General features: G+C 43.7%; 3 protein-coding genes across 6 annotated transcripts in view; 2 read left to right on the forward strand and 1 right to left on the reverse strand.

Annotated features, from left to right (window-relative positions):
- Positions 1–471: 471 nt before the first annotated feature.
- Positions 472–36,193, reverse strand: taok2a (TAO kinase 2a). Of its 2 annotated transcripts, none has more exons than XM_021624408.2 (20): positions 35,640–36,193; positions 31,259–31,399; positions 30,984–31,055; positions 30,671–30,772; positions 30,549–30,594; positions 30,303–30,399; positions 27,105–27,218; positions 26,860–26,951; positions 26,409–26,502; positions 26,098–26,179; positions 25,811–25,978; positions 24,340–24,546; positions 23,783–23,911; positions 23,246–23,482; positions 21,188–21,316; positions 19,850–20,053; positions 5,045–5,284; positions 4,745–4,957; positions 4,280–4,462; positions 472–4,120 (listed from the first exon to the last, which is right to left on the reverse strand). In XM_021624408.2, the coding sequence occupies exons 2-20, from the start codon at positions 31,388–31,390 to the stop codon at positions 3,176–3,178; spliced, it is 3,486 nt and encodes a 1,161-aa protein (XP_021480083.2). In that variant the 5' UTR covers positions 31,391–31,399; positions 35,640–36,193; the 3' UTR covers positions 472–3,175. The 2 variants fall into 2 exon arrangements, with proteins under 2 accessions (XP_021480083.2, XP_021480082.2); XM_021624407.2 differs by having other exon boundaries at positions 4,736–4,957.
- Positions 36,194–40,528: 4,335 nt separating this feature from the next.
- Positions 40,529–55,856, forward strand: LOC110537935 (trypsin I-P1). Of its 3 annotated transcripts, XM_021624409.2 has the most exons (7): positions 40,529–40,546; positions 40,637–40,726; positions 50,662–50,682; positions 50,805–50,967; positions 51,462–51,730; positions 52,717–52,865; positions 55,223–55,856. In XM_021624409.2, the coding sequence occupies exons 2-7, from the start codon at positions 40,669–40,671 to the stop codon at positions 55,538–55,540; spliced, it is 978 nt and encodes a 325-aa protein (XP_021480084.2). In that variant the 5' UTR covers positions 40,529–40,546; positions 40,637–40,668; the 3' UTR covers positions 55,541–55,856. The 3 variants fall into 3 exon arrangements, with proteins under 3 accessions (XP_021480084.2, XP_036793902.1, XP_036793903.1); XM_036938007.1 differs by lacking the exon at positions 40,529–40,546 and having other exon boundaries at positions 40,604–40,726; XM_036938008.1 differs by lacking the exons at positions 40,529–40,546; positions 40,637–40,726 and adding an exon at positions 50,150–50,206.
- A 15,383-nt stretch (positions 55,857–71,239) lies between these two features.
- Positions 71,240–71,661, forward strand: part of zgc:193811 (uncharacterized protein LOC559801 homolog) — a 3,944-nt gene continuing 3,522 nt past the window's right edge. The window contains exon 1 of the mRNA XM_036938009.1: positions 71,240–71,645. Within this exon, the coding sequence (XP_036793904.1) occupies positions 71,544–71,645 (102 nt within the window). The 5' untranslated portion in view covers positions 71,240–71,543. The remainder of the gene's footprint in view (positions 71,646–71,661) is intronic.

The following is a 71,661-nucleotide window of genomic DNA, read 5'->3' on the forward strand; positions in this document are numbered from 1 at the left end:
CTCACTAATAGGGATATAAACAAATTTGTGCATAAAATGAGAGAAATAAGATTTTTTTTGTGCATCTGGAACATTTCTGGGATCTTTTATTTCAGCTCATGAAACACTTTACATTTGTTCAGTGTAATTAGCCTAGCACGCAGAGGCACATAAATGAGTACAAACATCAATCCCTGCAAACAAACTCCACTATCAACTCTCAAATATCTCATAGGAGTGCTGATCTAGGTTCAGTTACGCCATTTAGATCATGATGTATAAACATGACATGGACGGGGAGGACTTGATTCGAGATCAGCACTCCTATGGGCCCTGGAGTGGTTTTCCCCAAGTCAATTTCCTTTTAAAGGATACACAAAATGTAATCTTTACCTTACATCTTTCATGGTTAGTTACACCAACTAATATAGTCTGTGGGGGTTCCTTTGAACACATTCCAACCAAGTCCGTACAAATGAAGACAGCATCAAGTCATTTTTTCCTTTTTTTATTTTTCAAAATTATTTTTGTGTTTCTGTACAACAAATTCTGTAGCAGACCTCCGCTCCACTTTGCATTGAACCTGAACGTAACTTGGCTCTCACTCTCTGTACAACAGTTCTATATCCCAGCACACAAATCCAATCCTCCTCTTTCTATCAGATTCTCGCTCATCCATCATCACCGTTGCCCTGCCCCACCAACTGAGGTGTATCTCAATAGTCTTTTGAGTCCCCTCCTCATCTCTCCTTCGTTTGAATGATGTGAAAGGACAGGTTAAAGGGAATTTCCAAAACACATCCACCAAAGTCCTTTCACCTGTGCTGTTTTCTACATGCCGGTGAAGGGGATGAAACGAGAAAAAATAACTACTTTTGACTATTGAGACCCACCCCTCTAAGCGTACATCGGCACTACATGTGGGCAGCGACATCACACATTCTCTGTCCCAGCGCTGTCTCCATGCCCTAGTCTAAAAATCGCAGCCTCTGAAAATGAATCTAGCATGTTCCGCCGTGAACGTGTAAACTGAAGTAAACCACCCCAGACGTGTCTTGAGGTAACAGAGGTTAGAGTATTGAAATGCACCACTGGAGACCCAATGTTTCCTACCCCACCATTTTGTTGTAATGTTGGTGCTGTTCAGATTTGGCAGTGTGAGTTTAGGAGCCAAAGGTAGATGATTCTCTACACAAGAGATCCTGGGCTCGGTTAGAATACTTTAAAATAGCTCATTCCTTTCTACTACTTGACTACTGAGGAGTGGGGAAGGTGAAAGCATAAAAGCGGCGACACTTCGCTTCAATCCAATCCTGTTCTATCCAGAAATATCTTCCAGAAAGGAAGGCGGAAGTAAAGGAAGGACACAATGACATTCACACCAAGCTATTTAAAATCTATGCACTTGCTTGTTCTTGGCTGTTATATATGTATGTATTTTTAAAGACCAAAAACAAATTGGGAGTATTTTTGGTGGGGTGTAGTAGTGTATAGGATGAGTACTGTAGTGTACAATCAACAAGCTTGGCTGGTCCGTGTCAACATGAACCACAAGAAGAGAGGTACAATATGGCACAAAACGTGCTGGAGTAGAGGCTGACTTTAGTCTAGAATTCAATATATTCACACACACACACACAGCTAAAAACATGAACGGCCCATCCACATTTAATACTGGCTCTATAACACCACAAACTTTCGTGGTAATGCACTGCCCAGTAGACTCCGACCCTGAGACCATAGAGGGAATGCTTGGGGAAAGGAAGTCGTTTTTCTCCTTTTTTAAAAATAATAAAAACAATTGCATTCTTTCCATAGCGCTCCATAACAGTAACATTGCTCTTTCTACCCACCTAGTGGTCAAAATTGGCAATTAAAACATTTTTAAAAAAACATTTTTTTTTAAAACAAAATTAGTGTACAACAAACATTACAACTGCTCTAGTAGTAATAATAATAATAGCAACCATATCTATTTTCCCTCAAAACTATTTTCCAATTTCTATTCACATGGCAAAATGATCATTATTATTACTCTACCAGCGTTTCAGAGTGCTTTTATGTACACTAAGTACAATGTCGGACAAAGGTGTTGGACAGTGAACAATCTTCAATTTTACTGTCAAAACTTCGGACAGGTATTATATACTTATATGCATTTCTATAAACATGTATGAATACAATGCTTTCTGTACAGCACTTTCATGCATTGAACTGTAATAACTGCTTTATGCACATGTACTTCTACACACCTACCAGGCTGTGAGTCCAGGAATGGGTCAAGCGTGAAAAAACTAAGCGAGCATTGAGCTCTGTACACACACACCCGCTTTCATAATGTTCACAGGGAAATTATTGCTCGGCAGTGGCAGAGTTGTTGGGTCAGCCGAGCCACCGGATGGCAGTGTTACATCTGTCATATATTTGAAAATCCTATTACCAAAAAAACAAACAACTGTTTCTGTAGTTGCCTCTCGTGGTTCAGCTCCTTGCTCCACCACAAAATGGACAGTATACGACCCATCATTACCTAGTATGCTTCGCGTGTTAGTTTCTGCGTTATTTACATAGTTTACATTGTATTTTAAAGCACCCTCTTTCGAACAGTTTTATCTCCACATACACTAATTTCTCTCAGTTTGATGTCAGCAGAGAAACCCATTGCTGTTAAAACTCCCCTTTAAAAACACTGCTTTCCTCCCACTTGTATCCCTCCCGTCTGTGCAGACATTGTTATACTCTAAGGTGTCTGTCTAATCTAAGCAGCTAGTCTGCTCAACTGACCCCTACTGGTGGCCAGCCCTGTCTGACCTTACTGTTAATAGCCCCGCCCCCTCCCTCATCTAAACCCTTCTCCTGAATTTGTGAGAGAGATGACCTCATCCAACAATAAAAATCACCTTGAACAATAGGAATGGTGGACCTGCTTTGGCTCCGCCCTTTGTGGTGGTAAACCTGTTTAAGCACCAGCCCCTCCATGAATAAACACTCTGGTAGAAAGAAGTGAGATCAGGGACATTCAACCCCCCCCCCCCCCCACTTACTGCATGGCATATCTCAAACGACACCCTATTCCTCTTATGAGAGGGTTAGAGTATCGTTTCAGAGGCAACCTCAGAGAAAGGGCAGGCTTGGTTTGTTCTCTCACCCCGCCCCTTTAAGACTGAGGGGTGGAGCCTATCGTTGCCCTTCCCCTTTAAGAGTAGGAGAGGTGGGAGCCGTTGGAGATGTGTGAGGTGACCGAGGTGCTCCGGCTCAGAACCCCCTCGCCCCCCCCTGCCCCGCCGGGCCCCCCTGAGGCCGTCCTCCTCAGGGGCTGGGGGCTGTTCCTCAGGGCCATCAGGCTGGGGCCCCTGGCAACCAGACCCCCGTATCCCCCTCCCTGGGAAGACGAGGAGGAGGAAGAGGAGGGCGGCGAGGAGGAGTAGAGGGAGATAGGTGGTGGGGGAGGCGGAGGTGGCAGGAGAGCCAGGGACTGGGCTGAGGCGTGTTGGGAGAGGTGGTGGTGATGAACTCCTCCCCCGTGGTGATGGTGTTGGTGTCCTCCTCCACCACCCCCCCACTCTCTCTCCCTCTCGCGGTCCTCACGCTCGCGGCTCTCTCGGTACAGGTGTGGCGTGCTCTGGTGGTGGTGGTGGTAGTGCTGGGGGAGGTAGTGCTGCTGCTGCTGCTGCTGCTGCTGCTGCTGGTGATGGTGATGGTGATGATGGTGGGAGGACGAGGAAGAGGAGGAAGATGAGGAGTTGGAGGAGTGGCCTCTACCACTCATGTTCATCTCACTATCCCTCCCCAGGCCGTGAGACAAAGTGATCGACTCGGCACGGCTGAAACCTCCTCCACCGCTGCAGCTGTTCTGGCTACGCCACGAAGGGGGCGCCACAGAGTTCTGCACGCCGTGGCTCCAGTGGCTCCCGGAGCGAGGAACAGGGCGGGAGGGCCAGCCCCCGGGGCCAGAGGAGGGGCTGGGATTGGGGTAGCCCTGGTTGAAGGCCTCGGCGGGGATGCCCGTCAGAGCCATGTTGCTGAAGCCAAGACGCATGCTCTCCGAGTCAAATGCCTCGATTTCCCGTGCCTGGCGCTCCAGTAGAGTACGGATACGCTCTGAACGCTCGTTCTGCAGAGACAGCATCTCTTCCTCAATCTAAGAGAGAGAGAGAGAGAGGGACGAGGGGAGAGAAAAATTATATTTTAAGTGGCCTCTCCTTTTTGGTGTCATCTATATTGTACATTTTATCTTGCACACACACACACACACTCCCTTCAGACACCCCTACGCTCCATCTCTCCGTGTCGCTCTCACCCTCTGTTCCAGCAGGGCCCTGCGGATGGACACCCTTTGCTCCAGATCCTTGGCTTCTCTCTCGTGCTGGGAGTCTGTGTGAATCTTGATCTTGCTCTGGTAAGCGTTCAGCAGCTCCAACTCCTGCTGCAGCTGCATCCGCAGCACCTGGTATTCTGCTTCCTGGGTCTCGTCCAATCGCAGCTAGAGGAGGAAGGGGGGGGGGTGGACGTCAGTAGAGCACACCCTGGTCTAATGGACGGTTTGGGGATGTCTACCACTCAAAATGTGGGATTTGTAGTCCTAATTTGTCATTTTAGTAGTTCTAGAGCTTAGCAAGGACGTAGTAGGTGTTTGTTGAACTGAAGTTCGTTGGTATACATTTTTGGTGTGGCTGGTTTAATGTGTGTAGTTGTTTTGTAGTACTGCGTCGTTGTAGTTGTCAGGTGTATGAGAGGTGCACGGTAGGGTCCTTGCCTTACTCACAGCCTGTGTGGACAGCATGTCGTTGATGGAGTGGTCGTATTGCTCGGCCAGGATGGCCAGTTTCCTGGTCTGCTCCTCCTTCAGCCTCTTGAGCACCGCCTTGTGGTCGGCCTTGGGAGTGCTCTCCAACAGATGGTTCCTCAGGGCCTTGTACTGACGCGTCTGGATCTTACACGTGTCCTGGAACTGACGCTTGATCTGGAGCTCCTTGGACTGGGAGAGGGGAGAAAGGAGAGTGAGGGAAGGAGGGGAGAAAGGAGAGTGAGGGAAGGAGGGAAGGAAGGCGAGAGGGAGCCTTACCTTGAGGCTCTTGGGCTGCTGGCGGACCTCCACAGTGTGTTTCTGCCGGAGTTCCTGCTCCCTCCGCTTGTTGTACTCCATCTGGTTGGTGAGCTCTGTCTGGTGCTGCGTGCGGATCAGGTCGGCCCGCGTACGCTGCACCGCCCCCAGCTGACGGAACTCCAGCTCCTGGGTGGACTCGTGGTGCCTCAGCAGCATGGCACACTCCAGGTCCCTCTGGGTCTGCTTCTTGTTCAGGTCCTGGAGGGAGGGGATAAGGGAGAGAGCCCACAGAGAGAGTTGGGTAAAGGGAAAGAAACATGTATAGGAAAAAAGATGGAGAGGGAGTGAGAGAGGGTAGGAAACGTGTCAACCAAGTGATCACAATACAATTAAGTAGCTTTTGTGTGTGTGTGTGTGTGTGTGTGTGTGTGTGTGTGTGTGTGTGTGTGTGTGTGTGTGTGTGTGTGTGTGTATATACACACACCAGATGGGATAGTGTATTGCCGCAGAAGGCTGTGGTAGCCATGCTGGTTAAGTGTGCCTTGAATTCTAAATAAATCACTGACAGCGTCACTAGCAAAGCACCCCCACCCCATTACACCTCCTCCTCCATGCTTCACGGTGGGAACCACAAATGCGTAGATCTGTTCACCTAATTTGCGTCTCAAAGACAGGGCCGTTGGAACCAAAAATCTCAAAAACATTGACTTTTTTCACTGGTCTAATGCCCATTGCTCGTGTTTCTTGGCCCAAGAAACACATCCTCTGCAGCAGAGGTAACTCTGGGTCTTCCCTTCCTGTGGCGGTCCTCAAGAGAGGCAGTTTCATCATAGCGCTTGTTGGTTTTTGCGAATGCACTTGAAGAAACTTAAGGTTCTTGAAATGTTATGTATTGACTGACCTTCATATCTTAAAGTAATAATGGACTATCGTTTCTCTTTGCTTATTTGAGCTGTTCTTGCCATAAAATGGACTTGGTCTTTTACTTTAATAGGGCTATCTCCTGTATACCACCCCTACCTTGTCACAACGCAATGGATTGGCTCAAAAGCATTAAGGAAAGAAATTCCACAAATAAACTTTTAACAAGGGACACCTGTTAACTGAAATGCATTCCAGGTGACTATCTCATGAAGCTGGTTGAGAGAATGCCAAGAGTGTGCAAAGCTGTCAAGGCAAAGGGTGGCTATTTGAAGAATCTCAAATAGAACATATATTTTGTTTAACACTTTGTTACTACATGATTTCATATGTGTTATTTCATAGTTTTGATGTCTTCACCATTATTTTACAATGTAGAAAATAGTCAAAATAAAGAAAAACCCTGGAATGAGTAGGTGTGTCCAAACTTTTGACTGGTACTGTGTGTGTGATGTATGTATGTATGTATGTATGTATAACTTTAGTCCGTCCCCTCGCCCATACCCGGGCTCGAACCCTCTGCACACAACAGTCACCCACGAAGCATCGTTACCCATCGCTCCACAAAAGCCACGGCCCTTGCAGAGCAAGGGGAACCACTACTTCAATGTCTCAAAGCGAGTGACGTCACCGATTGAAACGCTATTAGCGCGCACCACCGCTAACTAGCTAGCCATTTCACATCAGTTACATATGTATGTATGTACGTACGTACGTACGTACGTACGTACGTACGTACGTACGTACGTACGTACGTACATACATACATACATACAGTGGGGAGAACAAGTATTTGATAACCTGCAAAATCGGCAGTGTTTCCTACTTACAAAGCATGTAGAGGTCTGTAATGTTTATCATAGGTACACTTCAACTGAGAGAGACAGAATCTAAAACAAAAATCCAGAAAATCACATTATATGATTTAAGTAATTTGCATTTTATTGCATGACATAAGTATTTGATACATCAGAAAAGCAGAACTTAATATTTGGTACAGAAACCTTTGCAACTACAGAGATCATATGTTTCCTGTAGTTCTTGACCAGGTTTGCACACACTGCAGCAGGGATTTTGGCCCACTCCTCCATACAGACCTTCTCCAGACCCTTCAGGTTTCAGGGCTGTCGCTGGGCAATAGGGACTTTCAGCTCCCTCCAAAGATTTTCTATTGGGTTCAGGTCTGGAGACTGGCTAGGCCACTCCAGGACCTTGAGATGCTTCTTACGGAGCCACTCCTTAGTTGCCCTGGCTGTGTGTTTCGGGCCGTTGTCATGCTGGAAGACCCAGCCATGACCCATCTTCAATGCTCTTACTGAGGGAAGGATGTTGTTGGTCAAGATCTCACGATACGCGGCCCCATCTATCCACCCCTCAATACGGTGCAGTCGTCCTGTCCCCTTTGCAGAAAAGCATCCCCAAAGAATGATGTTTCCACCTCCATGCTTCACGGTTGGGATGGTGTTCTTGGGGTTGTACTCATCCTTCTTCCTCCAAACACGGCGAGTGGAGTTTAGACCAAAAAGCTTTCTTTTTGTCTCATCAGACCACATGACCTTCTCCCATTCCTCCTCTGGATCATCCAGATTGTCATTGGCAAACTTCAGACGGGCCTGGACATGCTCTGGCTTTAACAGGGGGACCTTGCGTGCGCTGCAGGATTTTAATCCATGACGGCGTAGTGTGTTACTAATGGTTTTCTTTGAGACTGTGGTCCGAGCTCTCTTCAGGTCATTGACCAGGTCCTGCTGTGTAGTACTAGGCTGATCCCTCACCTTCCTCATGATCGTTGATGCCCCATGAGGTGAGATCTTGCATGGAGCCCCAGACCGAGGGTGATTGACCGTCATCTTGAACTTCTTCCATTTTCTAATAATTGCATCAACAGTTGTTGCCTTCTCACCAAGCTGCTTGCCTATTGTCCTGTAGCCCATCCCAGCCTTGTGCAGGTCTACAATTTTATCCCTGATGTCCTTGCACAGCTCTCTGGTCTTGGCAATTGTGGAGAGGTTGGAGTCTGTTTGATTGAGTGTGTGGACAGGTGTCTTTTATACAGGTAACGAGTTCAAACATGTGCAGTTAATACAGGTAATGAGTGGAGAACAGGAGGGCTCCTTCAAGAAAAACTAACAGGTCTGTGAGAGCCGGAATTCTTACTGGTTGGTAGGTGATTAAATACTTATGTCATGCAATAATGTCATGCAATAAAATGCAAATGAATTACTTAAAAATGTGATTTTCTGGATTTTTGTTTTAGATTCCGTCTCTCACAGTTGAAGTGTACCTACGATAAAAATTACAGACCTCTACATGCTTTGTAAGTAGGAAAACCTGCAAAATCGGTAGTGTATCAAATACTTGTTCTCCCCACTGTATGTATGCATGTAGAGAATTGCCTTGAGACAGTTGAGACATGGATTGTGTATGTGTGCCATTCAGAGGGTGAATTGGGGGGGAAATGTTTTGAGTCAATAAGTATTTAACCCCTTTGTTATGGCAAGCCTAAACAAGCTCAGGGGTAAAAAATAAATAAAAAATAAATGTGCTTAACAAGTCACATGGACTCACTGTGCGCAATAAGTGTTTAACATGATTTTTTTTAAATGACTACCTCATCTCTGTACAGATATCTGTAAGGTCCGTCAGTCGAGCAGTGAATTTCAAACACAGATTCAACCACAAAGACCAGAGAGTTTTTCTAATGCCTCGCAAAAGGGCCTCTATTAGTAGATAGTGTGACGACCCTCCCAGTCTGTCTGCTATATTCTCCTCCTTTGCTCTTGTTTTCCTTAATAGGATGTCGTCGGTGGAAGGAGCTGGGAGGGTCGTCAGCGGAATGGGACACCTGGGCCCGGGTGTGTCCCGGGATAAATTCACCTGTCCCCCATACATGGAGGAGACTCTCTCCACGCAGACACACTTGGATTTTGGTAGTGGTATTTTTGTGGCCGTTTTGTTACCTTTCAACACCCCTCATTATCACATCTATGCACGCAGCCACTCACACCATTGTTAATTGTATATAGGTCACTTCAGTTTATAAATATATATTTGTTTTGTTCCTCATCTCTTTTTTTGGTACGGGCTTTGGGCCGGTTCGTGACGTGTCTGTCGGGGCTCGTCCGGGATCATAAGGTTGGTTCCTAGACATCCTGATAGGTAGTATTTTGTTGCATTATGGATGGGTTAATGCTTATTGGAATGTGCTTCGTTTGGTATTCACGGCACAAGTGTTTAGTATAGTGCCTTTAGATACGCATCAGTGATTTTGGTTGTCCAGGGACGCCATAAAACAAGTGCGTTGCCTGGTAGAGTATGCCAGTGGGCTTAATACAAGCGTCGTTGGGGCTTACTGGTATGTGTATTGTGTTTGGAGGGGAAAACGTGGAGTTAATGTTTTGAAACGCCGTAGATGCTTTGTTTGCGTCTTTTGTTACAGCTTTTTGAGTTGTAATGTTTGGTACCCAGTGCTGGTTGCCTTTGTTTGTTTGATAAACTTGCCACTGCGGTGGATAGTTGGTTGTGTTCTGCATTGGAGAGAGTATCATTGGTTAGTTTCCAGGCCCCTGCCCAGGCTGGAAACTCTTGCTCTACTCGCTGTTGGGACATTGGTCTGAGGTGAGTACAAACTGCTGTGTACCTCAGTGGGAGATTTGGGTAGGGTAGTGTCATTTGCAACCCGGAGCTATGGCCACTCCAATACCTTGACTTTGTTGTCCTTAACTTCTTATGGCTGGGGGGGCAGTATTGAGTAGCTTGGATTAATAAGTTGCCCAAAGTAAACGGCCTACTCCTCAGTCTCAGTTGCTAATATATGTATATTATTATTAATATTGGAAAGAAAACACTAAAGTTTCTAAAACTGTTTGAATGACGTCTGAGTATAACAGAACTCATATGGCAAGCAAAATCCTGAGGAGAAATCCAAAAAGGAAGTGAGAAATCTGAGCTTTGTATGTATTCACCAATGAAATCCCCTTGAGATATTAAAGTTGTACTGCCTAGGGGTTCCACTAGATGTCAACCATTAATATAAATTATAATGAGACTTCGATGGTGTTGTGGGAGTGAATGATAGCAGAATCAGTCAGGTGTCTGGCAGTCAGCCATTTTCTGATCATGCTTATTTCTCATGGTAGTCACTTGTTCCATGGCTCATGAAGACAAGAAGGAATAGTCCGGTTGGAACTTTATTGAAGGTATATGTTAAAAACATACTAATGATTGCTTCTGTACATAGTTTGAAATGTTTCTTCGACCTGTATATAACATTTTTAAGTTTTTGTCCGATGTAACGCTGACCAGAATGAGCATTTGGATATGTATACCAAACACGCTAACAAAAGAAGGTATTTGGATATAAATTAGACATTTTAGAACAAAACAAACATTTATTGTGGACCTGGGATTCCTGGAGTGCTTTCTGATGTAGATCAAAGGTAAGGGAATATTTATCATGTAATTTCTTGTTTATGTTGACGTCAACATGGCGGCTATTGTGACAAATGTTTCTGAGCGCTGTCTCAGATTATTGCATGGCTGGCTTATTCCGTAAAGTTTTTTTTGAAATCAGACATCTACATTTATGATGAGTATTTCTGTTGAATGATGTGGCTATGCAAAATCATTGGATGTTTTTGGAACTAGTGAATGTAACGCGCCAATGTAAACTCATATTTTGATAAATATGAACCTTATCAAACAAAACATACATGTATTGTGTAACATGAAGTCCTATTAGTGTCATCTGATGAAGATCAAAGGTTAGCGATTCATTTTCTCTATTTCTGCTTTTTGAAACTCCGCTCTTTGGCTGGGAAAAAATGGCTGTGTTTTTCTGTAGCTATATGTGGTGACCTAACAATCGTTTGGGGTGCTTTTGCTGTAAAGCATTTTTGAAATCGGACACTGTTGTGGGATTAACAACAAGAATAGCTTTGCAATGGTATGAGATACATGTATCTTTGAGGAATGTTAACTATGAGATTTTTGATGTTTTGAAAATGGTGCCCTACACTTTGACTGGCTGTTGTCATATCGCTCCCGTTAACGGGATTGCAGCCATAAGAAGTTAAGCCATTTTGCCACAACTTTGGAAGTATCCTTGGGGTCATTGTCCATTTGGAAGACCCATTTGCAACCAAGTTTTAACTTCCTGACTGATGTCTTGATTGCTGCTGCAATATCCACATAATTATCCTTCCTCTGATACCATCTATTTTGTGAAGTGCACTAGTCCCTCCTGCAGGCAGCAAAGCACCCCCACAACATGATGCTTCCACCCCTATACTTCACGGTTGGGATGGTGTTCTTCGGCTTGCAAGCATCATCCTTTTTCCTCCAAACATAACAATGGTCATTATGGCCAGACAGCTCTATTTTTGTTTCATCAGACCAGAGGACATTTCTCCAAAAAGTACGATCTTTGTCCCCATGTACAGTTGCAAACCGTAGTCTCACTTTTTTATGGCGGTTTTGGAGCAGTGGCTTCTTCCTTGCTGAGCGGCCTTTCAGGTTATGTCGAAATGTGGACTCGTTTTACTGTGGAAATAGATACTTTTGTACCCGTTTCCTCCAGCATCTTCACAAGGTCCTTTGCTGTTCTGAGATTGATTTGCAATTTTCGCACCAAAGTACGTTCATCTCTAGGAGACAGAAAGTGTCTCCTTCCTGAGCGGTATGATGGCTGCGTGGTCCCATGGTATTTATACTCGCGTACTATAGTTTGTACAGATGAATGTGGTACCTTCAGACGTTTGGAAATTGCTCCCAAGGATGAACCAGACTTGTGGAGGTCTACAATTTTTTTTTCCTGAGGTCTTGGCTGATTTATTTTTATTTTCCCATGATGTCAAGTAAAGAGGCACTGAGTTTGAAGGTAGGCCTTGAAATACATCCACAGGTACACCCTTCAATTGACTCAAATGTCAATCAACCTATCAGAAGCTTATAAAGCCATGACATTTTCTGGAATTTTCTAAGTTGTTTAAAGGCACAGTCAACTTAGTGCATGTAAACTTGTGACCCACTAGAATTGTGATAGTGAAATAATCTGTCTGTAAACAACTTTGGAAAAATTACTTGAATCATGCACGAAGTAGTCCAAACCGACAGTTTGTTAACAAGACATTTGTGGAGTGGTTGAAAAACGAGTTAATGACTCCAACCTAAGTGTATGTAAACTTCCGACTTCAACTGTATCATCTCTCTTCTGTGTTGCCCAGTGTAATTGGCATTTCTCTTGTTGTGGTCTGGTGTGCTCAGCAGAGGGGAAGAGTGAGATTATTTTGAGAATTTACTTGTGACTATGGCGTCTTATGTAGATGAGTTAATTCGCTGTCCATCAGAGTAACTGTTAGAATTATGTACTAAAGAACTTGAAGATCGCTGATCACTACCAGGTTGAAATTTGTGATAAACGTCTAAAATTATCTTAGGTTGATATATTATATTATATATATATATATATATATATATATATATATATATATATATATATATATATGCTAGAAGTTACCACTGGGCAGCCTCTGCCGAGGACTCGTCATCTCCCCGTTTTGCTACAATGGTCGCTCTGTCTGAGCCCTAGTTGAGCCTGGCTCCCGTGGTAAAGCTGACTTCGGTCAAGAGTGTTACTACTGTCAGGGTTCTGGTCATTGGAAAAACGAATGTCCTGTTCAGCCTCCAGTATTTATGCTACAGTAGTTTATGTGTCGGGGGGCTAGGGTCAGTCTGTTATATCTGGAGTATTTCTCCTGTCTTATCCGGTGTCCTGTGTGAATTTAAGTATGCTCTCTAATTCTCTTTCTCTCTCTCTGGGGACCTGAGCCCTAGGACCATGCCTCAGGACTACCTGGCCTGATGACTCCTTGCTGTCCCCAGTCCACCTGGTCGTGCTGCTGCTCCAGTTTCAACTGTTCTGCTTGCGGCTATGGAACACTGACCTGTTCACCGGACGTGCTACCTGACCTGCTGTTTTCGACTCTCTAGAGACAGCAAGAGTGGTAGAGATTAGAGGTTGACCGATTAAATCGGAATAGCCAATTAATTAGGGCCGATTTCAAGTTCATATAACAATCGTAAATTGGTATTTTTGGGCGCCGATTTGCCAATATATATTAATTTTTTTATAGATATTTTTTAAATGTTATACCTTTATTTAACTAGGCAAGTCAGTTAACACATTCTTATTTTCAATAACTGCCTAGGAACGGTGGGTTAACTGCCTTGGTCAAGGGGCAGAACGACAGATTTTCACCTTGTCAGCTCGGGGGATCCAATCTTGCAAACTTACAGTTAACTAGTCCAACGCAATAACGACATGCCTCTCTCTCTCTCTCTCGTTGCACTCCACTGTTACACAAATGCAGTAAACCAAGTTGCTAGCTAGCATCATACTTATAAAAAACAATCATCACTAGTTAACTACACATGTTGATGATATTAGTAGATATTATCTAGCGTGTCCTCCTAATCAGACTGAGCATACAAGTATCTGACTGAGCGGTGGTAGGCAGAAGCAGGCGCGTAAACATTCATTCAAACAGCACTTTCGTGTTTTTTGCCAGCAGCTCTTCGTTGTGCGTCAAGCATTGCGTTGTTTTTGACTTCAAGCCTATCAACTCCCGAGATGAGGCTGGTGTAACCGAAGTGAAATGGCTAGCTAGTTAGCGCACGCTAACTAGAGGGACGGAAGCTATACTGTTACACTGGCAATACTAAAGTGCTTAAAGAACATCCAATAGTCAAAGGTTAATGAAATACAAATGGTATAGAGGGAAATAGTCCTATAATTCCTATAATAACTACAACCTAAAACTTCTTACCTGGGAATATTGAAGACTCATGTTAAAAGGAACCACCAGCTTTCATATGTTCTCATGTTCTGAGCAAGGAGCTGAAACGTTAGCTTTCTTACATAGCACATATTGCACTTTTAATTTCTTCTCCAACACTTTGTTTTTGCATTATTTAAACCAAATTGAAAATGTTTTGTTATTTACTTGAGGCTAAATGGATTTTATTGATGTATTCTATTAAGTTAAAATAAGTGTTCATTCAGTATTGTTGTAATAGTCATTATTACAAATATATATATATATATATATATATATATATATATATATATATATATATATATATATATTTTTTTTTAATCTGCAGATTAATTGGTATCGGCTTTTTTGGTCCTCCAATAATCGGTATCGAAAAATCATAGTCGGTTGACCTTTAGTAGAGATGCTCTGAATGATCGGCTATGAAAAGCCAATTGACATTTACTCCTGAGGCGCTGACCTGTTGCACCCTCTACAACCACTGATTATTATTTGACCCTGCTGGTCATCTATGAACATTAGAACATCTTGGCCATGTTCTGTTATAATCTCCACCCGGTACAGTCAGAAGAGGACTGACCACCCCTCCTAGCCTGGTTCTTCCTAGGTTTGGGCCTTTCTAGGGAGTTTTTCCTAGCCACCGTGCTTCTACACCTGCATTGTTTGGGGTTTTAGGCTGGGTTTCTGTACAGCATTTTGTGACATCAGCTGATGTAAGAATAGCTTTATAAATAAATGTGATTGTTCTCAGGGTAAATTCAGTGCTTATGTTAAACTTAAGCCCAAGGCTTTAGCAGCGCCTGTCCCACATCAGTTCACTCTTGTCACTCTCTCATGCCCAGGGGCATGTGAAAGTCCATATTGACCCAGATTATTTGCCTTTCACTACAGAGGGTTTTGTGTCAATGTCAGGAAGTAACGACCAAGTGCCAGTGAAGATCTTGAGACACAGGTGCCTCTGATCGTCTGTGTTGCCCTTCTCTGCGGAGACTGATTCGGGGGAATAGTGTTTTAATTAGGGGAATAGGTTTGAACTCTTGTCAGTTCCATTGCAAAAACTGATGTGGGATTCTGAACTGGTGAAAGGTGAGGTTGATGTAGGGGTGCGTCCTTCGTTGCCTATTGAGGGTATCAACGTTATCTTCGGGAATAACTTGGCTGGTGAGCGTGTATGGTCTGTGTCTCCATCTCCAGTGGTTTCCAATAGGCCATCAATTGTAGGGATTCCCGATGAGAGCGCAGAGGTGTTCTCTGTGTGTGCGGTGACGCGTTCCATGAGCCTTGGCGACCTGGCCACTGCGCCGGCTAACGATGGTACAAATATCTGTCACTACATTCCCTGTTATTCCATTATCTCTGCCCTCCCAGCCTGTTTGCAGGATTCTTTCTCTGCTCGTTTTCCTTAATAGGATGTCGGTGGGCGAAACTGGGAGGGTCGTCGGCGGAATGGGACACCTGGGCCCGGGTGTGTCCCGGGATAAATTCACCTTTACCCCATTCATGGAGGAGAATCTCTCCATTTCAGACACACTTAGATTTTGGATGTGGCCGATTTGTTTGTTTGCTTTGGCACCTTTCAACACCACAGCTATGCATACAACCACACACACACCATTGTTAATTGTAAATAGGCTACTTCAGTCAATAAATATGTTTTTGTAACTTGGGTGCCTGATCAATTTCACATAGAAATGCAATGTTAAATGTCATTATCATTGAAAGCAAGTTTAAGAAGCAGTAGATCTGTTTTGTACACTAGTTTAACCAGTTAGAGCTCTAGGGGCGCTATTTCATTTTTGGATAAAAAACGTTCCCGTTTTAAGCGCGATATTTTGTCACGAAAAGATGCTCGACTATGCATATTCTTGACAGTTTTGGAAAGAAAACACTCTGAAGTTTCAGAATCTGCAAAGATTTTGTCTGTAAGTGCCCCAGAACTCATTCTACAGGCGAAACCAAGATGATGCATCACCCAGGAATTAGCAGAATTTCTGAAGCTCTGTTTTCCATTCTCTCCTTATATGGCTGTGATTGCGCAACGAATGAGCCTACACTTTCTGTCGTTCGCCCAAGGTCTTAGCAGCATTGTGACGTATTTGTAGGCATATCATTGGAAGATTGACCATAAGAGACTACATTTTCCAAGTGTCCGCCTGGTGTCCTGCGTCGAATTCGGTGCGCAATTGCCAGCTGCTTCTACTTTACCATTTGATTCAGGGGAGAAAGCATGTGTCCAAGAACGATGTATCAATGAAGAGATATGTGAAAAACACCTTGATGATTGATTCTAAACAACGTTTGCCATGTTTTCAGTCGATATTATGGAGTTAATTTGGAAAAAAGTTTGCGTTTTGAGGACTGAATTTATGGATTTTTTTTGGTAGCCAAATGTGATGTATAAAACGGAGCTATTTCTAATACACAAGGAATCTTTTTGGAAAAACTGAGCATCTGCTATCTAACTGAGAGTATCCTCATTGAAAACATCAGAAGTTCTTCAAAGGTAAATTATTTTATTTGAAGGCTTTTATGTTTTTGTTAATGTTGCGTGCTGGATGCTAACGCTAATGCTAACGCTAAATGCTAACGCGAAATGCTAACTCTAGCTAGCTACTTTTACACAAATGATTGTTTTCCTATGGTTGAGAAGCATATTTTGAAAATCTGAGATGACAGTGTTGTTTACAAAAGGCTAAGCTTGAGAGATGGCATATTTATTTCATTTCATTTGCGATTTTCATAAATAGTTAACGTTGTGTTATGCTAATGAGCTTGCTGATAGATTTACACAATCCTGGATACAGGGGTTTTTTCATAGCTAAACGTGACGCAGAAAACGGAGCGATTTGTCCTAAACAAATAATCTTTCAGGAAAAACTGAACATTTGCTATCTGAGAGTCTCCTCATTGAAAACATCTGAAGTTCTTCAAAGGTAAATGATTTTTTTGAATGCTTTTCTGTTTTTTTGTGTAAATGTTGCCAGCTGAATGCTAATGCTAAATGCTACGTTAGCCATCAATACTGTTACACAAATGCTTGTTTTGCAATGGTTGAGAAGCATATTTTGAAAATCTGAGATGACAGTGTTGTTAACAAAAGGCTAAGCTTGAGAGCTAGCATATTTATTTCATTTCATTTGCGATTTTCATGAATAGTTAACGTTGCGTTATGGTAATGAGCTTGAGTCTGTATTCACGATCCCGGATCCGGGATGGGGAGATCAGAAAGGTTAACAGGTGAAAATACTATTTTTGTTTATTGAAAATATGTTGCCTTCAGGAAGGAATCAGACATGGACTTTTTCCACATAGCCTTATTCTAAAATGTATGAAATTAAACTATTTCCTCACAATACCCCATAATGGCAAAGCTGTGCTGCGACACTCCCCATCCAACCTGACCGAGCTTGAGAGGATCTTCAGAGAAAAAAACCTCCCCAAATACAAGAGTGCCAAGCTTGTAGCGTCATACCCAAGAAAACTTGAGGCTGTAATCACTGCCAAAGGTGATTTTAAGTACTGAGTAAAGGGTCTGAATATTTATGTTCCTAGCAAACATTTCTTGCTTTGTCACTACGGGGTAGATTGAGGGAAAATAAACAATTTTAGAAATCGGCTATACGATAAAATGTGGAAAAAAGTCAAGGGGTCCAAATACGTGTCGGGGGATTGGGCGAGGTTCGAGAGGCCCAGGGACTGGGTTAAGCCTCGCCCCACCCCTATACCTTACGGTCTATTTCCTCGAATTGCTGGCAACAGTGTGGGACTGTTTAATTCAGGGGGTGTGGATTTACATGCTAATTAGGCTTGGGTGGTATATCGGCGCATTTGGAAATAGCCACAGGATGGTGTATCAATACATTTTTATATTTGTAGCTATACTAAACAAAAATATGAACGCAAAGTGTTGGTCCCATATTTCATGAGCTGATATAAAATATCCCAGAAATTTTCCATATGCACAAAACGCTTATTTCTCTACAATTTTGGGCAGAAACTTGTTTACATCCCTGTAAGTGAGTATCTTTGCAAATATGGCATATCAAGAAGTTAATTAAAAACAGCATGATCATTACACAGATACACCTTGTACTGGGGACAATAAAAGGCCACTCTAAAATGTGCAGTTCTGTCACAACACAATGCCACAGATGTCTCAAGTTGAAGGAGCGTGCAATTGGAAGGAATGTCCACCAGAGCATTTAATGTTAATTTTTCTACCATAATGTTTTAGAGAATTTAGCAGTACATCCAACCGGCCTCACAACTGCAGACCATGTGTAACCATGCCAACCCAGGACCTCCACATCTGGAATCTTCACCTGTGGGATCGTCTAAGACCAGCCACCCGGACAGCTGATGAAACTGAGTATTTCTGTCTGTAATAAAGCCCTTTCTGGGAAAAACGCATTACGATTGGCTGGGTCTGGCTCCCCAGTGGGTGAGCATATGCTCGCCATAGACTCGGGCCTAATAAATGTATTGACTGATTTCCTGATTTCCTATGAACTATAACTCAGTGAAGTTGTTAATTGTTGCAGTTAACATGTGCAATACTTTGAGATAAAGCAGATTGCTTTTCTCATTTCACCTGTCACATTATGAAGCATACCATAGTTCCCCAGAACAGTTCAGCCCGTGATGTGTTAGTAAATAGCACAATGGGAGAAAGCAGGATCAGGTGAGTCCAGCTGTGTATTGACAGAGGTTGTGAAGTCAGTGTTGTTGTCCGTCCCCCCCCCCCCCCCCCTGCATCTCCTCAAAGACTGTACCAGATTTGCCAGTTCTTGCTGTGAGATGTTACCACACTCTTCCACTAAGGCACCTGCAAGTTCCCGGACATTTCTGGGGGGGAATGGCTCTAGCGCTCACCCTCCGATCCAACAGGTCCCAGAGGGCAGTTGTTGTTGCCATCCTGTACCTGTCCCGCAAGTGTGATGTTCGGATGTACTGATCCTGTGCAGGTGTTGTTACACGTGGTCTGCCACTGCGAGAACAATCAGCTGTCCGTCCGGTCTCCCTGTAGCGCTGTCTTAGGCGTCTCACAGTACGGACATTGCAAATTATTGCCCTGGCTACATCTGCAGTCCTCATGTCTCCTTAGAGCATGCCAAAGGCACATTCACGCAGATGAGCAGGGACCCTGGGCATCTTTCTTTTGGTGTTTTCCAGAGTCAGTAGAAAGGCCTCTTTAGTGTCCTAAGTTTTCATAACTGGGACCTTAATTGCCTACCGTCTGTAAGCTATTAGTGTCTTAACGACCGTTCCACAGGTGCATATTCATTAATTGTTTATGGTTCATTAAACATTTATGGTTCATGGGAAACAGTGTTTAAACCCTTTACAATGAAGATCTGTGAAGTTATTTGGATTTTTACAAATTATCTTTGAAAGACAGGGTCCTGAAAAAGGGAGATTTCTTTTTTTGTTGAGTTTATAACTTTACGACCTGGATTGCCGGTCTTGCAATTAATGTTTTTCGTTTGCGCTCGTTAGCATATTTAGCAAGCAGAATCCATGGAAATGTGCTATTACTCGTACTAATTTGGTAGCATTCTAGTAATAGACACCCAATGGGCTTTGTGTTGTTTGGCGCATCCTTGTGTACTAAACCGGTAGTACCGTAAATCCCGGGATGAGAGAAGGATGGTATGACGATATGAAAATATGTATAATGCCCAAACCTATTGCTAATCAATTCAAATTTTGTGCGAATTACACGACTATGACGTGTGGCTCTAAATCGAGGCAACAGTTGTATTAGATGTGACTTTGAAAAATGGCAAAATTGCCAATCAAAATAATTGTTTTAGCACATTAGCCATATTATTTTTGGGATGCCAAATTGATTCTGATTTGAGGCATATAAAGTTTACATAGAAATAGTTTTTATAAGTTAAATAACTTCTGCTTGAGTTGATAATGATGGGGTGGGGTGTTCTAAGGCTTATGCTAGATGGTGATGGACAGATCTGCCAATTAAACCTCTCTGAGAGACCTCTCTGAGCAGGTCAATCTCCTCCAGTAATATACCTATACTATAGGTATTACAATAGGTCTGCTTTACCTCTCTGAGCAGGTCTTGTTCCAGATTGTGTCGGGCCAGCAGCATCTTCCTCTTGTACTGGCGACACTGCAGCTCGTAATACTGCCTCTGTCTCCTCAGCAGCCCCGCCTCCTCCTCCGCCTGCAGCTGCTGCAGACACTCCTTCTGACGCACCAGCCATTCCTGCTTCTCCCGCTTAGGGGTCGACTGGTTCTCATTCAGTTCCTAGTAGAAATACAGGGGGAAGGGTTAGAGGGTGACACCAGCCACCCCTGCTTCTCCAGCTTAGGGGTCGACTGTTCTCATTCGGTTCCTAGTATAAAACAGGGGGAAGGGTTAGAGAGTGACACTAGCCACTCATTACAACACAGGGGTAAGGTTTGAAGGTAGGGACGTGACAAATGGCTCATAAAATTGCAGAGTAATGGTCCAATTACGTATGTATGAACACTAGGGCCGGGCAATTAAGTTAAACGTACCACAGTCATATACCATTGAAAGCGCCTCGGCTAGGGCATGTTTTTGTGTCTAAGGGTACACTCAGGCTTTTTAATTGCCGACAAAACCTTCTCCAGAGAAGGTTTCGAAGTGCCACTGAACGGGTATTTTACTTGTCTGTAAAGGAATGCCGCTTCTGAAGAGGAACTGTCAATCAAATTATCTCGAGCTGCCTGCATCTCCCATAGCAAGCTAGTAAGGGATGGAGAGAGAGAGGGGAGGGGCACAGTATAGGAAGGTCGGCCACCAGACAGACGGAGTCAGAACCGTGCACTAGGCCCATCTATCGGCAATCAAAAGCTGCATCTCGCAATTTCTAGCAGTAAAAACAACTTCAGTAAAGCAGGGTCTATCATCAATGAATAGGCTAGGGGAACAGGCCAAAGACTGAACACACACCTGCATCATTAGTGAAGAGAAAAAGCAGATGAGCCAGCTGCACTGTGATAAATGTAAAAATCCGTAGGATTACAAATAATTTGAAGACTTCAAATTAACCGCAAGAACAGATACAATGTTTGATTAAAACAATTTCAAACCTTGCTTACATTGGTTCTCTATGCGTGGGAATATTTGGGAACAGATTTCTGAAAATGTTTAGCTGATTTGTGGAGCTGTTTTCCTGGTGTTTTTACATTCTTATGTGCAACAAGGAAACATTTATTATTTGTTTTATATTTTGCTAAGAAAAATTGGGGGGCCAAATAACATTTGCAAGGTCAAATGCCAGTTGAGGAACCCTGGGTTAGGGGGTGACACAAGCCAATCAAAACACCTGGGTCAGTCCCATGTGACTGCAATTGTATGGTTGTCCTGAAATGGTTGGAATAAGGTTGTCGTGTGGTTGGAATAAAGTTGTACCTCTTTGAGCTGGTCCTTACGCTGGCGGTACTGGCGTTTCTGAGACTCCAGTAGACTGGTCAGCTCTTTCTTCTGCTGGCTCAGGATATGCTGCTGGAACTTCTTCTCCTCAGCTAGGGCTGCCTTGGTCTAGAGAGAGCGGGAGGTGTTTGGTATTTTTATTAGGATCCCCATTAGCGGTTGCAAAAGCAGCAGCTACTCTTCCTGGGGTCCACACAAGACATGAAATAATACAGAATATTAGACTAAAACAGAACTACAATTATTCCTTTTTTTTTTTAAAGGCACACATAGCTTACATATCAATACATACACAAACTATCTAGGTCAAATTGGGGAGAGGCGTTGTGCGTGAGATGTTTTTTTAAACCAAGTTTGCTGTTCATTTGAGCAATATCAGATGGAACGTATTTCCATGCAATAATAGCTCTATATAATACTGTACACTTTCTTGAATTTGTTCTGGATTTGGGGACTGCGAAAAGACCCCTGGTGGGGCCAGAGCTGTGTGTGTAAACTGACGATGCAAACATTTTGGGATTTTCAACACGTTTCTTAAAAAAAGAAGTGATGCAGTAAGTCTCTCCTAAACTCTTAGCCAAGAGACTGGCAAGCAAAATATTTATATTAGCCCTCTGATTACAGTGAAGAGCAAGATGTTCCGCTCTGTTCTGGGCCAGCACTAGGTCTTTCCTTACAGCACTCGACTGGACAATAATCAAGATTAGACTAAACTACAGCCTGCAGGACTTGTTTTTGGAATGTGGTCATCAAAAAAGCAGAGCATCTCCTTAAGCAGAGCATCTCTTTTTCCCCCATCTTTATAACCATTGAATCTATATCTTTTAACCATGATAATTTACAATCTTAGGTAACACCAAGTAATTCAACAGTCACACCATTCATTACCAGATTCAGCTGAGGTCTAGAACTTAGGGAATGATTTGTACAAAATACAAATGCTTAGTTTTAGAGATGTTCAGGACCAGTTTATTACTGGCCACCCATTCCAAAACAGACTGCAACTCTTTGTTAAGGGTTTCAGTGACTTCATTAGCTGTGGTTGCTGATGTGTATATGGTTGAATCATCAGCATACATGGACACACATGCTTCATTTAATGCCAGTGGTAAAAATAGAAAAGAATAGAGGGCATAGAGCGCTGCCCTGCGGTACACCACATTTTACATGTTTGACATTAGAGAAGCTCCTATTAAAGAAAACCCTTTGAGTTCTATTAGATAGATTGCCATATCATGGATTCAGAGCTGAGGTTGAAAAACCATAACACGTCTTTTAAACATGTTATGTTCAATCATTTCAAAGGCTGCACTGAAATCTCACAGTACAGCTCACAATCTTATTATCAATTTCTTTCAACCAATTATTCAGTCATTTGTGTCAGTGTAGTAGATGTTGAGTGCCCTTCTCTATAAGCAAAATAATTGGCAACATCAAATGGTTTTGAGATGAAAAAGCCATCTAATTCGATAAAAGATGGGGTTGAATGTGTCTTTCTGCCCATAATTTTATTTAAAATACTCCAAAGTTTTTTTTCCATCATTCTTTATATAAATTGATCTTGGCTTCATAATACAGTTTCTTCTTCTTTTTGTTGAGTTTAGTCACATCATTTCTTAATTTTCAGTAAGTCAGCCAGACTTATTAGCCACTCCTTTTCTCCATCTCCTTCACCATTACAGTTGTTCAATTCCTCATCAATCCATGGAGCCTTAACAGTTCTAACCGGCAGTTTCTTAACAGGTCCATGTTTATCAATAATTGGAAGAAGCAATTTCCTAAATCCATCAAGTGCTCCATATTAATCACATTAGACCAACAATTATTTTTTTCATCATGCAAAATATTTTGTATGATCTCTTATACACTATTTTAGGCCCAGCTTTTGGAACTTTGGCCTTCCTGGATACAGCCACAATATTGTGATGAATGGAGAAAAGTAATAAATTATGTTAATCTTTCCCGGTTTGACCCCCTCTCCTCCAAAACTCTGGTTCTCCATCCCTCCTTCTTTCCTCCAGTCCCGCCATCCCTCACCTCCTTCTCCAGTATGGCCTGGTGTTTCTTGCCCAGTTTGTCCCCCTCTCCTCCGAAGGTGTTCCTCTGGTTCTCCAGCTCTTTGTCTAGTCTCAGCTGGTGCTCATCCATCTCAGCCTTCAGCTTGTTCTCCAGGCCCATCAACTGTTTCTGGTGCTGCCGCCTCATCCTCTTATAACCAGACATCTGCTCCCTCAGCGCTGAGCCCTGCTCGTGTTCCTGGATCTGACGGGTAACCTGGAGAGAGAGGGGAGAGGGAAGAGAGAGAGGGGGAAGAGAGAGTGGGGAGATAGAAAGGGAAGGAGAGAGAGGGAATGTGTCTCAATAGTATCTGACTTTTCGATTGAGCCTGCCTGGAGAGACAGGTGGGCGGGGTTTTCAGTTGTGGGCCAGTTCCATTGGATCGCAGGCAAATTCAATCAAGCTGAGGCAAAGTAATTGTAAGAAAACAATAAAAGCATTCATAGTAGTATGAGAGAGGGGTTAGGGGTTGTGCTAGTGGTTGAGTCAGAGAGAGGGGTTTGGGGGTGTGCTTACCAGGGAGGCCGTGCGGATGGTGGCGAAGTGGTCCCGGTTGCGGTAGTAGGCCCTGCGGCGGGCGGCTGACGAGGGCTGCTGCTGGTCTATCTCTGGCTGGTATGGGTCATCATAGATATTATCCTGACCCTGGGGGAGGGGGACAAGGAGAGAGAATTCGGGAGGAGAGGGAAGTTTAATTAATGTCCACAGACAAACAAATTGCACACACCCGATCGATATACGTACCACATTCACACACCACCATCTTCTTTCTCTCTAGCACACACGCACGACACACACACCTCTCAGACTTACAGTAGGACGATGCATAATGGAGGAGACTGCTCTCTCAGACTTACAGTAGGGCGGTGTATAATGGAGGAGACTGTTCTAAAGACTTACAGTAGGGCAGTGTATAATGGAGGAGACTGTTCTAAAGACTTACAGTAGGGCGGTGTATAATGAGGAGACTGCTCTCTCAGACTTACAGTAGGGCGGTGTATAATGGAGGAGACTGTTCTAAAGACTTACAGTAGGGCAGTGTATAATGGAGGAGACTGCTCTCTCAGACTTACAGTAGGGCGGTGTATAATGGAGGAGTTGGAGGTGACCGTGTGCTCTCCCTCGGTCATCATGGCCATCTCGTTGCTGTCGTCGGAGCCGTCCGCCAGGCTGTTGACCGAGGAGCTCTGGGAGCTGGCGGAGATGGACATACTGGGCACAGACTGGGAACTCTCCATGCTGCCCACAGTGCCCGTGCGCAGCAGGTACTGCTCCACCTCCTGGGCAAGAGGGAGGGGGAAGGAGAGAGGGGAAGAAAAAAAAAAAGAGACATTATAGAGACAGAAAGTTAACATAAGATACAATGCCTTCAGAAAGTATTCACGCCTAGACTTTTACCAAATGTTGTGTTAAAGCCTGCATTTAAAATGGATTACATTGAGACTGTCACTGGCCTACACACAATACCCCGTCATTTTTACAAATGAATTAAAAATGAAATATCTTGAGTCAATAAGTACTCAACCCCTTTGTCATGGCAAGCCTAAATACATTCAGAACAAATGTGCTTAACAAGTCATAAGTTGCATGGACTCACTGTGTGCAATAATGTTTAACATTATTTTTGAATAACTACCTCATCTCTGTACACACATACAATTAATGAGGTCCCTCAGTCGAGCTGTGAATTTCAAACAGATTCAACCACCAATACCAAGGAGGTTTTCCAATACTTTGCAAAGAAGGGAACCTATTGGTAGATGGGTAAACATTTTTTTTTTAAAAAGCAGACACTGAATATCCCTTTGAGCACAGTGAAGCTATTAATTACACTTTGGACGGTGTATCAATACACCCAGTCACTACAAAGATACAGGCATCTTTCCTAGCTCAGTTGCCGGAGAGGGAAAATAATATTAATATATAATATTCAGGGATTTCACCATGAGGCCAATGGTGACTTTAAAACAGTTACAGAGTTTAATGGCTGTGATAGGAGACAACTGAGGATGGTTACTCCACAATACTAACCTAATTGACAAGAGTGAGAAGGAAGCCTGTACATAATACAATATTCAAAGACGTACATCCTGTTTGCAATAAGGCACTAAAGTCAAATTGCAAAAAAATGTGGCAAATAAATTCCAACTTTATGTCCGGCATACAGTGTTATGTTTGGGGTAAATCAAACAACACATCACTGAGTACCACTTCATATTTTCAAGCTCTGAGATTTACCCAGAAGGACTCATAGCTGTAATCGCTGCCAAAGGTGAATCTAACATGTGAATATATTTCTAAAAACATGTCTTCACTTTGTCATTATATGTAGATTGGGGGAGAAAATCCCCAATCCATTTTGAATTCAGGCTGTAACAACAAAATGTGGAATAAGTCGAGTGGTATGAATAATTTTTGAAGGTGCTGTAAGTGAACGACACAGATCTGCCCTAACAAGTGTGCCCCGTACCACCACCTCCCCACCATACAACCAGAGGAGGTCCATTATGGGCCTTATTAACATGCAGGGGGGGGAGCTCCTACCTCCTCCTCCTCGCCTCCCTCTGGGGTGGGTCCGTTGTGGGCTTCGTGGAAGAGGATCTTCTTCATCTTCCTGTACTGAAGGTTGTCCAGCTCCCGCACTGCGTCCTTGGTCCTCGCTATCAGGTCCATCACCGCCGTCAGGGGACGCTCACGACACAGAAACCGGTGCTACCGACAGGGGAAGGAGGGGAAGAAAGGAGGCGGGGAAGAGGGAGTGCAACGAGTTAGAGAGAGAAATTGGGGAAGAGAGGAGGAACGAGGAAGAGGTGTGTGAGCTGCACTCTTACATTGAGCAACACATCAGAGATAGGCCTGTCCTGGGGAATCTTCTGTAGACAGGAGTCCACAAAGTTACGGAAATAATCAGACCTGCGGCGCAAGAGAGAAGAGAGTTGCGTCAGAGAGGAGACGGAGAAAGAGAGAGAGCTGATGAGTGAGCAAAAGAGAGCGTTAAGAGACAACGAGACAGTGATGTACAGACGAGATCATGAAAAAAGGAGTTCAAGAGTTAAGCAAGAGGGGGGGGTTAGGTGAATGACAGACAGATAAGTGAGTGGAGAGTTGTGCATGAGGGAGAAAGAGGGAGAGTGATGCTCACCAGTGATTGGACGCTAGGATGGGGCTCTCGTTCTGCGCGATGTGGTATAAGGCACTCATAGCATTCATATTGAACAGAGGAGGCTTCCTCTCCGCTAAAGGGAGAAAAGGAAGAGCGAGAGAAGGGTACAAAAAGAAGAGGAGCGAGAGATCAATCGAGAGAAGGTAAAGGAGATGGAGAGAAAGTGACCAAGTGAGAGAGAAGGGAGAGCGAGGACGTGTTCACTAGCAGCGAAAGCAGCTTAGCGCTGAGTCTCTTAAATCCCAGTTACAATGCCGGAGCAAACAGACAACAGACTATTACCAACTCCCAGGGGTTAGGGGTTTTGGTCAGACCACTCAGACAGTGAGGGCCTGGGGTTAAGACGCCTTCATATTTCCTATATTATACTACATTGTTAGTTTTAACTTCTGAAATCTCTCTCTTTCTTGATGTGGTGTGCGATGCCTACCCAGCTCTATACAGGTGATGCCCAGAGACCAGACGTCCACCTTGCCGTCGTACTGACCCTCGTCCATCGCTAGGATCACTTCCGGAGCCATCCTGGAAAAAGAGTGAACCCTCCCTTTATAAATCAGCCACTGGTGTGTAGGGCAGGGGGTGGGGGGAGGATTTGTAGATTCACGGGAGAGGACCAGCAGTACTTTGGCCTTAAAGGAATTTAATAGTCCACAGTTTGCATTTCTAGCTCCTCACCAGTAGGGGGTTCCTACAAAGGAGTTGGCGGGGGCAACAATGGAGGCAGAGCCAAAGTCTCCCAGCTTCACCTGGCCCGGCTCTGTCAGGAGGATGTTCCCTGCCTTCACATCCCTGAGAGGAGAGGAGCAATGTTAACATGACAAATACAATGTTGACACAACAGTAACAATGTTAACGTTGACAGCGCAGAGATAACGACGTTGAACGTATTAATTTAACCCAGGGGTGGGAAAATGTTTTGGCTGGAGGGCCACAGCAGGATTTTTAAAATTTAACGGAGGGCCGCACAGATTTTTGGGGGGGATGACAGGTATGCCAAAATCAATTTGCGGGCCAAAAAATGAGCAGTTTAAAAAAAAATATATATATATATCAAATCAAATTTATTTGTCACATACACATGGTTAGCAGATGTAAATGCGAATGTAGCGAAATGCTTGTGCTTCTAGTTCCGACAATGCAGTAATAACCAGAGTAATCTAACCTAACAATTTCACAACAACTACCTTAGATACAGTGCCTTGCGAAAGTATTCGGCCCCCTTGAACTTTGCGACCTTTTGCCACATTTCAGGCTTCAAACATAGATATAAAACTGTATTTTTTTGTGAAGAATCAACAACAAGTGGGACACAATCATGAAGTGGAACGACATTTATTGGATATTTCAAACTTTTTTAACAAATCAAAAACTGAAAAATTGGCCGTGCAAAAGAAATCAGCCCCCTTAAGTTAATACTTTGTAGCGCCACCTTTTGCTGCGATTACAGCTGTAAGTCGCTTGGGGTATGTCTATCAGTTTTGCACATCGAGAGACTGAAATTTTTTCCCATTCCTCCTTGCAAAACAGCTCGAGCTCAGTGAGGTTGGATGGAGAGCATTTGTGAACAGCAGTTTTCAGTTCTTTCCACAGATTATCGATTGGATTCAGGTCTGGACTTTGACTTGGCCATTCTAACACCTGGATATGTTTATTTTTGAACCATTCCATTGTAGATTTTGCTTTGTGTTTTGGATCATTGTCTTGTTGGAAGACAAATCTCCGTCCCAGTCTCAGGTCTTTTGCAGACTCCATCAGGTTTTCTTCCAGAATGGTCCTGTATTTGGCTTCATCCATCTTCCCATCAATTTTAACCATATTCCCTGTCCCTGCTGAAGAAAAGCAGGCCCAAACCATGATGCTGCCACCACCATGTTTGACAGTGGGGATGGTGTGTTCAGGGTGATGAGCTGTGTTGCTTTTACGCCAAACATAACGTTTTGCATTGTTGCCAAAAAGTTCAATTTCGGTTTCATCTGACCAGAGCACCTTCTTCCACATGTTTGGTGTGTCTCCCAGGTGGCTTGTGGCAAACTTTAAACAACACTTTTTATGGATATCTTTAAGAAATGGCTTTCTTCTTGCCACTCTTCCATAAAGGCCAGATTTGTGCAATATATGACTGATTGTTGTCCTATGGACAGAGTCTCCCACCTCAGCTGTAGATCTCTGCAGTTCATCCAGAGTGATCATGGGCCTCTTGGCTGCATCTCTGATCAGTCTTCTCCTTGTATGAGCTGAAAGTTTAGAGGGACGGCCAGGTCTTGGTAGATTTGCAGTGGTCTGATACTCCTTCCATTTCAATATTATCGCTTGCACAGTGCTCCTTGGGATGTTTAAAGCTTGGGAAATCTTTTTGTATCCAAATCCGGCTTTAAACTTCTTCACAACAGTATCTCGGACCTGCCTGGTGTGTTCCTTGTTCTTCATGATGCTCTCTGCGCTTTTAACGGACCTCTGAGACTATCACAGTGCAGGTGCATTTATACGGAGACTTGATTACACACAGGTGGATTGTATTTATCATCATTAGTCATTTAGGTCAACATTGGATCATTCAGAGATCCTCACTGAACTTCTGGAGAGAGTTTGCTACACTAAAAGTAAAGGGGCTGAATAATTTTGCACGCCCAATTTTTCAGTTTTTGATTTGTTAAAAAAGTTTGAAATATCCAATAAATGTCATTCCACTTCATGATTGTGTCCCACTTGTTGTTGATTCTTCACAAAAAAATACAGTTTTATGTCTTTATGTTTGAAGCCTGAAATGTGGCAAAAGTTCGCAAAGTTCAAGGGGGCCGAATACTTTCGCAAGGCACTGTATATGAATGAGTGATGGTACAGAACGGCATAGGCAAGATGCAGTAGATTACCAACTCCCAGGGGTTGGTAATCTATATATACACACCCATTATAATTTCTGCATACTTTCCATACGATTGTAGACGTTCAAGAGTGGCCTGGAGAGTTTCCTTAACCCATGATCCTTTTCACTGTGACCGCGGAAACCTCAGAACAAAGTTGACTACAAATACAAAAGGTGCCCATGTCTTTGCAATTGACCCAAACAAGCGACGTATAAAAAAAAAACCCTGCTTTAAAATAAAAACCGAGACGACTGCACAGATATAAAACTGTAAACTATAGGCCTATTTCAATCTTATTAAAATACATTTCATATTCAATCAATTGGGGTTTATTTTGCTACTTGTAGGCTACTGTCTACAACTTGTATCAACATATTGCATGATGAGGAGCCTAACGTGAGCAATGTGCCAAATCTGTGATTAATTGCATTTTTTATTGGGGAAACACTAGAGTAAGCTGCCTCGATATCTGCAGCCGTGGGTGGTAGTATCTCCCTCTCGCTCTTTCTCTGATTGCGTCAGTATTGCAAAAATTGTTAGAACGTTGCGGACATATTTGAATGGGGGAAAGCTGATCCGAGAGCAGCGATCCTATAAGTGACGACACATGCTCCGACGACACACGTTTGTAGTGCCGTTTTGGAAAACTCGTGTTCCATCTTCGGCCATTGTAGGAAAGAGCCATCGTTAAAAACACTAGTTCCATCGCTATCGGGGAAAATGGGCCCTGGCTATTAAGGCCACAATGGAATGATTATTGAAACGGCACTGAGTAAAATCCCTGAGACGTTACGGAGGTATTGTAGAACCAATGACGACGGACTAGACTGAAAGACGCAGCATTGAAAACAGAACTGGAATTGAACGGCCAGAAATCGTTCTAAGACACTGCACAGTGACAGGATATGGACAACGCAGTAGAATGGACCGAGAGGTTGCAGTAGTAGTTTGACTACGTCGCTTTGGATAAAAGAGTCTGCTAAAATGGCATATATTTTTATTATATTACCTGTGGATCATGTTGTGGGAGTGAAGATAGGCCAAGCCCAGCAGTGCACCATGGGTAATAGCAGCTATTTCCACCTCCTGTAGTGGCTTCTTGTGAACTACAGAGGGACAGAGAGACAGAAAAAGAGAGAAAAGGAGAAAAAAGAGCAAGAGAGAGTCTAGTTATACAGAGCTTCAAAAACATGCTAAATGCCCTTAAAAACATGCCTCAAAACAATCTCTGCAGTTGTTTCCGTGGTGCACTAACCTTCCAGAAGATCGGAGGCGGAGCCTAAACAGTACTCCATCACCAGCTGAGGGAGAGAGGGGGGCAGATTATTAGTAGACACTCAAATCTTGTAACTAGGGGCACACACTGCTAATACTGACCCATGCTGTGTGTTCTCTGAGGTAGCATCCTCTGTACTCGATGGTGTTGGGATGACGGAGCTTCTGGAGGAACTTCACCTCCTTGATGATATCCTGCCATTTCTGAGGAGAACGAGTGACAGCAGGGGTTAATACCAAACATCGGGCCACAGGGAATCATAGACTAAAAGTCGATAGTTCAGGGACAAGTCTAAGCCATTCTTGAATAGCCTATGTAAGGGTTCTGACTCTGGTCCTGAGTGTGCAGGCTTTTGTTCCAGCCAAGCACTAACACATCCGTTTCTATTTGTCAAATTAACACATGTTCCCTCACCTCGTTGGACTGCTTGCCAGTGTAGGACATCTTCTTGATGGCCACCACCTCGTTGTTGCGCACATCTCGGGCCTGTCGGACACAGCATCGAGAAAGACAGTCACGCACACACACTCCTTTCAAACCTTCAAATACTGAAAAAAACAAGAGGTTCTGGCTCATACAAACTCTCAAAACACCTTGTCACACACGTTGACAAGGAGAGCTAACACACACACACACACACTTTCATAATCAAAACTCTCCCCTCCCCCTAATATAAATGGTTCCCTTACGAAGTAGACGGCCCCGAAGCTGCCATGGCCGATCTCTCGGAGGTCAGCGAAAAGCTTCTCGGGGTCATCTCTGTAGAAGAGCTCAGCCACATCCGGGTCCTTTAGATTGCCCGCCCGCACACTCGAGGGCATAGCCAGGGCCTGGTCGACAGAGGGAGAAAATTAGGAGGGAAAGAGAGAGGGGACAAGGGAGATCGAGGTAGAGGAAACAGAGAGAGAAAGGGTGTGGAGAAGAGTGGATAGAGAAGAGAAAGGTGGAAAAAAGAAAGTGAGAGGGACAGAGATTAGAAGGGTAGGGGAAGAGGTAGAGAGAGCCTAGGGGAATAGGGGAATAGAGAGAGTGTAGGTGAATAGAGGAAGAGGTAGAGAGAGCGCCTAGGGGAATAGAGGAAGAGGTAGAGAGAGAGAGAGCGCCTAGGGGAATAGACGAAGAGGTAGAGAGAGAGCGTGGGTGAATAGAGGAAGAGGTAGAGAGAGAGAGAGTAGGAGAAAAGAGGTAGAGTGCAGGGGAATAGAGAAGAGGTAGAGAGTAGGGCTGCTCTACCTATCTCTCTGATTTGGTCCTGCCGTACATACCTACACGTATGCTACGGGCACAAGACGCAGGCCTCCTAATTGTCCCTAGAATTTCTAAGCAAACAGCTGGAGGCAGGGCTTTCTCCTATAGAGCTCAATTTTTATGGAATGGTCTGCCTACCCATGTGAGAGACGCAGACTCAGTCTCAACCTTTAAGTCTTTACTGAAGACTCATCTCTTCAGTGGGTCATATGATTGAGTGTAGTCTGGCCCAGGAATGTGAAGGTGAACGGAAAGGCTCTGGAGCAACAAACCGCCCTTGATGTCTCTGGCTGGCCGGTTCCCCTCTCTCCACTGGGATTCTCTGCCTATAACCCTATTACAGGGGCTGAGTCACTGGCTTAGTGGTGCTCTTCCATGCCATCCCTAGGAGGGGTGCGTCACTTGAGTGGGTTGAGTCACTGACGTGGTCATGCTGTCTGGGTTGGCGCCTCCCCTTGGGTTGAGTCGTGGCGGAGATCTTTCTGGGCTATACTCGGCCTTGTCTCAGGATGGTAAGTTGGTGGTTGAAGATATCCCTCTAGTGGTGTGGGGGCTGTGCTTTGGCAAAGTTGGTGGGGTTATATCCTGCCTGTTTGGCCCTGTCCGGGGGTATCATCAGATGGGGCCACAGTGTCTCCTAACCCCTCCTGTCTCAGCCTCCAGTATTTATGCTACAGTAGTTTATGTGTCGGGGGGCTAGGGTCAGTCTGTTATATCTGGAGTATTTCTCCTGTCTTATCCGGTGTCCTGTGTGAATTTAAGTATGCTCGCTCTAATTCCCTCTCTCTCTCCCGGAGGACCTGAGCCCTAGGACCATGCCTCAGGACTACCTGGCATGATGACACCTTGCTGTCCCCAGTCCACCTGGCCATGCTGCTGCTCCAGTTTCAACTGTTCTGCCTGCTGCTATGGAACCCTGACCTGTTCACCGGACGTGCTACCTGTCCCAAACCTGCTGTTTTCAACTCTCTAGAGACAGCATGAAAAGCCAAATGACATTTAGTCCTGAGGTGCTGACTTGTTGCACCCTCAACAACTACTGTGATTATTATTATTTGACCATGCTGGTCATTTATGGACATTTGAACATCTTGGCCATGTTCTGTTATGATCACCACTCGGCACAGCCAGAAGAGGACTGACCACCCCTCATAGCTTGGTTCCTCTCTAGGTTTCTTCCTAGGTTTTGGCCTTCCTAGGGAGTTTTTCCTAGCCACCGTGCTTCTACACCTGCAGGGCAAAGATCCAAAACACACCTCCAGGCTGTGTAACGGTTATTTGACCTAGAAGGAGAGTGATGGAGTGCTGCATCAGATGACCTGTCCTCCACAATCAACTGACCTCAACCCAATTGAGATGGTTTGGGATGAGTTGGACCACAGAGTGAAGGAAAAGCAGCCAACAAGTGCTCAGCATATGTGGGAACTCCTTCAAGACCGTTGGAAAATAATTCCAAGTGAAGCTGGTTGAGAGAATGCCAAGAGTGTGCGAAGGCAAATAGTGAATACTTTGAATAATGTAAAATATATTTTGATTTGTTTAACACTTTTGTGGTTACTACATGATTCCATGTGTTATTTAATAGTGTTGATGTCTTCATTATTATTCTACAATGTAGAAAATAGTAAAAATAAAGAAACTATTGAATGAGTAGGTGTGTCCAAACATTTTTGACTGGTACTGTATATTTTTAAAACAAATAAAAAATAGTTTGCCAACCATGTTTGTAAGCTTATCCAGTGATGAAGACATGGATGTCTCATGGTATGGTGGAGTATGCAAAATGGGTTAACTCTGAGCACCTTTATCTCCTGAATGTTTTGGCATTCAGGTCCAAAAAGACACTTTCTGACCAAGTCTTCCACGGGCAAACATGTTTGGTTTAAATCAAAAGGGATACTGTCAAAAAGTGATTGAATTCAAGTGGATTTACCCAACACCTATATTTCCCATTAATTCAAGATTGATGTCTGGCCTGTAGATATCTAATAGTTTGCAAATAGGCTACATCATATGGTGTGGAATATCATGACATGCAGCCTAACCACCTGACAAATGTAGATTTTGGTGGTGAACTATCCTGTTAAAAACAGCCAAGTCCCTATTCAAACACAATTCAAATGCTTCCTCCTTCCTGCCTCGAAATAGTCACTGATCTCACATGGTTGTACAGGTGCAAGCATGGCCTTCCATCATGATGATTTCTCCAGTCATGTCATGCAAGATCAGTGATGAGCCTATTTCAAGGAATAAAGGAAGTAAGGATGCCTAGACTTTGAGAGTGTGACCGCTGGAGAGGAACTAGCAGAGCTAACGTAACCAACTCCAGTGATTCAGTCTGGAGTGAATGCATCAAGACGTCGCCTTAGGGCCCCAACTGGGCTTTGGATGCTCTCTTTAAATCAAGCCTTTCAAATAAAGTGTGCGCAAGACAAGTGTTTGTGTTAGCGTGCAAGAGTGTGTGTAGGGGTGTGTGTGTAAAGGACATGCCATGTCTGTACATTATATAGACTTCATGGTCTTTATAGAAATCCAGTGAACCAAACCCACGACTTTAGGGTCAAATATTCGATATGCTCTGTTACACAATAATAGTATTGGTGCTCAATTCAAGACTCATGTTAACACAGAAGACCTACAGCTTGATCTAGTTAACTGCAATGTCATCAGTGGCTGCACTGAGCATATCACCGGTAGGTGTTGTCAAGCAATAAACACTAGGGAGTTATTGCAGCTGATGTGAATTGATGGCCTATATTGTTGGTTTGAAATTGATCCAATTCTCCAATGTTACACTATTTTCCATTCCCTATTTTTCCCCGTTTTGTTCCAGTACATATTCACCCTTTTTGCAGTGTGGTGTGAGTCATAGTAAAGTAGGTAGCTAGTAGCTGAACTGTGGGTAAATGATCGTGGGGGACAGTGCATTCAACTAAGGGCACAAATATTCAACTAAGGGCACTAACAGCACAAACATTTATTTTTATTTATTTAACCTTCCTAAGAACAAATTCTCATTTACAACGACGGCCTAGGAACAGTGGGTTTACATGCCTTGTTCAGGGGCAGAACGACAGACGTTTACCTTGTCAGCTCAGGGAATCGATCTAGCAACCTTTCTGGCCCAATGCTCTAACCACAAGGCTAACTGCCGCCCCAACATGATCTAACTGATTTAGCCATGTAGCAAGACTAATTCTGGAAGAAATTAATTGGGTCATGGAATGCTTGGCTACAATAAAACCAGTGTGTGTCATTCATTTTATTTCTATGTCGTCATGCAATGTAATGGGTCTTGTGTGACAGACAGGGGTACGAACCCGGGTCTCGCCCTAGGTTGAAGGGGATATATTTTCAACTCGGACCTAGGCTAACGTTAGGTCTTGCCTCGCCATGAATGAGTCTCACTCACTTTCAACTTTGTTAACTACACGTTTACAAGTATGTCTTTGCTCAAATTGGGGTTGTCGTTGAGATATCTAGCTAGTTATCCACATTAGACTGTCATAGTTATCGATACATATTTGCATACATGTTCAGGCATGTCAATGTCAGCTGAGTTTAGCATGATGGCTAATTAGCTATCAATGGATGTATGCAAACACCATACCGTCGTTAGTTGAGTAAGCTAGTTAGCTATGCCTTGCCAGCAATGCCAATTAGCTGGTTAGCTCGCCAGTCAGTTAATTTCAGCCAATTGATATGTTAACTATTCTGATGCTAAATACACGCTAAGGCCAGAATCGCAAACTGGCTAACTAGCGCTAAGATGGACGGCTAGCTAACTAGCCATCATTGTTGACAATAAATTGCAACACTTACCACGGCTTGTTATGATCCCGCTCTAGCTACAGGGGGAAAAAAACTAGTAACGTTAGTGGTGGTCTCTTCAATGGGGGGGGGGGGGTCTCAAATCGACGTACGATGCATTGTCATCGATTTCCTTCCCACATACATCCGACGACGAATTTGATTTGTTCTCAATTTCATAGGCTAGCTATCGGTAGGGCTGAGCAGAAGCTAGCTAGCTTAGCTAGCTGTCTGACTAGCTACTTAATCCGTTCCGAACTGGTGAGCCACTAGCCAGTTAGCTTAGCTGGCTAGCTACTAGCTAACGTTAGCTGTATACAGGGTGCGGCTGGTCTTCTTCCACCTCGCCTGCTCCCCTTCCTTTCATATCGTATTGTATCACTACATCAGTCTTTCCGTCAAGTTCCAAAAATGTCTAATATGCTTCTCCCCCGTCAGTGTTTTTCTGTCTCACACCTTTTTTTTGTTCAGGAAAAAAAAACAAGATGGCTGTGAGTGGGGCGGGAGCCATGCGGAAACCGGAAGTAACGCGCATGGTTGTCAAATATTTTTATGACTACATCTCATTGTTCTATCTGTGTGGGTGTCTTCTTCTTCTTGTTGTCCGCTTCCGGCACACTAGACGCTGTAATGCATATTGCTGCCTTTCAGGCTGGAGAGTGAAGTATACACTTATCTAAATAGCCTCACACCCGTAGGCGAAGGCAGGTGGACTAACGAAACCACAACTTGCTATTTCGCTGTCAGTTGTGCCCAAAATAGTTACAAGCAAAAATGTGGTTACACATTACACCCAACTCAGTCAGCTCACCGAAAAATATCCTCAGCATACTGAGGATAGGAGGAGTGGCGTCACTACAGACACGCTGGTTCAGGCAGACAGGCTGTGTCACAACTGGCCGTGATTGGGAGTCCCGAAGGGAAGCGCACAATTGGCCCAGCGTCATTGTAAATAAGAATTTAACGTGCCAAAAGTAAACTGCCTGTTTGTTGCTCAGGCCGTGAAGCCAGTAAGAATTCATTTAATTCTACAGTATTTAAATGAAATATTTCAAGGACAAAATTACATGTATTTAAGTATGTCTTTGTTGTAGTGGGAATAGTAACAGTTGTACTAAATTATACTTTAAGGAAAATGTTTATATATTTTCTAATATTTGGTTTTAGCTCATGATTTAAAAGCATGCACTTAGGTGTCTAATAGAATAAAAACAAACATACATTTCATAAATATAGTAATAGTTTCCAAAATATTTTTTACAACCATGGGGGAGTTCCAAGACAGAGTGGAGATGGCTTCAAAACAGCTCCCCCAGTCAGTCAGTCATCTAGTGTATACCGTTGACTTTATCCACATTTTGTTACGTTACAGTCTTATTCTAAAATTGTTTTGTTTTTTTTACATTTAAAAACTCAGCAATCTACACATAATACCCCATAATGACAAAGCGAAAACAGATTTTTAGAAATTTTTGCTAATTAAAAAAATATATATATTTACAGTATTTAGACCCTCAAAACTGAGCTCCGGTGCATCCTGTTTCCATTGATCATCCTTGATCCAGACTCCTTGACTATTTACATTTTTTTGTTAGGTTACAACCTTAATCTAAAATGTAATAAATAGTTTTTTTTCCCTCATCAATCTATACACAATAACCCATAATGACAAACCAAAAACAGGTTTAGACATTTTGGTTGATTTATATAAAAAATATGGAAATATGACATTTACATAAGTACTCAGACCCTTTACTCAGTACTTTGTTGAAGCACCTTTGGCAGCGATTATAGTCTCAGACTTCTTGGGTATGACGCTTCAAGGGAATAACGCTAAAAGCTTGGCACACCTGTATTTGGAGAGTTTCTCCCCTCAAGCTCTGTCGGGTTGGATGGGGAGAATTGCGGGACAGTGATTTTCAGGTCTCTCCAGAGATGTTTGATCGTGTTCAAGTCCAGGCTCTGGCTGGGCCAGTCAAGGACATTCAGAGACTTGTCCCGAAGCCACTCCTGCTTTGTCTTGACTGTGTGTTTAGGGTCGTTGTCCTGTTGGAAGGCGAACCTTCGCCCCAGGTCCTGCGCAGGTTTTCATCAAGGATGAAGCTGAAATAAATCCCCACAGCATGATGCTGCCACTACCATGCTTCACCGTAGGGATGGTGCCAGATTTTCTCCAGATGTGACGCTTTGCATTCAGGACAAAGAGTTCAATCTTGGTTTTGTCAGACCAGAGAATCTTGTTTCTCATCGTCTGAGAGACTATAGGTGCCTTTTGGCAAACTCCAAGTGGGCTGTCATGTGCCTTTTACTGAGGACTGGCTTCCGCCTGGCCACTACACCATAAAGGCCTGATTGGTGAAGTACTGCAGAGATAGTTGTCCTTCTGGAAGGTTCTCCCATCTCCACAGAGGAACTCTAAAGCTTTCTCAGAGTAACCATCGGGTTCTTGGTCACCTCCCTGACTAAGTCCCTTCTCCCACAATTGTTCAGTTTAGCCGGGCGGCCAGCTCTAGGAAGAGTCTTGGTGGTTCCAAACTTCTTCCATCGAAGAATGATAGATGGCACTGTATTCTTGGGGACCTTCAATGCTGCATAATTTTTTTGGTACCCTTCCCCAGATCCTCCCCAGACTCAATCCTGTCTCAGAGCTCTACAGACAATTCCTTCGACCTCATGGCTTGGTTTTGGCACTGACATGCACTTCCAACTGTGGAACCTTATATAGACATGTGTGTGCCTTTCCAAATCATGCTCAATCAATTGAATTCACCGCAGGTGGACTCCAATCAAATTGTAGAAATATCTCAAGAATGATCAATGGAAACAGGATGCAGCTTAGCTCAATTTTGAGTCTCATAGCAAAGGGTCTGACTACTTATGTAAATAAGGTAGTTCTGTCTTTTTATTGGTATAAATTAGATAAAAAATAATAAAAACCCGTTTTTGCTTTAACATTATGGGGTATTGTGTGTAGATTGTAGAGGATAAAAAATATATATATATTTAGAATAAGACTGTAACGTAACAAAATGTTAAAAAAGTCAATAGGTCTGAAAACCTTCCGATGGCACTGTACATGTAGGTAGGGGTAAAGTGACTATGTATAGATAAAATAGCAAGTAGCAGCAATAGAAAAAAAGGGGGGGGGGGGTGTCAATGCAAATAGTTGTGGTGGCCATTTGATTAATTGTTCAGCAGTCTTATGCCTTGGAGATAGAAGCTGTTAAGGAGTATTTTGGACCTAGACTTGGCACTCCGGTCATGGTAGCAGAGAGAACAGTCTATGACTTGGGTGGCTGGAGACTTTGACAATTTTTTGGGCCTGCCTCTGACACCGCCTAGTATAGAGGTCCTGGATGGCAGGAAGCTTGGTCCCAGTGATGTACTGCTGGGCCATACGCACTACCCTCTGTAGTGCCTTGCGGTCAGATGCCGAGCAGTTGCCATACCTATTAGGTTTCAGGGAAGACCGAGATGCAGACAGTGTTGAAGTAACAAAAGTTTATTACTGGTGGGGGGTGGAGACAAGCACAAGGCAGGTGACATTCTATGTCTTTAGTTTTGCAGGTGGACCAATTTATTGGTGCATTCCGAAAAGCTATCCAAGGATTGTTCCATAGGGTTGTGTGTTTTGGGAGTGACATATTCTTGAGTTTGAGTTTATTTTTATAGGGACAATGCACATGAATCAACTTTTCAGTAAAAGTGCTGGTTTTAGCCAGCCGGTTAATGTTCAACCTCAGTCCCTGGGCAGGTTATTAAAAACAATTACAATACAGACAAACAATGAGCAGAGAGCATAGGACAACCATCACGTAGCATGCAGACAGAGCAATAGCACAAAAAGCAACAAAACAAAACACATACAAGCAGCAAGAATACGTCAAAAGTTCTTCCATATTCTTCTAGTGTTCTTAACTATGAAGTTGTTTATGTTCTTAGCTTCATCCTTTTTATTTATTGACTCTTCTTTACTGCATTTCTACACAATTTTTTAACTCTAAAATTATATTTGGAGAACAGCAAAATCCAAAAATAGACTAGATGTTCTCCAGCCATTATCACTGCACCAAATACCCATTGTTTCAGACTCCTAATTATCCTTACACCTCTCAAGACTCTAGCCACTTCCATGCCACTTCCATTGTTTCTCCACCGACTTTTGGGGGGGTTAACAACACTCGGTGGAGAATAGAGATCCTGACTGCCAACACGTCCAGCCTGAGACATGCCATTACGTTATCCTCACACCTCCCCATTGTTACAGTATGAAGGAAGTTAGAGGTCGTTTCGCAAGCCAATGCTCGTTAATGCAATGACTGGCGGTGCAGGTGCTGGAGGAGTGCTCTGCTGTAGGAATAGTTGAGCTCCTGGTGTCATCAGCCTTTCGTTTATATCAGCCACAGTATTGTAGTCTTGCATCGGAGTCAGCCTGGCAATGAGTTGTTGGAAATCCATGCTCTCTTTTGGTGATGCATCGTTTCTCATGTGTGAAAAGGTTCCTGTTGGGGCCCGCAGGTCCCACAAGCAAATTTTATCAATGAAAAAATAAAAACAGTCAATAGTTTGTCTCCTTTACTGTATTTGACTAGGCTTGAAATAATCTTTTTTTTTTAAATATAATTTACTGCATTTCTACACAATTTAACAACTCTAAAATGCTATTTGGAGAACAGCCAAATACATGATTTGCCAAATCATGATTTTAATTTAACTGAATTGAGAACAGTTGATATTGAAAGAGTGCTAAATGAGGAAATGATCGGTGACATAAGGTTGTGAAAGACACACAAAGACAGAGAGAGAGAGAGAGCGCTAGAGAGAGAGAGAGCTAGAGAGAGCTAGAGAGAGAGCTAGAGAGAGAGAGAGAGAGAGAGATGACAGGATGTACCAGTATTGTAAGAGACCAGTATTGTGAGGTAAGTGTCACACCCTGACTCAATACAAACAATTACCTACCTACGTACATACATACAGTACCTCCCCGTTCAACAAAGAGTATTTTAAAGACAGGACACAGAAAGCCAGAGCAGCTGATAGGATGGACTCGTGGTGGGCGTTGTGTGCTGTGGTAGTAACGTTGACCTGCATTGGAAAAGGTAAGAGGGAATTATTATTTTAAATCAAATGCAGTCAACTAAGCTATATGGAATTGTTTTAAGAAGGTCGTACCGAGGATCATTTAGCCATTTGATTTTGAATTTTAAGATGTGCCATCTGGAAATGCTTTCTGGAACATTTGAACTCGCATGTGCCTTCATAACAAACTTGTATGCTATCTGTAAATATGGATACAATTGTCAAATTACGTGCCTAGTGCGTTTAGCCACGGAAAAGACAGGAACCTTCCCACTAGCCATGATTGGAAGTGGGCCATGTAGCACGCTTCTGTCTATAACATGAGCTGCTCAGTATGTGTGTGTAATCATTTCTAACACAGCTTTTTTTGAAAGATCTCACAAAGAACTGTGATAATGTTGCTAGTGCCCTCCACTCTCCACTTTCTGGAGGACCGAGTTTTGAAATCAGTGGAATGCCTGGTGGAAACATATCTCTAGCGTAAACAGGTTTTTATTGCAATTTTTTTATTATGCCAAATTAGATTTTTGTGGGAGCGTGGACTTCAACCTTGAGGGGTTAAAGAGACTGCCTGTGAAAATTCTGTGTTTGAAAAGAGAAGAGGATTAAAACGGTGAATATGTTTGATATTACTGCTTTAACAGTATATTACAGGACCACAATCTATTTTGGACTGGTTTTATATTTGTTTTAGTAATGTGAACTGCCTCAGTAAAAACAAATACTAAATTTAGATTAAAAGTGCACTGACATTATTTGGTTAAAAACAACCCAGTGCTGGGTCAATATTGGACATGTCACAGCTGGCTGAAGGACTGGACCAAGGTGCAGCATGGGAAGCATACATGTTTTCTTTATTCAAAAATGACGCCGACAAAACGAAGAACAAAAAACCAAACCATGAAGCTTTGGGCTATGTGCCCTGAACAAAGACAAAATTAACTTCCCACAAAACAGGTAGGGGAAAAGGGTACCTAAGAATGGTTCTCAATCAGAGACAACGATAGACAGCTGCCTCTGATTGAGAACCACACCCGGCCAAACACATAGAAATAGAAAATCATAGAATATAGACTGCCCACACAAATCACACCCTGACCAAACCAAAATAGAGACATAAAGCGCTCTCTACGGTCAGGGCGTGACAGGACAGAAGTGTCACGTTCGCTGGAAGCATACTCGGACCAACATGCAGCGTGATCTGGGTTCCACATCTTTATTATGTGAAACGCACAAAACAATAAAGAATAACGAAACGTGACAAAAATGCAGTGCTGATACACAACTACACATAAACAATATCCCACAAAACACAGGTGGAAAAAAGCTACTTAAATATGACAGCTGCCTCTAATTGGGAATCATACAAAATCACCAACATAGAAAAACAAAACTAGAACCCCACATAGAAATAATAAACTAGACCAACCCCCAGTCACGCCCTGACCTACTCTACCATAGAAAATAAGGGCTCTCTATGGTCAGGACGTGACAAAGGTGCGGACTCCGGCCGCAAAACCTGAAACCAAAAGGGAGGGTTAGGGGGGGGTGTCTAGTGTCAGTGGCGGCTTGGTGCGGGGCGAAGTACCTGCTCATCCCGTGGATCCTCCAGCATCGGGGATGGCTCTGGTGCGGGACAAAGAACCCACTCCGCTTGCGGATCCACCATCTTTGGTGGCTGCTCTGATGCGGGCCGGAGAACCCGTTCATCCTGTGGATCCAGCCATGGACCCAGGCTGAACACTGTGCCTGGACTGGACCTAGATGCCGAGGAAGGCTCCTGCCATGGAGCAGGACTGGACGCCGTGCTCGGACTGGGCATCGGCGCAGTGGAAGGCTCCTGGCCTGGAGCTGGAGGTTCCGGACCGGGGACCGTCGCCGTAAGCTCTGGACTGGGGAGGCGCACTGGAGGCCTAGTGCGTGGAGCCGGCACAGGTGGTACCAGACTGGTGACACGCACTTCAGGGCTAGTGCGGGGAGCAGGCGCAGGACCTACTGGACTGGGAAAGCACACTGGAAGCCTAGTGCGTGGAGCCGGCATAGGACGTACCGGACCGGGGACACGCACTTCACAAATGACACAATCCTCAAGGCGAGTGTGGAGAGCTGGCACAGGACTTACTGGGCTGTGGATGCGTACTGGAGACCTGGTGCGTGGATCCGGCACAGATTTCACCAGACTAATAGCACGCTCCTCAGGACGAGTACGGGGAGCTGACTGAGGTGGCATTAAACTAATTAGATGCTCCTTAGGGCAACTGTCGTGCATCTTCCACCAACTCAACAACTCTCTCCACTCTTTCTCCTCCAATACCTCCATCCACTCTCTGACTCTCTCCTTTCACTCTCCTCCAGTTTCTCCCTTTTCTCGCAGACTGGCTCTGGTTCACTCCTCGGCTCCGCCGACCACCCCATGTTCCCCCCCCAAAAAAAATCTTTGGGCTGTCTTTTGGGCTTTCTCTGTGGCCGCGAACCCCGGCCTCGTCGCTGTCCTCCCTTCTCTCCTTGCATCTCCCGCTAAGGAAGGCGATCCTGTCCTGCCAGGATTTCCTCCCAAGTCCGGGATACCTTCCCGTCCAGAATCTCCTCCCAAGTCCATGTTACCCTCTCCTCCTGGGCACGCTGCTTGGTCCTGTTGTGGTGGGATATTCTGTCACGTTCGCTGGAAGCATACTCGGACCAACGTGCAGCGTGATCTGGGTTCCGCATCTTTATTAAGTGAAACGCACAAAAGAATAACGAAACGTGACGAAAATGTAGTGCTGACATACAACTACACATAAACAATATCCCACAAAACACAGGTGGGAAAAAAGCTACTTAAATATGATCCCCAATTAGAGACAACGATTACCAGCTGCCTCTAATTGGGAATCATACAAAATCACCAATATAGAAAAACAAAACTAGAACCCCACATAGAAATAATAAGCTAGACTAACCCCCAGTCACTTCCTGACCTACTCTACCATAGAAAATAAGGGCTCTCTATGGTCAGAACGTGACAAGAAGACACATTAGGTTGACCCATCAGAGTAAATGTCATTCCGGTTCATTCATTGTATTGTCTACACGTTTAGGTTGAGCACAGACACTTTTGTAGCTTAATGAGTATGATAATTAAAACATCATATTCTTCACAGCAATGTCCCAAGTTATGCTATTGTTTCAAATAACTTTTTTTTGGTTTACACACAGAATAAATAAAAGATTATCCCTCAAACTACTGTTGTATATTCCCGTCATGATTGATTTGTTCTTTAACGATGAGAAATAGACTAGTCTAGCCCAGCCCACATTCTTCTGTCATTCACTGCTGAATTTCACCCACTTTACACAGTGATGTTGTTGGTTTAGATATTAAGATAATGAGAGTGAGAATATTTCTAACACAGGAGGTCGGTGGCACCTTAATTGGGGAGAACAGGCTCGTGGTAATGGCTTTAGTAGAATTAGTGGAAAATGATCAACTACATCAAACACATGATTTCCATGTATTTGATGCCATTCGTTCCGTTCCAGCCACTATGAGCTGTCCTCCCCCTAAGCAGCCTCCACTGAGTTCTAAGTAAGAGGGTTCAAACTTGAAATTCTGGAAATGGCTGTTTTCTTTCATTCCATCCTCCCTTTGGCCTTAGAATTACTTCCACTGAGCGGCATTGAATAGTATGAGCAAAGGGAGGTTGGTATGGCAAAAAATGCATCCGGTTAAACCACAAGTTTTGCCTATGACGATAACAGAAGGGTACCCAATTGTCATAGTTGAGTAAAAGTAAAGATACATTAACAGATAATGACTCAAGTAAAAGTGAAAGTCACCCAGTAAAATTCTACTTGTGTCACGCCCTGGCCATAGAGAGGCTTTTATTCTCTATTTTGGTGTAGGCCAGGGTGTGACTGGGGTGGGTATTCTAGTTTCTTTATTTCTATGTTTTCTGTTTCTATGTTTTGGCCGGTTATGGTTCACAATCAGGGACAGCTGTCTATCGTTGTCTCTGATTGGGAATCATACTTAGGCAGACTTTTTTCCCTTTTGGTGTTGTGGGTAGTTGTCTGTGTTAGTGGCTTGTATAGGCCTAGTCAACTTCACGTTAGTTTTTTGTTGGCGACATTCAAAGTAAAAAGAAAATGTATGCTCACCACCTTGGTCCGGTCATTTCCCTGACGAAGTTCGTGCCCACTTGAGTAAAAGTATTTGGTTTTAAATATACTTAAGTATCAAAAGTAAATGTAATTGCTAAAATATACTTAAGTATCAAAAGTATAACTCCTTTCAAATTCCTTATATTAAGCAAACCAGATGGCATGATTTTCTTGTTTACATTTTTTTTACGGACAGGCAGGGCACACTCCAACTGTCATGTATTGTCATGTTGTGTCTTGTTCCTGTTCTTTCTCTTCACCCTGTCTCCCTCTGCTGGTCGTATTAGGTTACCTTTTCTTCCCCTCTTTCCCCCAGCTGTTCCTTGTCTTCCCTAACCACCTCGTTCACCCCTTTTCCCACCTGTTCCCTTTTTCCCTCTGATTAGGTCTCTATATCTCTCTCTGTTCCTGTTTCTGTCTTTGTCGGATTCTCGTTTGTGTTACTCATGCCTGAACCAGACTATCGTCGTGTTTGCTGCAACCTTGTCCTGTCCTGTCGGAATCTGCCTGTTCAGCTAACCTTGTCCTGTCCTGTCGGAATCTGCCTGTCCATCTGAGCCTACGTGTGTTTCGTCATTAAAGAAACTCTGTTTTGTTAATTCGCTTTTGGGTCCTCATTCACGCACCTGACAGAAGAATCCGACCAAGAATGGACCCAGCGACTTCGGATCCTCTCCACTCAGCCGTCGAGATCCAGGGAGCGATGCTAGGCAGACACGAGCAGGAATTGTCTGCTGCTCGACATGCCGTTGAGACCCTGGCCACCCAAGTCTCCAACCTCACAGAACAGGTTCACCATCTCCGCCTCGATCCACCGGCCACTTCCAGGGCTTTCGAATCTCCGGAGCCCAGAATCAATAACCCGCCGTGTTACTCTGGGGAGCCCACTGAATGCCGCTCGTTCCTCACCCAGTGTGATATTGTGTTTTCTCTCCAGCCCAACACTTACTCCAGGAGCACTGCTCGTATCGCCTACGTCATATCTCTCCTTACTGGACGGGCTCGTGAGTGGGGCACGGCAATCTGGGAGGCAAGGGCTGAGTGTACTAACCAGTATCAGGACTTTAAGGAGGAGATGATACGGGTTTTTGATCGATCTGTTTTTGGGGAGGAGGCTTCCAGGGTCCTGTCTTCCCTATGTCAAGGTAATCGATCCATAACAGACTACTCTATTGAGTTTCGCACTCTTGCTGCCTCCAGTGGCTGGAACGAGCCGGCTTTGCTCGCTCGTTTTCTGGAGGGTCTCCGCGCAGAGGTAAAGGATGAGATTCTCTCCCGGGAGGTTCCTTCCAGCGTGGATTCCTTGATTGAACTCGCTATTCGCATTGAGCGACGGGTTGATCTTCGTCACCGAGCTTGTGGAAAGGAGCTTGCGTTCTCCGTTGCCCCCCTCTCCGCATCACTACCATCTTCCTCTGCCGGCTCGGGTGCTGAGCCTATGCAGCTGGGAGGTATCCGCATCTCGACTAAAGAGAGGGAACGGAGAATCACCAACCGCCTCTGTCTCTATTGCGGTTCCGCTGGTCATTTTGCCACTTCATGTCCAGTAAAAGCCAGAGCTCATCAGTAAGCGGAGGGCTACTGGTGAGCGCTACTACTCCTGTCTCTCCTTCAAGATCCTGCACTACCTTGTCGGTCCATCTACGCTGGACCGGTTCGTCAGCTTCCTGCAGTGCCTTGATAGACTCTGGGGCGGAGGGCTGTTTTATGGACGAGACCTGGGCTCGGGAACATGACATTCCTCTTAGACAGTTAAGGGAGCCCACGGCCTTGTTCGCCTTGGATGGTAGTCCTCTCCCCAGGATTCAGCGTGAGACGCTACCTTTAACCCTCACTGTCTCTGGTAATCATAGAGAAACCATTTCTTTTTTAATTTTTCGTTCACCTTTTACACCTGTTGTTTTGGGCCATCCCTGGCTAGTTTGTCATAATCCTTCTATTAATTGGTCTAGTAATTCTATCCTCTCCTGGAACGTCTCTTGTCATGTGAAATGTTTAATGTCTGCTGTCCCTCCTGTTTCCTCTGTCTCTTCTTCACAGGAGGAGCCTGGTGATTTGACAGGGGTGCCGGAGGAATATCACGATCTGCGCACGGTGTTCAGTCGGTCCAGGGCCACCTCTCTTCCTCCACACCGGTTGTATGATTGTAGTATTGATCTCCTTCCGGGAACCACTCCCCCCCGGGGTAGACTATACTCTCTGTCGGCTCCCGAACGTAAGGCTCTCGAAGATTATTTGTCTGTAGCTCTTGCCGCCGGTACCATAGTCCCCTCCTCCTCTCCCGCCGGAGCGGGGTTTTTTTTTGTTAAGAAGAAGGACGGGTCCCTGCGCCCCTGCATAGATTATCGAGGGCTGAATGACATAACAGTGAAGAATCGTTATCCGCTTCCTCTTATGTCTTCAGCCTTCGAGATCAGCGCATCAGGGAGGGGGACGAGTGGAAGACGGCGTTTAACACTCCGTTAGGGCACTTTGAATACCGGGTTCTTCCTTTCGGCCTCGCTAACGCTCCAGCTGTCTTTCAGGCATTAGTCAATGATGTCCTGAGAGACATGCTGAACATCTTTGTTTTCGTTTACCTTGACGATATCCTGATTTTTTTCACCGTCACTCCAGATTCATGTTCAGCACGTTCGACGTGTCCTCCAGCGCCTTTTAGAGAATTGTCTTTTTGTGAAGGCTGAGAAGTGCACTTTTCATGCCTCCTCCGTCACATTTCTCGGTTCTGTTATTTCCGCTGAAGGCATTAAGATGGATCCCGCTAAGGTCCAAGCTGTCATTGATTGGCCCGTCCCTAAGTCACGCGTCGAGCTGCAGCGCTTTCTCGGCTTCGCGAACTTCTATCGTCGTTTCATCCGTAATTTCGGTCAGGTGGCAGCTCCTCTCACAGCCCTTACTTCTGTCAAGACGTGCTTTAAGTGGTCCGTTTCCGCCCAGGGAGCTTTTGATCTCCTCAAGAATCGTTTTACATCCGCACCTATCCTTGTTACACCTGACGTCTCTAGACAGTTCGTTGTCGAGGTTGACGCGTCAGAGGTGGGCGTGGGAGCCATTCTTTCTCAGCGCTCCCTCTCTGACGACAAGGTCCATCCTTGCGCGTATTTTTCTCATCGCCTGTCGCCGTCGGAACGTAACTATGATGTGGGAAACCGTGAACTGCTCGCCATCCGCTTAGCCCTAGGCGAATGGCGACAGTGGTTGGAGGGGGCGACCGTTCCTTTTGTCGTTTGGACTGACCATAGGAACCTTGAGTACATCCGTTCTGCCAAACGACTTAATGCGCGTCAGGCGCGCTGGGCGCTGTTTTTCGCTCGTTTCGAGTTCGTGATTTCTTATCGTCCGGGCTCTAAGAACACCAAGCCTGATGCTTTATCTCGTCTCTTCAGTTCTTCAGTAGCCTCCACTGACCCTGAGGGGATTCTCCCTGAGGGGCGTGTTGTCGGGTTGACTGTCTGGGGAATTGAGAGGCAGGTAAAGCAAGCACTCACTCACACTCCGTCGCCGCGCGCTTGTCCTAGGAACCTTCTTTTCGTTCCCGTTCCTACTCGTCTGGCCGTTCTTCAGTGGGCTCACTCTGCCAAGTTAGCCGGCCACCCTGGCGTTCGGGGTACGCTTGCTTCCATTCGCCAGCGTTTTTGGTGGCCCACCCGGGAGCATGACACGCGTCGTTTCGTGGCTGCTTGTTCGGTCTGCGCGCAGACTAAGTCCAGTAACTCCCCTCCTGCCGGCCGTCTCAGGCCGCTTCCCATTCCCTCTCGACCGTGGTCTCACATCGCCTTAGATTTTGTCACCGGACTGCCTTCGTCAGCGGGGAAGACTGTTATTCTTACGGTTGTCGATAGGTTCTCTAAGGCGGCTCATTTTATTCCCCTTGCTAAGCTTCCTTCTGCTAAAGAGACGGCACAAATCATCATCGAGAATGTTTTCAGAATTCATGGCCTTCCGTCAGACGTCGTTTCAGATAGAGGTCCGCAATTCACGTCTCAATTTTGGAGGGAGTTTTGCCGTTTGATTGGGGCTTCCGTCAGTCTCTCTTCCGGCTTTCACCCCCAGTCTAACGGTCAAGCAGAACGGGCCAATCAGACTATTGGTCGCATCTTACGCAGTCTTTCTTTTCGCAACCCTGCGTCTTGGTCAGAACAGCTCCCCTGGGCAGAATACGCCCACAACTCGCTTCCTTCGTCTGCGACCGGGCTATCTCCTTTTCAGAGTAGCCTCGGGTACCAGCCTCCGCTGTTCTCATCTCAGTTCGCCGAGTCCAGCGTCCCCTCCGCTCAGGCTTTTGTCCAACGTTGCGAGCGCACCTGGAAGAGGGTCAGGTCTGCACTTTGCCGTTATAGGGCGCAGACTGTGAGAGCTGCTAATAAGCGTAGAACTAAGAGTCCTAGATATTGTCGCGGTCAGAGAGTTTGGCTCTCCACTCAGAACCTTCCCCTTAAGACAGCTTCTCGCAAGTTGACCCCGCGGTTCATTGGTCCGTTCCGTATTTCTCAGATCATTAATCCTGTCGCAGTGCGACTTCTTCTTCCGCGATATCTTCGTCGCGTCCACCCGGTCTTCCATGTCTCCTGTGTTAAGCCCGTTCTTCGCGCCCCCGCTCGTCTTCCCCCCCCCCCCCCCCCCCCCATCCTTGTCGAGGGCGCACCTATCTACAGGGTCCGTAAGATTTTGGACAAGCGTCCTCGGGGCCGTGGTCACCAGTACCTAGTGGATTGGGAGGGGTACGGTCCTGAGGAGAGGAGTTGGGTTCCCTCTCGGGACGTGCTGGACCGTTCGCTGATCGATGATTTCCTCCGTTGCCGCCAGGTTTCCTCCTCGAGTGCGCCAGGAGGCGCTCGGTGAGTGGGGGGGTACTGTCATGTATTGTCATGTTGTGTCTTGTTCCTGTTCTTTCTCTTCACCCTGTCTCCCTCTGCTGGTCGTATTAGGTTACCTTTTCTTCCCCTCTTTCCCCCAGCTGTTCCTTGTCTTCCCTAACCACCTCGTTCACCCCTTTTCCCACCTGTTCCCTTTTTCCCTCTGATTAGGTCTCTATATCTCTCTCTGTTCCTGTTTCTGTCTTTGTCGGATTCTCGTTTGTGTTACTCATGCCTGAACCAGACTATCGTCGTGTTTGCTGCAACCTTGTCCTGTCCTGTCGGAATCTGCCTTTTCAGCTAACCTTGTCCTGTCCTGTCGGAATCTGCCTGTCCATCTGAGCCTACGTGTGTTTCGTCATTAAAGAAACTCTGTTTTGTTAATTCGCTTTTGGGTCCTCATTCACGCACCTGACACCAACACTCAGACATAATTTACAAACAAAAGCATTTGTGTTTAGTGAGTCAGCCAGATCAGATGACCAGGGATGTTCTCTTTACGTGAGTGAATTAGACCATTTTCCTGTCCTGCTAAGCATTGAAAATGTAACGAGTACTTTTCGGTGTCAGGGGAAAATGTATGCAGTAAATAATGGACTACATTATTTTCTTCGGGAATGTAGTAAAGTAAAAGTCCTCCAAAAAATAAATGGTAAAATGCAGATACTCAAACTACTTAAGTAGTACTTTTAAAGTATTTTTACTTAAGTACTTTACACCACTGAATATTTCTGGTTAGTGGGCTGTTTCAGTGAATGTCCTGTTTGTTATTTTTCCCTCTTACAAACCTGTGTTTTGTAAGATTTCACAGGCACTTTCTAATTCCAGCCAGGGTTAGTTCAGTGAATTTTTTTTTACATAGTATTTAAATATTAGCTTATTAGCATGTCAATTTAAGTACTATAACTTGGTAACTGAAAAAAAACTTTAACACCAATCCACTTTCCCTCACCCAGGTGGCCATGCGCAGTTGGATGGTAAGTTATTACATACAACTGCAGAACTTCAAATCAGCTTTTGTTTTTTGTTGCTCTTTTTATAATGTGAGGGATTTGTGTGTTCTATCATGAGCCGCCTCTCATGGGTTTGTATCCTCCAGTGTGCGGCACAGCTCCTCTCAACACAAAGATCGTGGGGGGTCATAATGCAGTGGCGGGGAGCTGGCCATGGCAGGCCAGTCTGCACAGATCCAGCGGACATTTTTGTGGAGGCTCCCTTATCAACAAAGACTGGGTCCTGACTGCCGCTCACTGCTTCGCCAGGTAGAATGACATGACCTATCCCATCCGGGGTTGGGTTAAATGCAGAAGACACATTTCAGTTGAATGCATTCATTTGTACAACTGACTAGGTATCCCCCCTTTCCCTTTCCCCCCAACCTGTATATTATGCCAATGTGTGATTGAAACGTCTCTATACACTGTATTTGCCTATGTACTATTTTATCTACTGTATTCATGAATAATCACTTAATTCAGAGAGCTAATTCAAATGATAATGTATTTTGGTAATTTGAGGACAACTCTACCATGTAAATACAAAAACTTGAGTTAAAAACTTAAATTACATTTCCTAACAAAAATGTATGTGCTTGCTAGCTTCTATGGTGGTCTGTCGATGATTGTCAAATAAGTGACTCCAGAGAGGTGACATTATCTCTCTAAAATACATGACAGAATCAGGTCAATTGTATCAGAAAGCACACTAACAATCACACTTATAATCTTTAGCCTCAACTCCCTCCCTTCATTCTCAGCACCAGCACGTCTGGCCTGCTTGTCTACCTGGGCCGGCAAAATCAGAAAAGCGCCAACCCCAACGAGGTGTCCCGAACGGTCTCTCAGATCATCCGCCACCCCAACTACAACAGTGCAACCAATGACAATGACATATGTCTGCTGAAGCTCTCGTCATCCGTCACCTTCACTAACTACATTCGGCCGGTCTGTCTGACAGCAGGGGGCAGCACATACTACAATGGCACCACTAGCTGGGTCACTGGCTGGGGCAATATCAATAGTGGAGGTTAGAACTGTTGGTCCCAATGCCGACTTTGCATTGTCAAGCCACAGTCAGGTCCAGAATTATTGGCACCCTTGATAAAGATGTTTTTTTTTTTTTAAACAATGAAATAAATCAAATCTTTCTTTCAATACCTCACCTTGCGAGGATAACGGCGCTGAGCCTTTTCCTAATATGAGGTATCTCAGACCATTCCTCCGTACATAATCTTTCCAGATCCTTGATATCCTTCATTGTCAAACCACAGGTTATCAATGGGTTTAATGTCCGGTGACTGCAAAAGGTTAATTTTGTGGTCAATTGACAATTTCTTTGTGTATGTTGATGTGTGCTTGGGGCTGTAGTCTTGCTGGAAGATCCACTTGTGGCAAAGTTTCAGCCTCCTGACAGAGGCAATAAGGTTTTTGTCTAAAATGCCCTGGTACTGGGTGAAGTTCATGATGCCATTGACCTTAACAAGGGGCCCAGGACCAGTGGAAGTAAAATAGCCCCATAACATCAAAGATCCACCACCATATTTTACAGTAGGTATGGGGTTCTTTTCTGCTTATGCATCCTTATTTCGACGCCAAAACCACCACTGGTGGAGCTCTCTCTCTGTACTCAAATCTCATAAAACATATTAGGAAAAAACGCTCAGTGCCATTACTTTTGCACGGCAAGGTATTGAAAAAAAGAGGAGCTAATCATTTTCACCCCTGTGTTTTTCAGATATCTTTTTTTTAATTACATGTTCTCTGAGCAATTGTTTTAGTATAACATTTTCCATTCAATATAGCTCAGTATTCGTATTATTTGACAGTATTTTTTTGCCTCATCTTTATCAGGGGTGCTAATAGTTCTGGACCTGACTGTACAACCTTTACCTGTACATATGTCACTTTTTTTGTCCAGTTCAGTTTGTATCAATACAGTTGGAGCAGATCAGAAATGTATACAACGGTTTATCGGTAAAAGGTGACCTGTCTCTCATGGCCTCTCCTCCTCAGTGTCCCTGCCCTCACCCCAGACCCTACAGGAGGTGGAGCTGCCAGTAGTGGGGAACAGGAAGTGTACCTGTCTCTATGCTGGAGTGGGTTCAATCACAGGCAACATGATCTGTGCTGGTCTATTGGCAGGAGGAAAGGATTCCTGTCAGGTGTGTTTAATTCCAAATACTGTAGTTGCAGAGCTAAAGCTGCATTTTAGCTGCGGTTTGCAGAGCTATTATTTAAAGGTCATTCAAATAACTTTTTGTATGACTACTTTTTACTCTCGTGTCAAACTACCAGGAAGTCTGAAAATAGAGACCAGGTGGGGAGCTAGTAGTCTGAGTGGGCGGGTAGCTCACCTTGACTGACGGTTCTTTGAAAATATCTTTGTCAAGCAACAGGGATGCAGTGAGCATTGTCGTGCTGAGCATTGTTGCAAGCAAATTTGCTTACACACAAAGCAGCTCAAACAACATTGAAATTGCATGCAACATCCAATCCTGTCATACATCACATCATGCTTTCACAAATGATTTGTCCAACTATTTTGTTATTGTAACAGCATCAATATAGACAAAATGTTGGCTAAATCATTTATCTAGCTAGCCCAAATGGAATTGTCAGCACTGTTTATCAAGCTAGCTAGCTAACTCATTTTGGACAATTTCGATTGAAACTTTACAGGGTGAGGGCTGTCTGTGTATATTTAATTAAATATATATGTATTGACTGCCAAACAATCTTCATATATCATGACTATCTTCTTCTTTAAGGTTTTATGGTAGACTACAACTATTGCTGTATTGCCGCCACCTGCTGTATGGGGTATTGAAACAAAAACTATTATATTATGGGAAGGGGGGGGGGGGGGGGGGGCTACGTCATACGTCATACGTCAAAAATACATTAAAAAACCATCCCACTCCTTCAGTCGTAGTTCAAATCCCATCAGGTGCCTGTGTAAACAGAGCAAAAAACGCTCGGCCGCACTCACAATGATGCCTATTTTCTCCGATTTCCTCTCCGTTTGTGCAGTGCACTTGATAATCAATGCTACAAAGTCCACCTTCTTAACACGCAGCATGTCAGGATCCCTCTGTTGACAAGGAACATCATCTTGTGTCTCTACTCCTACTACTTTAACTCCACTCCTTTTTTCCACTCTTCTCGACGACTCCAGATAGGAGACCTTCTGGACAGCCCTTATTCTTGCCATTCTTCAGCCTAACAGGACACTTCAGAAATCCGGGTGCATCTTCACCACCACTTTTGCAGCATTTAGGCTCAGCTGGCGTACGATACCCCTCCCATCTACACACACATGAGACACGACCAAATCATTTGCCTTTATCACACTGCTCGGGTTTGGGTCACGTAGGCTCTCGCAGGGTATCTCATAAAACCCAAATACATGTGAGAAGGCAGACTCTTCATAAGAAAAACTCTAGAACGGATGGGGTGGGCTTCCTTACTCCATCCGCCATGCGGGCCAGACGTTGTGCACCAACCGCTTGATCCAATTCTTCACGTATACACGTTGCATTTACTTCTAGCGCCACCCCAGAGAACACCCTTGATAGGTGCCCTGCTTCAAAGATCCACACAGGACGCATTCCAATCCAATATCTTCTTGAGGCGCAGAGCATGCTCCTTCTGTTCCATAGATACGCAAAACGACATGATAAGCCCACTTCTCGTTACTCTCATCGACGCCACCTCGTCCAACGCATCCACCATTTTTATAGAGACTTCAAAACGGATCTCCCAGGTAACAACGTCAGTTCAAAACCTTTACTCCGACCAAAAAAGAACCAGAACTAGGCTTGGATTTACTAGATTCCACGACCACTTCTCTTATTTCCTTTTGCATTTGCCACTGTAATCCAATTCCTCTCACTCTCATCTCCACGAGACACACCATCTGATTCAAACATAAAATCTGCTTCCGCCATTTTCCAATTCTAATGTCTCTTGATGTAATGACATAACAACTGCGTAAGCGTTTTTGGGCAACCCTTCCCCTGCTTTTGTTCCATGCTGGCCAAAGGCCTAGCTAGCCAGCTACTAGCTAACACCAGACACAGATGAAAGTGGAAACCTATCAGTATCTTTGCCTTGAATAGGGGACACCAGTAGACTATCTACCTAGCTATCTAAACACGCCTTCTGCGATGACAGTTACAAGGCGGTACATGATGAAATTAGGTAAGAGAATAATACATTACCATTGGCGTATTCAAATGAGAGGCTTTATGTGATGTCACATAAAGCCCTTAATAATCCCGCCTCCTGAATCCAAGTGTTTGACATGGGGGAGGGGACCAGTAACTTTATGATCCAACTTTATCAATGTAGAAGCAGCAGTAATAGTTTGTTCTGGTTTCATCCAAATATCAAACATGATTTTGACTGTGTAGGAACTTTTTAATGACAAATTAGAGATGATCACAAACCAAAACCATGAGAACTTCTGCTGGTAATTGCATTGTTCACTGACCCTGATGTAACATTTGTCTCTGTACAGGGAGACTCAGGGGGGCCGCTAGTGAGCAAACCGGGCTTAGTCTGGATCCAGTCTGGTGTTGTGAGTTTCGGAGTAAGCTGTGCTAAACCAAATTTTCCAGGAGTGTATGCCAGAGTGTCCCAGTACCAGGCCTGGATCAAGAGCCAGATCAGCACTGACCAACCAGGCTTCGTCACCTTCTCCTCCAGTGGGAATAACTCTGACCTCACTGTCACCTGTGCTGCACTGTCCGGTGGGGCCACACACCTCCTATCCTTCTCCCTCTCTCTCCTCCTATCCCTCTCTCCCATTCTCCTTTCATTTTATATTTTCTTATAGGGCATACACTAAAAGTGGATTCTATGTCCACTACACTTCTCATTGTATGTGAAAAGCACTGTAATAGTATGTTAAAACTGTCAACAATAAGTGATTGCTTTCATTCAATATGAATATGAATCTACTGAATCTACTCATATTTTCTTCCTGTGATGTAAGTAATTAAGTTGGAGAGCAAATGTAATTGTGTTATGCTATAGGATTACATTTGGTTGATCATCAGAGCTCAGTTCATGATTGTTAAGAGAGTAACACATAGACATCACACGTGATGATTAAATGGAAAGCTATTTTTATAATTATTTTACAAGTTGTGTATATTTTTCCATATTGAGTATACTGTATCTGCAAATACTGTAGATACATTCTTTATAGTGAACTACAGCTATTTATCATTGAGCTGAGAATGCCTCTCAACAAGCATCTCATGTAATGGTGGAGTGGCAGGCAGGTAACTATCAGACTGCCATAAATACCAAGCGTGTATTCATTTAGACCAAGACCGTAGCAAACAGTTGCAAAACCATTTACTCTTTGTTTAATTGGTACTTTTTAAGGAGTGGGGCAGTCCCACTAATTTGTTTGCTTTTATTAAAGAACTAGAACAGTGTTGGAAAGACAGTGAGAGGGTGAGTCAAAGGACAGTGAGATAGATTCAAACCCATGCCGACTCTGGCATACATGTGTTCCAGGGTCAGCGGCTGTAACCACTGGACCACACAGGCCATGTTAAACCGTTTACTCTGAAGGGAAATGTTTTGCAACGGAAACAAGAGTTCCTATTGGACAAATTCAGGTAGGTCCCGTTCCGTTCTGTTTGCTTCTGTTGGGTTTGTTTGGTTCCTAGTGAATATACCCCAATTGGTGACCCTCTTACCTGGATTGGGTCAAACAAACTCACTTAACCAGAGAGGTGATATCATCTCTTTAACTAAAATACATCACAGAATTGTACTTAAAATAAAAGAAATGACATGCATAAATGAATCAGCGGAAAACCAAATGTCCAATCATCAACTCAAATTTGAGTTCATACATTTACAGATCCAAAATGTATTGGCACCCTTGATAAAGATGAGCAAATAAATACTACAAATGCAATAATACAAATACTAAGCTATTTAAAAACAACAACAACAATTCTGAGCTGTATTGTTTGCTCAAAGAAATTGGAAATTATATTATTTGATATATTATATATATATTATTTATACTATTAGCCTTTAAAAATGATAATCTTGGATTAGCTAACACAACGTGCCATTGGAATACAGGAGTGATGGTTGCTGATAATGGGCCTATGTAGATAATCCATTAAAAACCAGCCGTTTCCAGCTACAATAGTCATTTACAACATTAAGAATGTCTACACTGTATTTCTGATCAATTTGATGTTATTTTAATGGACAAAAAAATGTGCTTTCCTTTCAAAAACGAGGACATTTCTAAGTGACCCCAAACTCTTCAACGGTAGTGTATATATTTGAAAAATTGAACATTGAAAATTCTGTGCAACTTCCAGCGTGTGTTTAATGTGAACACTGAGGCTGTACCCACTTTAAGTTACAGTTTTAACAGTGGCCATGTAGGCTACTGTGGCTATTTGATCATAATGTAGGCCTACAGAGTGGCCTACCATCAAAAACAATGGAGAAAATGCCTACCATAACATTTTAACATGGACATAGCTGTTCTATAATTCAGCCTACAGTAGCACCCAATGTGTGGTGTTCAGTGTAGGTCTACATTCCATGAGACTTTTGAAGAAAAAAACATGCATGGCTTAACATTAACCTGTTTATCCACTTGTCCTTCAGACAAGGAGGTGACTGAAAATGTTGTGTTGTTTAATGCAAGAAACCACTTTACAAAATAAAATGAATGATTGTTCCCATACCATTATTACAGAGAATCAGACAAATGCTACCCTCTGCCTATTGGTTACTTAGCTTATTCAAGCCTGTCTCAAAATACAACACTGCCCTTTTAAGAAAAAAAAAATCTCTTTACCTGATTTGCTTTTCAAAGATGTCTAGAAATGTATATGTTTTGTGCTCTGTAGGAAGCAATCGCGCCCTATTCCTGACTACAACTGATCTATAACTGAATCCTACAGACGAAGAACCATTTCTGTGACAATTTTTCCATTTTAAGATAACCAGTTATTTTTATATTATTAATTGTGTGTACCACATTAGGTGTTTTATGGTTGACAAATAATTCACCATACCCATATCTTCCAACAACGATTGATATTTTTTTGTTATTTCAAAAAATACTTTTTTTTTTATTGCCGTTTAAATTTTTAGAATGTGGAAGAACAGTTTATCTCCAGTGATGATTTCAGTTTGTGGAAGAACAGTATATCTCCAGTGATGATTTCAGTTTGTGGAAGAACAGTATATCTCCAGTGATGATTTCAGTTTGTGGAAGAACAGTATATCTCCAGTGATGATTTCAGTTTGTGGAAGAACAGTATATCTCCAGTGATGATTTCAGTTTGTGGAAGAACAGTATATCTCCAGTGATGATTTCAGTTTGTGGAAGAACAGTATATCTCCAGTGATGATTTCAGTTTGTGGAAGAACAGTATATCTCCAGTGATGATTTCAGTTTGTGGAAGAACAGTATATCTCCAGTGATGATCTCAGTTTGTGGAAGAACAGTATATCTCCAGTGATGATTTCAGTTTGTGGAAGAACAGTATATCTCCAGTGATGATTTCAGTTTGTGGAAGAACAGTATATCTCCAGTGATGATTTCAGTTTGTGGAAGAACAGTATATCTCCAGTGATGATTTCAGTTTGTGGAAGAACAGTATATCTCCAGTGATGATTTCAGTTTGTGGAAGAACAGTATATCTCCAGTGATGATTTCAGTTTGTGGAAGAACAGTATATCTCCAGTGATGATTTCAGTTTGTGGAAGAACAGTATATCTCCAGTGATGATTTCAGTTTGTGGAAGAACAGTATATGTGACATTTTGCATGACTCTTGTAAGATGTCCTTTTTTAACACCTGATATGATGTTTTAAGTACTTTCAAGTACAGATGCCCTTCATGTAAATAACTTAAATGCAATATGTAGTTAATTCATTTGTATGGAGGTTCATTTAAAGGTGGTCTATCAACTTTAGCACTGATGACTTTTCTTAAAAGTTGAGTCATGAAATCTTAGTCTCATTTTAAACGAAGCCCTCGATGTGAACATACCATAGAACTACCAAAATAGAATACAATTAAATTCATTCAATCAAAACAAGCACTACTTGTAAATATCAAATATGGATCCATGTGATGTGCCAATATGCATGTCCATTATGCAGGTCCCGAAGGTCAATATTACAAAACGTTCAGAAAAACATTCTCTTTGCGTTGATCAGCAATTAAGTTTTGAATTGCGTTAAACCCATGCTAAAGGCAAGAAATGTCCTTCTGTACTGAGGTGACAGCAGTAAATAAGTATTAACTGCTTAGAGTTCATGCTAAATGTGGTGACAATATACAATACTGTACATTGTAATGAATAAAAAAAGGGAATCCAGATCAAATGAATACTCACATACTGTATGTGATGACTTATTTGTTTTTAATTCATTCAGATTAAAAAAGGGTCAAATGATCACACAACATAATTATCAACAGAACACATTGTACATAACATTTTCTACACTGATACTGGAACAACATCTTAAAATGCAATTAATTCAATATATTGTGCTGGTTCAAATCATACACAAATTGATTCACATAGAAAACACCTACTATACATTTAATTTCCTACAATAGGGCTGACATGTCTTCTGAAATGTATTCAGATTCAATGTACTATACAGGTTCAGGGGATCACAAACTCACAGAAAAAAACGGTTCATTATGTAGCTTGTTTTAACAACAAATTATTCACTCTGCAGTGATTCATAAAAAGAGTGTGCAGCATCTCTCAAGTAGTTGAGCAGGTCATCAGATCTTGGTACTTTTTTTGATGGGCAGAGGACTCTCATATGCTCTAGGGTAGTGGCTTGCAAAATCAGGAGGTTGAGGTGTAGCTCCTTGTTGTGGTTTGGAGATCAGCCACGATTTCCATCCCTCAAATAGACTGTGGCTCTGTCTGGCGTACAGATTCCAAGGATCCTCAACTGAAATTGAAACAGAAACATGTTAAGTTCCTGACATCAATAAACAACTTTCACAGTCAAGCATTAAGATATTTTATTGTTAGAACAACATGTTGCATGTTGATGGGATGTTAGTAAACTATTCTCTGTGCAATACCTGTGACTTTTAACCACCTCACTGAGATGATCTGTAGTCCAGCTGGTTGCCTGAGGACAGAATCTGGGAGGTGCCTGAAGTCTTCACATTGCATCCTCATCACCTTGAATGGTTTTGCTGGTTGTGCTTCAAGTATCATCTTTGAAACATCATCAGGTGTATGTGTAACGGATGTGAAACGGCTAGCTTAGTTAGCGGTGCGCGCTAAATAGCGTTTCAATCGGTGACGTCACTTGCTCTGAGACCTTGAAGTAGTGGTTCCCCTTGCTCTGCAAGAGCCGCGGCTTTTGTGGAGCGATAGGTAACGATGCTTCGTGGGTGACTGATGTTGATGTGTGCAGAGGGTCCCTGGTTCGAGCCCGGATATGGGCGAGGGGACGGTTTAAAGTTATACTGTTACATTGGGCGAGGGGACGGTTTAAAGTTATACTGTTAGATTGGGCGAGGGGACGGTTTAAAGTTATACTGTTACATATGAAGGACTGACACCTTGCGCCTCTTCTCGATGGTGGCAAAAGATCGATCACAAGGAAGAAAAGAAGGACTAGAGAACTTCTGCTCAACTTGGGTAAAGTAACCCATAGAGACGAGCATCGACATCAGATTGAGCATCCGCCAGTTGTCATTCTGCCCACAGCATTCTGTCACTGAAGATGATCAACTTGCGCACCTCTGGTTTGCTGAGTGGCGTGAATTTTGTCTTTACCCACTTCAATATGCAGCTTGCCACCTCAATGGACCCTCGGTGTGCAATCCCTGCAGGATACAGTGTAACGTTACATATAACTAGCTAGCTACTGTAGCCATGTCGAATCATCTGGTGGAGAAAAAGTAGCTAGCTATGTTTCTTCTATAATCTAGCAATAACATTTGTAACGATAATGTATAAGTTAGTAGCCAACGAACTTTAGCTAATATGTTTTCTCTATAGTTACATGAGCAACTAGTTGGAGTTCATGGCACTTTGTTTGAGAAAAAGCACACATTACAAATAAAAACAAACAAACAAACCATGTAAAATAGGTGGTGTTGAGATGCGTTCAGATATTCAGAAGGAGGCAGAAGGTTTGGGTGCATAAGTGCTGATATTTATTTACAGTGTTCAAGTATAGTGGTAAATTGTAAAGATATTCACAATATTTACAATGCCAAACTGGATGAATATACCTAGGCTTACCCTGCTGCTACCTTAGCTAGGCAGGTTGGGGTGTACCAGGCTCAAGCAGCCTGCCAAGTCAGTTTTCCAAAACAGAAGTGAATTGCCACCTAAAACAAGGCCATCCTGGAATGTACCATAACTCACCATAACACACAAAACTGGCTAATACACACAAACATAATTATGTAAAAGTACCACATTACACAATATTTAAATATTCAAATATACAAACATTTCATAGTGATCAATCTACAAGACATCTACAGTTGAAGTTGGAAATTGACATACACTTAGGTTGGAGTCATTAAAACTCGTTTTTCAACCACTCCACAAATTTCATCTACTTTGTGCATGACACAAGTAATTTTTCCAACAGTTGTTTACGGACAGATTATTTCACTGTATCACAATTACAGTGGGTCAGAAGTTTACATACACTAAGTTGACTGTGCCTTTAAACAGCTTGGAAAATTCCAGAAAAATGATGTCATGGCTTTAGAAGCTTCTGATTAGAGGTCAACCGATTATGATTTTTCAACACTGATACGATTATTGGAGAACCAAAAAAGGCCGATACCGATTAATTGGCCGATTTTTAAAATGTATTTGTAATAATGACAATTACAACAATACTGAATGAACACTTATTTTAACTTAATATAACACATCAATAAAATCAATTTAGCCTCAAATAAATAATGAAACATGTTCAATTTGGTTTAAATAATGCAAAAATAAAGTGTTGGAGAAGAAAGTAAAAGTCCAATATGTGCCATGTAAGAAAGCTAACGTTTAAGTTCCTTGCTCAGAACATGAGAACATATGAAAGCTGGTGGTTCCTTTTAACATGTGTTAGAATTGCGTAAATTCGAATCTGGTATCAGGATAAATATAACAATGAGTCACCGATTGTATACCATGTATTTTTTATTAGCTAAGTAATAAATGGCAAATGCAACTTTCGTATATACGGGCTCACTGTAATACCACGCAGGGCAGAACAGAGAACTGACAAGATGTATGTAAACAGTGTTCTTATAGAGGCTGGGCGTGGTTTAAACTTAACCAGCCTATCGCAGGCGCTCAGGCGGGTCCCCGCCTCTTGGTGCTTCTTGGAGTCCTCCCTCCGTCCTACTGTTCTGGTATCACCCCCTAGTTATAACAGTTGCCCAGTTCCTGCTATTGTGTTGTTCAGTATTTTTCCATCTCAGTTAAACCTTGTGATGACCACCCCTCCCTATACCTGATTAACCACAACTTTGTAAGATACAGCAAGTCACACCATGTGCTCAATATTGTTACGTACAAACACAAGGACAAAGCATCTGCTGGGCTGTTATCTACAGTTTTGCAACATGCAGGTCACACCATGTTACTCAGTTCTTGTCACACACACAAACAGGCAAGTAGCAAGCAGTTGTTTAATCTCATAATGATGCTCCAGTGCACAAATGCAGATACCTCACACAACCAACATCAGATAATATTTAATCATATATATGGTAATGGCTATAATGTAAAATACAGAATCCCACACATGAGTCTTCAATATTCCTAGGTAAGAAGTTTTAGGTTGTAGTTATTATAGGAATTATAGGACTATTTCCCTCTATACCATTTGTATTTCATTAAGCTTTGACTATCGGATGTTCTTATAGGCACTTTAGTAATGCCAGTGTAACAGTATAGCTTCCGTACCTCTCTTCGCTCCTCCCTAGGCTCGAACCAGGAACACAACGACAACAGCCACCCTCAAAGCAGTGTTACCCATGCAGAGCAAGGGGAACAACCACTCCAAGTCTCAGAGCGAGTGACGTTTGAAACGCTATTAGTGCGCACCATGCTAACTAGCTATCCATTTCACATCGGTTACACCAGCCTCATCTCGGGAGTTGATAGGCTTGAAGTCATAAGCAGTGCAATGCTTGACGCACAACTAAGAGCTGCTGGCAAAACGCACTAAAATGTTGTTTGAATGAATGCTTACGCGCCTGCTGCTGCCTACCACCGCTCAGTCAGATTATATGCAACGCAGGACACGCTAGATAATATCTAGTAATATCATCAACCATGTGTAGTTAACTAGTGATTATGATTGATTGATTTTTACAATATAAGTTTAATGCTAGCTAGCAACTAACCTTGGCTTACTGTATTTGCGTAACAGGCAGTCAGTCTCCTTGTGGAGTGCAACGAGAGGCAGGTGGTTCTAGCGGTGGACTTGTTAACTGTAAGGTTGCAAGATTGGATCCCCCGAGCTGACAAGGTGAAAATCTGTCGTTCTGCTCCTGAACGAGGCAGTTAACCCACCGTTCCTAGGCCGTCATTGAAAATAAGAATGTGTTCTTAACTGACTTGCCTAGTTAAATAAATAAAAAAAAATATATATTTTAAATCGGTGTCCAAAAATACCGATTTCCGATTGTTATGAAAACTTGAAATCATATGCCACCATCTACTTCTGATATGCTAATTGACATCATTTGAGTCAATTGGAGGTCATCATGGGAAAATCAAAAGAAATCAGCCAAGACCTCAGAAAAAGAAATGTAGACCTCCACAAGTCTGGTTCATCCTTGGGAGCAATTTCCAAACGCCTGAAGGTACCACGTTCATCTGTACCACGCAGCTGTCATACCGCTCAGGAAGGAGACGTGTTCTGTCTCCTAGAGATGAATGTACTTTGGTGTGAAAAGTGCTCATTCAATCCCAGAACAACAGCAAAGGACCTTGTGAATATGCTGGAGGAAACGTGTACAAAAGTATATCCACAGTAATATCGACATAACCTGAAAGGCCGCTCAGCAAGGAAGAAGCCACTGCTCCAAAACCACCATAAAAAAATGCCAGACTACGGTTGGCAGTTGCACATGGGGACAAAGATCGTACTTTTTGGAGAAATGTCCTCTGGTCTGAAGAGACAAAATTGAACTGTTTGGCCATAATGACCATCGTTATGTTTGGAGAAAAAAGGGGGATGCTTGCAAGACGAAGAACACCATCCCAACCGTGAAGCACAGGGGTGGAAGCATCATGTTGTGGTGGTGCTTTGCTGCAGGAGTGACTGATGCACTTCACAAAATAGATGGCTTCGTGAGGAAGGAAAATGTTGTGGATATATTAAAGCAACATCTCAAGACATCAGTCAGGAAGTTAAAGCTTGGTCGCAAATGGGACTTCCAAATGGACAATGACCCCAAGCATACTTCCAAAGTTGTGGCAAAATGGCTTAAGGACAACAAAGTCAAGGTATTGGAGTGGCCATCACAAAGCCCTGACCTCAATCTTATAGAACATTTGTGGGCAGAACTGAAAAAGCGTTGGCGAGCAAGGAGGCCTACAAACTGACTCAGTTACACCAGCTCTGTCAGGAGGAATGGTCCAAAATTCACCCAACTTATTGTGGGAAGCTTGTGGAAGGCTACCCGACACGTTTGACCAAAGTTCAACAATTTAAAGGCAATGCTACCAAATACTCATTGAGTGTATGTAAACTTCTCACCCACTGGGTATGTGATGAAAGAAATGAAAGCTGAAATAAATCATTCCCTCTACTGTTATTCTGACATGTCACATTCTTAAAATAAAGTGGTGATCCTAACTGACCTAAGACAGGGAATTTTTACTAGGATTAAATGTCAGGAATGATGAAAAGCTGAGTTTAAATGTATTTGGCTAACATGTATGTAAACTTCAGACTTCAACTGTAATAATGATGGGTGTGGTTTTGATGCGACTGTTTTACTCTCCACAGTGTAAAATAATAACTCTAGTTATTAACAGCAACACTGGGGGCTATTTTACTCCACTGAGTGTTAAACTCACTCTGTAAGAGTGAAATTAACGCCTGAATCAACACTAGAAATATAACACTGAAATATCAACACTGGCCAATTTGCTGTGTACACTTTACATGTCTGGCGACGTCAGCAACATCTTTTTTGTTATGACACAAATTAGTAGGCTATTCTGCTGACACTGACAAACAGATAAAAATGACAACTATCTAATCTAGACCTACGAAAAGGGGAGATACTGTCATGGAAATTTCCTGTATTTACCAAATCATGAGAGCAAACCACACACAAGTCAGAGTTATCACAAAGTCCATCTTTAATTATATGAGCTCCATCACAACCCTGTGACTCTCAGATCAATTCAGTGTCTATCAATGAATTCTCTGAGAGTCCTTACACATTGCAACTGAGATCCTTTATAGCAAAGACACACATAGCCAGACAGCATTGGCCATAAATTATCGTTCAGCTTTGTCTCCTAAACTATGTTATTTTCTCGCTCTCTGAACCATAAAACAAAACCTATCAACAGGCATATATCAAATGCCCCCTCCTTGACAATAGCACAGAGACACAGTGACTGGCACACAGACATTGTGGAGCCAAGAGATAATTGATTTAAAAGATATGTTTAAATATGAAGACAAGCTTGACCCCTCCCCTCTCTGCGGCCCAAATAACTTAGTCCTGACAGAGAACAGATAACTGCAAATGGCCACCACTATAGTACAACAAGATACATTCTGATGAGAAGTAACTCATAAGCATATCATGAAAATAAAACATCTTATCTATGTTACCCAACTAATTCTGATTATTAATTGTACAATATGATGTTCATCTAGCCTGGATGAGGAAATTATTGTCCCCCCCAAAATCTTTCCAGTGGCACTGATCCAATGATGAAAGACAGTGAATATGCACCTATTTACCAGGGATATGGCTAACGCTCTCCAATAAACCAATAAAGCTACTGTTCACTCAATTGGGAGTTGAGAATCTTGACAACTATTTACTTTGTCTTTGTTTTCAGCAACAGGAATTTGCTTTCTAAACTATATTTTTCCGACAATTGCATTTAGAAATATTGCGATAGGCCTATTAAAACGGCTTTTCACTGACAGCTGCAACTCAACAATCACCTATTTGCAGCGCACCACGCACACTGCCCAAGTTGTGCACTAAAAACAATCCACAGCTCATCTTTAAAGAAGCAAATTATCCTCTGTGGCCAAATCACACCCTTTGGTGCAGTATTTTAAAATATGTTATTTATTTATGTATAGACATGAGTAATTATATAGCAAATTTGGGCAAATGTTATTACATTTACTTTAGGGGAAATTTATAATCCCTATCCTATTGGATGTGCTGCGTATGCCGACGTCAATGTGAAAGTAACCAGTGCAATAAAACAGCTGGCCACCAGCCAGAGTTCAAATGTTATATCTAGCTTATGTCGGCAGTTTGACATTGTACATCATTATGTTATTTAATGACATGTGCCACTCATTCTGACAACCCACTCATCCGTAAAACAGCACGCTGTCGTAAACCATAACAATGTACAGTACGACGAACAGCACGTCGTACCACACATAACATTTACCCCCTTTCTAAAACCAGGGTCTGGTACCACATATTCAGCCCCCCCAACAAGTGGCTCTGTCCCTTGGGGAGCCCACAGAGGCTGTGGCTCGGGTGGTAGTAGTGGAGGAGGTCCATCAGGTGGCGTCTCTGGCCTGTATGTCAGTTTTGTGTTCCTTGCGGGGCAGGTACTTTTTTGAGGCGGCTGGCGTGCCAGCGTGATCCATTGCTCAGCATGAAGGTTGCGGCCTCCAGTTGTCGACTGACCTGCAAGGGGTCCTACCAGAATGAGGCCATTTTGTTGCACCGCTGAGGCTGTCGGGCTCGGACCCAGTCTGACACTTGGATGATCGGCTTCTTCACCCTGTGTGCGTTGTCGAAACTCTGTTTCATTGCCCTTTGTTGCCTGGTCACTCACTGCCTGCTTTTCTTGGATGTTCCTAGTCGCCGGTTCTGCTGCTCTCTGTGTTCTGAGTCTGTCCAGTGGCAGTTCCATCTCACGACCCAGCATGAGAGATGTCGAGGAGACCTGTGTTGTTGTGCGTTTGCTTGCTCTGTAGTGCATTATCATTGGGTTCAAAGCAGTTTGGAACGTGCACCCCTGGACCAGGTGCGCTCTGATGCCATCCTTCAGCTTTTGGTTGAAGCGTTCCATCCCTCCGTTAGCTTGTGGGTTGTAATAGGCCGTGTGGATGTGTTTGATTCGCTTTTTGCTGAGATAGGAGGAGAACTCGACAGAGGTTAGCTGGGGCCCATTGTCCGTGGTGAGGGTGAGGGGTAGGCCCCACCTTGTGAACAGACTGTCTAGGATGTTCACAATGGCTTGTGTTGTGACAGTTATGAAAGGAACCACTTCTGGCCACGTAAAGTGGATGTCATATGCCACCACCAGTAAGCGCTGATGGTGAGGGACTGCATGCCCATGGATCTCGCCACAGATGTCCAGCTGGATGTGCTCCCAGGGGCGGGACGGCCACGCGAGAAGCTGCAGTGGGGGTGGGGCGGGGTGGACTTTCCTGTTTTCACACTGTAGCACAATCACTGGCCAGGGCTTCAATGTCGTGGTCGATGCCTGGCCACCACACAAGGTCTCGACATCGCAGCTTGACCTTCACTGTGCTCAAGTGACCCTCGTGCGCCATTGATAGAACACGTCAACGCAGGTCACTCGGGACCACAGTGCAAAAACCTTAGAGAGACCAAGACTTCTTCCCAGCAAGAAAATTTGTACTTCAACCTGGCGTAAGTTGCCAGCTCTTCTGGCACACGTGATGGCCATCCAGTGTGTATGTAGGTGTGCAGGGTAGACAGTGTGGGATCCTGTTCCGATGCTTGCTTCAGCTCATCCAGTGAGACGGCTGACTGAAGGGGAGCATAGAGCATTTGTATGAGCTCTGTTTTGTTGTCGTCTGGCAAGACGGTCGGAGTTATCCCTCCCAGATGATTGTCATACTGTCTGAGGCGGTCGGCCCATTTTTGCAGCCGAAGTGGCTTGTAGCCAGTTCCTGCTGCTTACAGTAGTGTTGTGAGGGACTGGTGGTCGGTTTGGAGCGTGAACAGCCGGCCGTATAGGTGCCACCTTTCGCACGCCCAGACACAGGCCAGTGCTTCGAGTTCGCCCACAGAGTACCGTTGTTCAGTGGGGCTCAGGGCCCTTGAGGCAAATGCGACAGGGCTCTCAATGCCATTCTTCAGCTGTGAGAGGACAGCTCCTAGTGCTCCAGCTGCGGTGTCACAGGTGACAATGGTGGGGCAGACAGGGTCAAAGTGAGCCAAGACTGGGGCTGTGGTGAGTTGGCTCTTCAGTGAGCGGACCATGTCTGATCAGTCAGCCGTCCAGGCCCATGGCTCGTCCTTCTTGAAGAGCTGGTGATGGGGAGCTGAGGTCTGAGAGTAGTGGGGCAGAAACCGGAGGTAGTCGGCTGTCATGCCCAAGAATGAGGCCACCTGAGAGGCTGAGGTCGGTTCTGTGATGAGGAGAACAGCGTTCAATGTTCAACATGAGTGGGGCAATGCCCTTGGCCGACAGGCGGAACCCCACAAACTCGACGGCTGGAGCTGCAAAGGTGCACTTTCCACCATTCAGGGTCTGGTTGTTCCGCAGTAGAGCACTGAATACTCTGTTGAGTCGATGGTCATGGATGTGGAGGTCATGGCCGTGGACCACGATGTCATCCAGATAGACTGCCACCCCGGGTATTCCAGCGAAGATGGTGCTCATCACCTTCTGGAAGCACCTGGGGGCGGAGCTAAGTCCAAAAGGCATGCGTGTGTATCTGAACACACCAGCATGCGATGACCACGTTTGAAATCCAGGGAGCAGAGTTGACTGGCGCAATGATGCCTAGCTCCAACTGTGACTGGAGATCTTTTGTGACATCATCATGCAGTGCAAAGGGAATGCGCCACAGGGGCTGCATGACTGCAGTCACGTCCGGGTTCACTAGGGGCCTGTGAGCAAAAGCTGTGAGGCAGCAGAGTCTATCAAACAGAGTTGGCCAGTTCTTTTGCCATGTGCCGGTAACTTGGTGGATAGTTGACCCACTCATCTCTCAGTGTGAACCCCAAGCCTATGAAGAGGTCGAGGCCCAGGAGGTTGGCACCCCGCTTTGCAACGTGAAATGTGAATGATGGCAAACGCTTGCCGCAGTAGAGTACTGGAACCTGGAGGGTCCCTGCAATGTCTATCTTGGATCTACCACACCAACACAGGGCAGTGGAGCGCTGTTGGGAGTGGTAGGTGACTGAAAATCGTGTAAGTGGCAAGGTTGAGCAATGACACTGCAGTGCCAGTATCCAGTACAAAGGCAAACCCACCTCGACCAGCTAGCTGCACAGTGCATGTCTTGAATGACACATGGTTAGTGGAGACGGTTTGGATTTCAGTGTGTTCATGTTGAGTGAGATGAAAATAAGGGCATGTTCTGGGTGGAGCTAGTATGCAGCTGGGGCTGAACGACACACATTAGCAAAGTAATTGTATTTTGAACAGTTGAAGCCCTTGAATTGTGAGAGCTAGACCCGCAGTTGCCACAGCTACTTCTGTTTGTTTATCAGTCTGCCTGCTGCAGGGGCATGCCGGTGTATGTGTCCATGCAGCTATCAACGTGGGTGGGCGTGCACAGCGTGTGATCGTTGTAGTGCGCCTGCTCGGGCTGAAGCTGCTGCTGTGTGAGAATGGCTAGGGGCTGAGTGTATGCTGCGGAGCTGTCTGTTAGCATAGTAGAGCATTCCAAAGCCGCTTCAACCTGGACTGCTATTTTAATAGCTCCATCAAGTTGTAAATTATTCGATTCCAAAAGCAGTTTCTCCTTGTCTTTTCACATTACATCCCCTCTATCAACTGATCTCGTATTGAACTGGCCTATAGTTAGTTACAAGAGCTAGCCAATTCCCTCAGATTAGCCATGTTGCTTTGAATGCAGTCACCCGGGCGTCCGTGTCTTTTCCATAACCGGTAGCGTCGGAGGAGCACTCGCTCTTTCCCGGCGAAGTGGTTCAGTAGGATGCTGACTGCACCGGTGAATTGTAGGAGCCGATCCAAGCGCTCTGAAAATCATCTGTACCGAGGCAGTGACGGAGCAGTGCTGTCCTCCACTTGTCTGAAATTCTAGAAAAATCCACATCTTTGAGATGTGTTAAAACTTTCAAGACAGTTATTCCACGGGACTGGAGGTTCGCCAAGCACGACGAGGAATGGTGCTGGTTGTGGTAAACTAAATTCAGCCATCTTCGTCGCCAATGCTATATCTAGCTTAGCTGTCAAAGAACGCCACAGTTTCACATTGTACATCACTCTGTCGTGTAATGAATGACATATACCACTCATTCTGACAACCCATTAATCTGTAAAGCAGCACAATGTCGTAAACCATAACAACGTACAGTACGACTAACAGCACGCGTCGTACCACACATAATATTCACATCTGTCTGTCTTGGTGTTTGTAAATAAATATTGTCACTTGTAGAATGTTTATTTTGTTTCCAATTGTTGACTAAACAAACCTGCTTCTGTATGAACTGAATTACAATCATTTCACTGATTTCAATAAATAAACAAATAAAGGTGTTTTGAAACAGATCGTGCAAAATTGTGTTGAGAATATGGCCACATTTAATTTAAAAAAAGTTGTTTTAATTTTTTAATTACATTTTTTTATTAACAAATCAACACAGAAAGTACATGAGGGAACACAAGTACATATAGACTACATACAATGGACAATGGAGCTAGGGGGTACAATATCACATTACAATTACACAAGGACCTAGGTAGGACACATACACTTACAATTCTAACAGCTTTTTTGTTAGTAGAGTATTTAACTGTCTTAAAATACAGTTCAATTTATTTTTGTAGGGTAAGAAAATGTTTTGTGTTTGTTTGTAAATGTACATGTGTGTACATGACATTTGGCCAAAAGAATCATGAAATGAATTACATAAAAATGTTTCATCTTATTTCATTGTATGTAAATAATCCAAGCAGTACATCTCTCCGCAATAGTGTAAAATCTTCAGAAATGTGTTCAATTATAAATCTACTGATGTCTTAACACAGTTTTCTTACATGAATACAATGTCAAAAAAGATGCAACACTGTTTCTGGGTGGTCATTACAAAAGGAGCAATTTGAGTTGATGTTTTCCTTAAACTTCTTCATATATTGGTTGGCAGGATAATATTTATGAATAATATTAAAGGAAACTTCCTTAATTTTGTTAACAAGTAGGTAGGTATGTGTGTGGCAACATCCAAACTTTTTTCCAACATATATTATCAATAAATCCATTCCAATACGGCATGACATATGGTATAGATACAACATCCTGCTGAAACAAGGTTCGTATCGCTCTGTTGTTGAATGGACCAAATTAATTAAATACAAGTCCATTGTTGTTTGTCCATTGAGTGACGTGTGTGCGCGCGCAGAATTTGCGCTGGTAGCGTCTACGGTATCTATGACGATATTACCAAAACAAAGCATAATGTTCAAGCACTGTTGAAGCTCCTGTCGTGTTGTCTTTCCTTTTTTGCTGATTTGAAGAACATGCGTATACATGTGTGATATCTCGTTTTCTTCATTCATGTAAACATATTTTTTTTCATGTAAACATATGGTATTTTAGTAGCTAAGTGAACAGGGAGTTCCTGTTGTTGGGTCAACTGTCACATCAATCCAATGGCTTTGTGGAAGGGACACAGGCGAGAGCTGGGACAGACAAGTGCAGGTGTCGGCCATATGTATATGCAGACCTTGCCTTTTTATGTGGAGAGTCACAAGGTAGGTTTAAGAGGAA

The sequence above is a fragment of the Oncorhynchus mykiss genome, chromosome 12, assembly GCF_013265735.2.
Source record: "Oncorhynchus mykiss isolate Arlee chromosome 12, USDA_OmykA_1.1, whole genome shotgun sequence".
Classification (NCBI taxonomy): Eukaryota; Metazoa; Chordata; class Actinopteri; order Salmoniformes; family Salmonidae; genus Oncorhynchus; species Oncorhynchus mykiss.

Excerpts from the sequence above, each read along its gene's own strand:
- LOC110537935 (XM_021624409.2), top strand. The coding sequence starts at position 40,669 with ATGGACTCGTGGTGGGCGTTGTGTGCTGTGGTAGTAACGTTGACCTGC. Across the intron at positions 40,727-50,661 it reads GTTGACCTGCATTGGAAAAG|GTGGCCATGCGCAGTTGGAT; the intron begins GTAAGAGGGAAT and ends TCCCTCACCCAG. Across the intron at positions 52,866-55,222 it reads GAGGAAAGGATTCCTGTCAG|GGAGACTCAGGGGGGCCGCT; the intron begins GTGTGTTTAATT and ends GTCTCTGTACAG.
- taok2a (XM_021624407.2), bottom strand. The coding sequence starts at position 31,390 with ATGCCCTCGAGTGTGCGGGCGGGCAATCTAAAGGACCCGGATGTGGCT. Across the intron at positions 23,912-24,339 it reads CCATTATACACCGCCCTACT|GGTCAGGATAATATCTATGA; the intron begins GTAAGTCTGAGA and ends CCCCTCCCCCAG. Across the intron at positions 4,958-5,044 it reads AGCAGCCCAAGAGCCTCAAG|TCCAAGGAGCTCCAGATCAA; the intron begins GTAAGGCTCCCT and ends CCCCTCTCCCAG.